The sequence below is a fragment of the Peromyscus maniculatus genome, chromosome X, assembly GCF_049852395.1.
Source record: "Peromyscus maniculatus bairdii isolate BWxNUB_F1_BW_parent chromosome X, HU_Pman_BW_mat_3.1, whole genome shotgun sequence".
Lineage (NCBI taxonomy): Eukaryota > Metazoa > Chordata > Mammalia > Rodentia > Cricetidae > Peromyscus > Peromyscus maniculatus.
In genome coordinates, this window is record NC_134875.1 from 954795 (window position 1) to 1015742 (window position 60948).

The window sequence follows — 60948 nt, forward strand, 5'->3', positions numbered from 1 at the left end:
GGCAGACACCTGAGGAGCAGGAGCAGGAGGTCGGATAGACAGAGGTGCTTGTCTATACAGACCTCCAGGTCTCTATGGTTGGTACTGGGATTAAAGGCATGTGTCACCATGCTTGGCTGTGTCCTTGACCACACAGAGACTCTGCCTGCCATGTGATCAGATTAAGGGCATGTGCTACCACCACCTGACTTCTGTTTATGGCTCTCTATAGCCTCAGGCATTCTTTATTTATTAACATACAAATAAAATCACATTTCAGCACGAATAAAATACCACCACATTTCCCCTTTTTATTCTAATAAAAAGAGCTGAGCAGTAGTCAGTGATTCCTCAGGTTCAGGTTGCATAGCTAGGAGCACATGGGCAGGAGAGAGGAAGCAAGAAGGCAGGGTTTGGAGCTTAGGTTTAAAAAAAAGCCTGGATATAAGGGAACTCTTTCCATTTGCCCATTCACTGACAGAAGTTAGATAATTCCCATAAGATATTGGGGTCCAAGGAGCCACTAGATAGCCATTTTTTATTGTTATCTAAGGGCCCATTTAGTGCAAAGGCAGACAAGCTCAGAGGTCTTTAAGTAAGGCATTAAGCTGAGAGGCTTAAGAGTTTCTAGAAGACATCCTAGGGGAGAGGTGGCACTAATAGGGTTGGAAGCCTTATTTCCCATGGCCATAGCAGAGAGAAAAAAATAAAAAAGCAAACGTGAACCAAGACTACAATCTCAGGTGTCCCCAAGATCAAGTGAGGACTGGCGATTGACACAAGTCATTCAATGCTTTTGTCAAGCAAGAGAATGAGGGCCAAGGCGTACATAGTCCAAGGACAAGGGTCCTACAGTGGCAGGCACAAGTCATTCAATGCTCCATCAAGTGAGAGAATGAGGGTGGGGTTATGCAGCCTGAGTACTAGGGTCTGACAACAAGAACAATATCTGACCGCAGTCATGGGAAATAGCTAGAGATTTAAGCCTGTGATGGGGACCAACCATGGCCAATGAAGGCCATGAATGAGGGTTCCCTCAAACCCTGGGACACCAGAAAGATGCCGGACAACCTACAGTCATTTCCATGGGTCCAGGGGACTGTTTATACTGGCTGGAAAGGGAAAACTCAGCAATTGAAGCAGTCCGTGTTGTGCGAAGAATTCTGGTGGCCAGGCATATGGAAAGGTGAGCAGCTGTAGGTAGAATAAACCTCAGTACAGGGTCCCAGGCACAGAGCACTGGGAGGGCCTGCTTTGTTTTGTCACCATTGTTATTTATTAAGCGGCACTGTTTACCATGCGAGAGAAGCCACAAGGTACAACAAAGCCCACTATAAGAGTTTATTAAGGAAAGGGAATAGAGAAGGTGTGCATAAGCCTATGGAATGACCATGCAGGAAGAGGGGGGAGGAATAGGTGGAACCCACTTTTATAGATTCCCCTGCACATGCACATATGGGCTTACGTAGCTATGCCACACATGCACATAGATTATGTGATCACGCTGTGTGCAAGTTACATGATCATGCAGCACACAAATTACATAGGTCGTAAGGCCCTGGGATAACTAAGCATCTGGCCTGGCTACTGGATAGCACATGTGTGGTCATGTAGCTGGGGGAGTGGCTAGGAATTCTAACACCTGCTTCTACTTCCCAAGTGCTGAGATTATAGGCATGCACCACTAATTCCTGGCATCACTGTGAAATTACACATATATATAAGGCCTTTTGATCATATTTACTCCCCAACTCACACTTACCCCCCCTTTTTCTTGTTCCTGTCCACTTCCATATCCCTAATAGTTCACATAGTTCACACACACACACACACACACACACACACACACACACACACACACACATCAATTCACATGAGTGAAACATGCAATACTTGATTTTCTGAGTCTGGCTTATTTTGCTTAATATGATGATCTGCACTTCCATCCACTTCCTGAAAAAACGACAAGATTATGACTAAATAAAGCCTTATTGTGCATAGGTCACACATTTTCTTTTTCCATTCACCCATGGGCATGCCTCAGGCTGCTTCTATGACTTGACATTGTGAATTGTACCACAATAAACATGGGTATGTAGATAACTCTATTGTGTGATGTTGTGTGATGTTTTCTGGGGAGACGCAAACAAACATCTATTCACTCCAGATAAGGCACCAACGACAGACCAAAGAAACAATCCCACCCTCATTAGCTTGGTTAACTAATGTGCTTATTGGGATTACTTACAGGAGTATTGATATCTTAGTTAGGGTTTCTATTACAGCAACAAAACACCATGAACAGAAACCAAGTTGGAGAGGAAAGGGTTTATTGGCTTACACTTCCACATTGCTGTTCATCACCAAAGGAAGTCAGGACAGGAACTCAAACAGGGCAGGATCCTGGAGGCAGGAGCTGATTGATGTAGAGGCCATGGAGGGGAGCTGCTTACTGGCTTGCTCTTCATGGCTTGCTCAGCCTGCTTTCTTATAGAACCCAGGACCAGCAGCCTAGGGATGGCACCACCCACCAAGGGCTGGTCCCTCCACCATTCATCACTAAGTGAGAAAATGCCTTACAGCTGGATCACATGGAGGCATTTTCTCAATTAAGATTCCATCAATTCAGATTTGTGTGTCAACTTGACATAAGGCTAGGTAGCACAATTGGTAAAGGGTTACATACAGGAGTATGGCTAACTCAAAGGTGGGTGCATCACTGAAAAGTCCACTTCAGCATGGGAAATCACTCAAAAAAAGCTGTATCCCAATAGCTCCCTGTAAAACTTGCAGACAGCCTGGTGAGAGAGTTTCTCCCCCATAACAATTGTTTGCTGCTTATATAACCTTAGAGAGGGGCCTTGTAAATCTTGTTTCAATTTTCTGAGTCTTCTAAAGTTTTTTTTTACTTTCTTTCTTCCTCTTCCTTATGTAAGATAATGTTTCAATTCATAGGAAACCCCTGTACAACATATGCTAATGTTAATTCATTTGGGTATGTACTCTGCAAGGATATATCTGAATATTGTTCTATTTCAAGTTTTTTTAAGGAATGTCTGTACTGATTTCCATAGTGGGATGCACCAGTTTACATTCCCACCAGCAGTGAATGAGGGTTCCTTTCCCCCTACATCAAGTGCTCTTAACTACTGAGTTGCCCCCTCAGCCCCTTTGCTTATTTTTGAGATTAGTACTTTTGTTTATTGGTCAGTATGAACTCCTTTTATAATCTATATACTAATCTTTTGTAAGGCAATTTGTGTATACACATACACACAATGATGTATATAGGAATTTTTTTTATTTAATGTGAAGATTACATTTTCACTATTGGCATGATTTTTTTCATTTTTATTTTATTTTTTATTTATTTTTGTTGTTGTTTTGTTTTGTTTTTCCATGTAGGGTTACTCTGTGTAGCCCTGGTTGTCCTGGAACACACTCTGAGGACTAGGTTGGCCTTGAACTCATAGATTTACCTGCCTCTGTGGCTGAGTGCTGGGATTAAAGGTATGTGCTCCACCCCATGATATTTTTTAAATAAGAAGTATTTAATGTGATAGTTGTTGCTCTTGGTATTTACAAAATTTTTTCTCCACCAAAGACATGGAGGAATTCTAACATTGTTTTTCTGAAAGTTTCCAATTTTGCCTTTCATGTTTATGTCCTTAAACTACTTGAAATTGATTTTTTTTGTAGTATGACTACAATTTCATTATTTCATATCTTTGAAAGTCACAATTTTCCACACATGAACTTTGAGCTGAACTTCTATACCTAAAGGCAGCTCTAGGAATCAAGAAAAACAAATAGTTGTCATAAATTCCAAGAAGCAATAAATTCCAAGGAGCAAGAGCAGATTCTGAACAATGACTACCTTGAACTGAAGCTGACCAACCATAAAAGGCATGGAAATGTTGAAAGACAGCTGTGTGAGCACCTATCCTGTGCTCTGAGTCAGCCACCTTGCCCTCCAGTACTTTTCCATTCTCACCTTTGCCCCAGGAAGCACATCAGCTGATTTTTGCTCAAGGAGTCACTCTGTATTCAGTTCTTCCAACTACAGTAGTGTGGATTCAGTATTTGCTTCACCTTTAATTAGTCTCAGTTTCTGTTTTTATATGAGTACCTAGTATGCCTAATACTACCCAATGAGACTATCCTTTCCCTATTACTGTAAAAAGCTACCTCAGTGGTTCCAGATGTAGAACTCTCAGCTACTTCTTCAGCACCATGTCTGTCTGAGTGTTGCCATGCTCCCCACCATGATGAATGACAATGGACTAAACCTCTGAACTGTAAACAAGCTTCACTTGAATGCTTTCTTTTATAAGAGTTGCTACATTGGGGCTGGAGAGATGGCTCAGTGGTTAAGAACACTGGCTGCTCCAGAGGTCCTGAGTTCAATTCCAAGCAACCACATGGTGGCTCACAACCATCTATAGTGGGATCTGATACCCTCTTCCACCATAAAGGTGCACATGCAGATAGAGCACTCATATACATAAAATAAATAAATACAACCTTTTTTAAAAAAGAACATTTATGAAAAAAATAAGAGTTGCTATGGTCATGGTGTCTCTTCACAACAGTAGAACAGTGACTAAGACAATATTTTTTTCAACAAATTGTGTGGATTCACATGCTCTCCAGTATTTAATATTGCTAATTTTTTAATTTGGTAATGAATGGGGGAGTGCAACAGCATTTCATTATAATCTTAATTTGCATTCAATCCATATCTTCATATATATATTGGCTGTCTTAGTCACTGTTCTATTGCTGTAAAGAGACACCATGACCAAGGGAACGCTTATGAAAGAAAGCATTTAATTGGGGGTTTGCTTATAGTCACAGAGTTTTAGCCCATTATCATTATGGCAGGGAGCATGGCAGCATGCGGGCAGGTGTTGGAGCAGTAGCCGAAAGCTATATCCTGATCCGTAGACAGAACTATAGAGAGTGGCACTGGGCCTAGCTTTTAAAATTCCAAAGCCCACCCCCAGTGATACACTTCCTCCAACAAGGCTGCACCTACTCCAGGAAGGCCACACTTCCTTCCTAATCCTTCTAATACTATCAAAAAGTTCCACTCCCTGGTGACTAGCCATTCAAATATATGAACATATGGAGGCCACTGGCTGTGTGTGTTTCCTCCATTGTGAAATGTTTATTCATGTCTTTTGTCCATTTCTTTACTGGACTGTTGTTCTTGTTAGTTTGTAGTCCTTTTGTTCCCAGTCCTATTAAGGCCCCAGTAACAAACCAAAGTTGTAGTCTGTGGATGCTCTTCCTGGGAAACAAAAGAATTTATTGGGCTTACTTATAGAGCATGGGTGAAGGGTTACTGATTAGAGCAAAGCACCCACACTGGAAAGTCTTTATCCCACATGAATGATGACTTCTCCATAACCGCACAGATAGCGCTTCATTCTGTTAATCTTCCTCAGTTTATATACACTAGTCATTCCCCAAGACCCTGAACAATTAGGACAAAATTATGTACAACTGGTTGAGAAGAATGGCTGAAAACTCAAGTGAGCGTCCTATGATCTCCCATGTGCCCTCCTTCTATGAGCGAAGATATACAGTTAATACACCCAACTATGATGATCTTTTGCTAGCAGACACAGATGAATTAATGAAGATGGCAGCTGTTTGGCTCAGAGGATAGTGCTGCACAACATCTTTATACATTCATGATAGGAATCCTTTGTTGCTTTTACATATTGAAAATATTTTCTGCTAATGTATATCAAGTCATTTTTGTCAATATATTTATTATTAATTTTTCTTTTGTGTGTCTACATGTGTGTATGAGAGACATACAGAAAGAGAGAGGTGTATGCACCCATGTATGTGTAGGTTCACACACACCATGCATATACAGAAAAAGGAGGATGACCTATGTGTTCTGTTCTATCACTCTTCACCCTATTTCCTTAAGACAAGGTCTCTCACTGAAACTGGAGCTATGCTGACAGCCAACAGATCTTATCCCTATAGCTCTGGGGTTATAGGTATATGTGGCCATGACCACCATTTTAAGTGGATGCTGGGAATTCAAACTCAGGTCCTCCACTGTCAATAGGACAAAACAGCAGCCTACAGAATGGGAAAAGATTTTCAACAACTCCACATCTGTCAGAGGGTTAATATCCAAAATTGTAAAGAACTCAAGAAACTAGATATCACCAAACAATCTAATTAAAAATGGGGATGGCCGGGCAGTGGTGGCACACGCCTTTAATCCCAGCACTCGGGAGGCAGAGCCAGGCGGATCTCTGTGAGTTCGAGGCCAGCCTGGGCTACCAAGTGAGCTCCAGGAAAGGCGCAAAGCTACTCAGAGAAACCCTGTCTCGAAAAAACCAAAAAAAAAAAAATGGGGTACAGATCTAAACAGAGAATTCTCAACAGAGGAATCTCAAATTGCTGAGAAACACTTATTGTTCAACATCCTTATCATCAGGGATATGCAAATCAAAACTACCTTGAGATTCCATCTTAACACTTGTCAGAATGTCTAAGTATAAAAAAACACAAGTGACAGCTCATGTTGGAAAGAATGTGGAGCAAGGGAATCACTCCTCTATTGCTAGTGGGAGTGCAAACTTGTACAGCCACTATGAAAATCAATATTGCAGTTCCTCTGAAAATTGGGAATTGATATACCTCAAGACCCAGCTATGCTGTGGGATGGTCTGTATGTCAAATTGCTCTGATTGGTCAATAAATAAAACACTGATTGGCCAGTGGCCAGGCAGGAAGTAGGTGGGACAAGGAGAGAGGAGAATTCTGGGAAGCAGAAGGCTGAGGCAGAGAGACACTGCCAGCTGCTGCCATGACAAGCAGCATGTGAAGACTCCGGTAAGCCACAAGCCACGTGGCAAGGTATAGATTTATAGAAATGGATTAATTTAAGATATAAGAACAGTTAGCAAGAAGCCTGCCATGGCCATACAGTTTGTAGGCAATATAAGTCTCTTACTTGGTTGGGTCTGAGTGGCTGTGGGACTGCCGGGTGACAAAGACTTGTCCTGACTGTGGGCAAAGCAGGAAAACTCTAGCTACACAGCTATACCACTCTTGGACATAGACCCAAAGGATGCTCCATCATACCATGAGGTTACTTGCTCAACTATGTTCATAGCAGCTTTTTTTCATAATAGTCAGAAACTGAAAACAACCTAAATGTCCCTCAGCCAAAGAATAGATAAAGAAAATGTGGTGCATTTACACAATGGAATATACTCAGCTGTTTAAAAAATAATGACATTATGAAATTTGCAGGCAAATGGATAGAACTAGAAAAAACTCATCCTGAGTGAGGTAACCCAGACCCAGAAAGACAAACATGCAATGTACTCACTTATAAGTGGACATTAGCTGTTAAGTAAAAGCTAATCATGCTACAATCCACAGGCTCAGAGAAGCTAAGTAATAAGGAAGGTTCAAGGGGAGATACATGGATCTCCCTGAGAAGGGGAAATGGAATAGATTTTGAGGGTGGACTGTGGGCAGGTGGGGATGTGAATAGGCAGGATCAGGTGATAGGGGAGTGATGGATGGGAAGAGTACTGGAAGAGACGACTGGAATTGGGGGGTATTCGGGGAGCCATGTAGAAACCTAGTGCAGTAGAAACTCCCTAGATTCTACAAGAGTGACCCTAGAGAAGTCTCCTAGTAATGAAGGATATGGAGCCTGAACCAGCCATCTTCTATGACAAGGCAAGGCTCTTATCAGTGGGACTGAACATCAACCCAGCACAAAACCTTCGACTTAGAATCTGTTCTGCCTGAAAGATGTAGTGGGGTAATCGTGCCACAGAACTTGCGGGAATGGCTAAACAATGACTGGTCCAACTTGAGGCCCACCCACACCATGAGAGGGAGCCCATAACAACACTACATAGATGGCCAGGAATCAGAGGATGGTTATCCCAGAGACCCAGGATAGAACCAAATATCACTGGCATTAAAAAAAAAGCCAATGAGATAATTCCTAGTGATATTTTGCTATACTCATAGATCAGTGCCTAGGATAATTGTCCTCAGAGAGGCATCATCCCCAACTGATGGGAGCAGATGCAGAGACCCACAGTCACACACTAGATGCAACCAGGGGAACCCTGCAGAAGAGGGGAGTGGGGAGGATTGTAAGAAGCAGAGGAGTCAAAAACATCCCAAGAACACACTCACAGAATCAACTAACCAGGGCTCATAGGGGCTCACAGAGACTGAAACAATAGTCTCTGTATGGGTCTGAGCTAGGTCCTCTGCATATACATTATGGTTATGTAGCTTGGTGTTCTTGTGGCACTCCTAATAGTTGGAGTGGGGCTGTCTCTGACTCTTTTTCCTGCTTTTGGAGCCAGTTTCCTCCTGCTGAATTGCCTTGTGCAGCCTTGATATGAAGCTATGTGCCTAGTCTTATTGTAACGTCTTAGGTCATATTCGGTGGATATCTCTGGGAGACCTGATGTGTTTTTTGTTTGCTTTTTATTTTTTGTTTTTTTAAGAGAAATAGAGAAGGAGTGGATCTGGGGGAGAAGTGAGGTAGGGTGGGGACTATGAGTAGTGGAGGGAGAGGAAACTGCAGCAGGTATGTATGAGAAAAGAATTTAATTAAAAAAAATAAAAACTAGAGAACCAGAATAAAACAAAAACCTCAGGTCCTGATGCTTGAATAGAAAGTAATCTTAGTCAATGAGTCATCTTCCCATTCCCTTATAGTTTGGGGCTTGTTTTTGTTTTAGAAAATGTCTGATGCAGCACAAGTTGGCCTCAATTCACCATGTAGTAAAGCTGGATTTAAACTCAAGATCCTCCTGTATTTGCCATCCAAGTACTGAGATTACAGATATGTGCCACTATGCCTGGTTCTCTTGTTTTGTTTTTTAAAAAACGTTCTTCTTTTTCCTTTATTTTTAGTTTTTGTTTTTGTTTTTGGAGACAAGGTCTTAGTATCCTAGGCTGCCTTCAAACTCACTATGTGACTGAGGATGACTTTGAACTTCTGATCCTCTTACCTCCACTTCTCAAATGCTAGGACTAATAGGCATGCACTGAGTAGTGTGTGTATTACTAGGGTTTTTGGTTTTGTTTTGTTGGTTTGAGCATGCTAGCTAGGTAGTACACCAACTGAAGTTCATCCCTATTTGGATATCACATAAAGCAAGGTTCCAATTTCATCTTTTCCATTTCCAGCTTCAGTTAATGAAAGGCTCTCTTTCCTCACCTAGCCATTTTTATTGTTTAGTACCCTTGTATATGTGCACAAGTGTGTTACAGGGTTGTCTATTCTGTAACATTGTTCGATGTATCTCCTTTCTCTGAACCAATCTCCCCTCCCCTCTTTTATTCTCTCTTCACCTAAAACTAGTTCCTCTAGGGATATGGGTAGGGTATAAGTTATCAATCATGTGAACTCAGGGCTTTAGGACAGGGTTCCCAAGGAGCCTGTAGGCCCAGTAGACATTCATTTTGCTCAGAAAGCCTTTCATTCTTATCCAGGACATTTGGATGTTTAGGGATCTTACTCTGATCCTTAAAGATTGTTCCATTTGCTTTCGCTGATTCCTAGAAATTGTGTGGCATCAACGGCAGGAGAGATGGCCTAAGGTAAATAAAACCAGTTTGCTCTTGAGGGCAATCAGCGGGAGAGATGGCCTAAGGTAAATAAAACCAGTTTGCTCTTGAGGGCAATCTCGTCTTTCATCACTGAACAGCATACACCAATGTAAATGATGGTACCAGCAGCACAGGAGTATAAAGGCATTTTCACAAGTCTAAACCTGGAAAGGTGCATTGGCCTTGTGACCACATTGACTTAAGAGCTTTGACTCTTGTCAACCCCCTACATTCTTTAGCTGGCTGATTCCTGATGGTCTGAGCTATCTGGATGTAAAATCCACTCCTGGGTTGCTTCAGCCAGGAACCAGGGGCCTGCTCGTAGCAACTCGTGGGTAGTAAAGGGGCGGCAGATGCAGTAGCTGAACGTTTCAGAATCTGCTCCAGTAGTTCACAGGCCGTGCGGGTAAAAGCGAGATGGAAGCTCCAGTCTCAGAATTCCATCTTTCAGGGATGCAGGCTGCGCATCTCGTCAGTGCCCGCAGAGGCGTGGCAAGAGCGGAGCTTCCAAGCAGCTCTAAGCTACTCCTTCTCCAATCGCTAGACACCAGGAAGGCCAAGGCGTGGGTGGGCTTATGGGCGGGCCAGGGCGGGAAGTAGGCGGAGCGTGGGTACTGCTACACCCGTCCCTCCTGGCTCCGAGCCTGCAGGGTTGTGGCTGGCGCAGCTCTAGGTCCCTTCCTCCTCCACTGCCCGCGCCACCTCGGCCGCCCCAGTCTCCCACGCCTCCGAGCAGGCCGCAGTAACTGGGTTTGCGGTTCCCGGGCTCAAGGCTCTACGACTCCAGCGTCTCGGTGTCCCTGCTCCTGCGAGATGACGCTCAAGTCGAGCAAAGGAGAGAGTGGCAACAGCATGCGCACCGCGCTCTCGGACCTCTACCTGGAGCACTTGCTACAGAAGCGCAACCGACCTGAGGTTAGAGGGACCCCTGGGGTCCTCGGGGTTGGGGTTGGATCTTGGCTCTAGGCCTTTCCGTCTACTTCTGGATTTGTCCTATTCGTAGCCTTGTTCCTAGGCGTCTGCCCGGAACGGCCTGATCTTGAGTGTCCTGTCCCTAGGGTGGAGGCCTTAGCTTTGGGCAGGGTTCATGCTGAGATCTGGGTGTGGTGGATAGTTGCCTGGGGCAGCCTTCTTGGGTGAAAATCCCGAGAGGCCGGCCAGGACCCAATGCTTACTGAGGTCAAAGAAAACTTGCTCATGGATGAAAGTCGAGTAACAGAAAGACTTTAAGAAGAAAAATAAAAGACTTTAAGGAACACATCCAAGAGAAGATCTGCCTGGTTGGTGAGCGTTTGTGTTCAGTCTCACAGATATTATTATGAAACCCAACTTCGTGCTCTAAAAAGCTCACTCAGTGTCCCTCTGCATTTCATTTCAGCAGGTCCCCTTGTGCTACCTTGTAAATTAGGGTAGACTTCATATTCCAGTGTTAAACAGTAAATAGCTATTAATCTCTGGTGTCAGAGAGGCCCCCAGAGGAGGTTATGATTATATTCTGTGTAGCATATCTCTCCCCCACCCCGAAATTCAGTAGGTTATAATGCTGACCCACCTACTTACCCTGCTCCCTCTACTCTCTAGACCCTTCTCCTGGGAGATTTATGGAGCTGCTTGTGATACAGCAAAGCTGGCTTTGTGACAAGCTGGTTAAACATATGTTACTTAAACAAAATGTTCAAAGATGATACTAGGTGAAACTGAGAAAAATAAGTACAAAAACCTTGTAGGAATGGTATCTTGAGCAAAAAACCCTGTTATGTGTTTTGATCACTTTTTTAGATGAAGGGAAAAGAAAAAGAAAAAAGTAAAGAATTGGTAAGAAAAAAAATCCATGTTATGACACTTGTATTTTGGTTCCTCAATTCTGGAGCTTTGTTTCCTTTTCCTCACCTCTGGTGTCATTTTCCCTCCCCCAGCCAGTTTTGGAAATACAGTTATTTAATCTTGCCTTTCTATGCTCCACACCCACAGTACTCTTTTAGTAACCCTGACAGAGCAATTCAGTGCTTAGGAGAAGAACCTGTGTACCAATTAAATGTCAGCAAATTTTATCTCTCCTGCTGGCAAGTAGGAAGACATTTTGCTTCTTGTTTGTTGTTTTGAGACAAGGTCTCACCCTGTAGTTCAGGCTAGCTTGTAACTCACTGTATTTATTGTCCTGAACTGGCTTTGAACTCCTGGCAGTTCTCCTGCCTCAGCCCCCAGAGTGGTGGGATTATAGGCATAAGCCAGCAAGCCACACAGTTCAGGACAATTGTCACAACTAGACGGATTTAATTTTTTACAGCAAGGAATTATCAGACCCCCCAAATGTCATGACTGCTGAAAGAAATATCTGTCCCTGGTATTCTAGTTCCGTGTCTTATTTAAGGTTAGCAAATAAAGAGCAAAGAGCAGAAATGTGGTAAAACTCTAGTCTACTTAAGCCTCTGTGGCTACAATAAAACCAGATTCCTATCTGTAAGGTATCTAAGTCTTCCAGGTTTTGAAAAATAAAAGTCATAAATATCCTGGAAGTGAAGGACAGGGAAGGAAGAAAACTAAGAGACCATACTAGGTACTGAGAAAACTGGGGCAAAGACTAAATAATTTGAAAATGACAATTTATTTTCTAGTATACATTCTCTGAAAACACAGATCTTAAATGGAAATATCCCCTTCTCAAATGAGACAATCAGACCCAAGAAGGAGCTGTTTCTTTGGTAAAATGATAATCAGGAGCAGACTCATTGACCATGCTCCCTATTGACTCAGCCAAGACTTGCTTTCTGCTATTCTACATGAAATGTATGGCATTGAACCTTAGTGTCTTCTTCATAGGCTGTTCTATTTTGCCTAGAGTCCTGATTGCCCCTTACATCCTGGATTCTACAAAATGCAGGCTTCAGCAATTCTGGGCACTCTGCAGTGCTTCACAGCCCCCTACACCTCCTTCAGAGGAAACATCTGCAGCACAGTTCAAAGGGCAGAGACAGTTTCTCAAAGGAAGTTGAAATAAAAAAATAGATGAAAATAACTTGGCAGGGATAGGGGCAGAGGTAGTGGGGGTGATTAGAGCAGGGGCAACTCTGACTTTCTTATTTAAACTAATTGGCTTCAGAACAAGTTACAGTAAACTAGTGAGCACAGGAATGAACAAACATTTGTTCAACTTACTGTTAGGCTCTCTGCCAGCTGCTTCCACATGGAGAACCCTAAATACAGAAGTGACCCTAAATACAGAAGAGCTTGGGAGCTCCTTAACACCACCTGCCAGCTTTGTGTAGCCCCCTGGCTGGGCCCATCTGATGTCCACAAGTACCCACCCCTCACATGGACATAACCTGTTTGACTTTGGGGGGGAGGGGCGGGAACTAAACAAAAAAGCTAGAGAAGCCATGAAACCAACAATTCCCTAAGGAAGTATAGAGATTAGAATTATTTAACTATAAATGATAAGAGCTGGGGAGACAGGAAGGCCCAAGAATCAGGATTTTCTGGCAGGTGTTGTCTTAAAATCATACATTAACTAGAGCTTTGTTTCTCAGGCACTAAATAAATATATCAATCCAAAGGCCACATGTTTTAACGTCCTTGGCTGATTTGCTTTATCTGCCCAGTGCACTCTGGACACATGCATAGGCTTCTTATTTCACTGAAATAAAACAGGAAACACAAGCAACTCCATTCCACCTGGAACACCAAACTGTATTTCCAAATACTTGGCTCTTGGTTCCTGCATAGCCATTAGACCAGTGTTGAGATTGTGTATGAAACATCATTCATTAAATTAAACTATTTCTCTTTATTTTTATTACTTGTTTATTTGTTGTTGTTGTTGTTGTTGTTTTTTAAGATATGGTCTTACTATGTAGCCTTAGCTGGCCTAGAACTCACTATGTAGACTAGGGTGGCCTCAAACTCAAAAGAGATCTGCCTGACTCTGCCTCCAGAGTGCTGGAATTAAAGGCATACCTTTAATCCTACTATGCCTGGCAGTTTTTGTTGTTTGTTCTGTTTTATTTTTTAAATAGAGTCTCACTATATAGCCTAGGCAGACTTCAAACTCTTGGCAGCCCTCCTTGTCTCAGCCTCCTGAGAATTGAGATTACAAACCTATACCACCAGGCCTAGCTGATTAAAATTAAACTCTTGCCTCTACTTTGTGACCAATATTTTAAGGCAAAAAAATAATGTTTAGCAACCATTTGCAATAAAATCATAAGCCTTAGACTCCAGGAGTTAGTTAAAATAGAAGTACAGAATTCAGAATTCAAGAAGACAACACAATACCAGGTCTTGTTTTGTAGCCCAGGATTCCTGCAAAATCACTTTGTGTTCCAGGTTGCCCTCAGACTTATCCTCCTGCCCCAACCTCGTATGTGCTAGGTTTACAGGTATGTGCTACCATACCTAGTTTATAAATAAGACTTTATTGAAACTATATAATACATTTTGAAAGTGGTTAGACTGATATTTCTCACTTCTCTTTCAAAATTAGTTTTGCTATTCATAGATAGGTCTATGCCCTTCGATCATGTTTACAATTTTTAAAAGGCCAAATTGTCTAGAGGTACTTTGACTGTAACTTCAACAGACCAGGTGAGTGAAACCACTTATGTATAAGAAAAATAATACCCCAGGTACAGGATTATTGACCCCTGACACCAGCCTCTGATCCTAGGCATAAGTGGAGAACAATAGCTGGGTCACCTGGACTGAATTTACTGATTTTTTTAATTAAACAAATCAAAGAGGGGGTTGGAGAGATGGCTCAGAGGTTAAGAGCACTGGCTGCTCTTCCAGAGGTACTGAGTTCAATTCCCAGCAACCACATGGTGGCTCACAACCATCTGTAATGAGATCTGGTGCCCTCTTCTGGCCTGAAGGCAAACACTATATACATAATAAATAAATCTTTAAAAAAATCAACAACAGCTGGGCGGTGGTGGCACATGCCTTTAATCCCAGCCCTTGGGAGGCAGAGCCAGGCAGATCTCTCTGAGTTCGAGGCCAGCCTGGGCTACCAAGTGAGTTCCAGGACAGCCAGGGCTACACAAAGAAACCATGTCTCAAAAACAAAACAAAAAAAGAAAGAAAGAAAATTATACATTTTTTGAGTAGCTGTCCAAGCAGTGCAGATACTACCTTTGATGCTCAGCTTTCTAAGGGGACAAGATTAGGTACTCTTCTCCATTTCTTTAAACTTCTCAGCCTCTATTACATATATATCTTAATTTGTCACATTGCTTGCATTTACAATATGTTCTTTATAACAGTTTCAAGATTTGTCTGTGGGTGGATTCTAAAATGTGAAAGTCTGTAAGTGGTTTTTATCTTGCTATAGTTGGTTGCTGAACTAATGTTACACTTTTTCTAGATCCTTGATACTGCTTGAGATGGCAAGATGTCCAACCAAATTCTTATTTTTCCAGCCTTTTTTGCAGCTTGAGATGGTTGTGTGGCTATGTTCTGCAGTTCTGGCCAATGAGACAAGAAAAGCTGTCCTCTGGGAAAGTTCTGGTCTGGGTCCAACTGACCTGGCCTTTCTGCCTTCTTGCCTTGAGCTGATCCACAGAGTCACAGCTTTTGAAAATGTGTTTCCAATCCATGACTCCCTTCTTGGATTTCTGACCTCAGGCTGATGATCTATGGAGCAGTATGGCCCTCCTTCTCAGCTAAGGACTTGAGTGATCAGTAACTATTCCTTTGCCTACTTTCTGTCTTCTAGAGAGTTATTGAATGAAATCTCTTATCCCTGGTGATGTTTAATGTTTTCTCTGTGGGTGATATGGAAAGTGTGTGTTCTTTTTCTTATCCCCACTTTGCTCTGAAAACCTGGGTGTGGTAGTCTGTGCCTATAATCTTTGTGTTTGGAAGTCTGAGTCAGGAGGATTGTGATTCCAGCCCACCTTGGGATACATAAGGAGACCCTGTCTCAAAAGATCCAAACAGATAGACTAAGGAGTGAGAGAGGAGGAGATCCATGTAAGTATTTAGGCTGCCAACTTGACTAGGAATTCTACTCATGTCAGAAAATTCCATCTTGCCAGTTGTAGGAAAGAATGTGGTTTTGAGAGCTTGGTGGGAACAGTAGACTTCCATTTTTCTGAATAGAAATTAATCATTGTGACATAAAAATGGAGGGATACATGAGGCTTTGAATGCTGAGTATTTTCTTTAGAGGCATCTTTCAGTATTGTTAGTATGTCACCACTCCCAACACAGAGCTATACAGAAGCATAGTAACCATAGCCCACATTTACCAAGTGCTTTTAAGTATTATATTAAGCTTGCAACCCAGTAAAGTCATTCTGTTACCATCCTCATTTTACAGTTGAAGAAACAGAAGTGCAAGAAGGTTAAGAATCCAAAGTTACCCAGCTATTAGTAAAAGAGTCAGGAATCTAACCCAGACAGTGCATTTTTCTGTTAAGTGGTGTGTTCTAGGTATTTAAGTTCTACTTAGTATATTACTTTGCTAAATTATTTTCTTTTATTTATTTATTCATTTATTTATTTTTCGAGACAGGGTTTCTTTGTGTAGTCCTGGCTGTCCTGGAACTAGCTCTATAGACTAGGCTGGCCTCAAACTCACAGAAATCTGCCTGTTTCTGCCTCCTTAGTGCTAGGATTAAAGGCATGCATCACCACCACCCAGCCTCTAAATTATTTTCTTAAAGTAATTCAAACACATAGTACATAATTTAGAAGGTATGGTGAGTAAAGTTAGCCTATGAAGGCAATTTCCTTCTCACTCCATCTTGTAGCCAACCAATTTCCTCCTTCCTAGAAACAATCGCTGTTCCTTCCAGAGATTATTTGTATGTTTCTAAGCAAATGTGAATACATTAATTTTTTTCACTGTTTGTGATGAAGATAGCATAATTGTCTTGAAACTGTTTTATTTTCCACATAAACAGATAGTTTCAAAATTACCTCAGAGCTTCCTTGTCATGGCTACATGGTGTCTTCCCACATAGTGACTATAGTGTTACTGAATTGTTTGTTGTAGAGTAACTGGGATTTGTGTGAAGTTCTGTGTTGCCAGGCATTCTAAGTTAATTTTCAAATTACAACCTTTTCAACAGTGTTACAACATAAATGCCATATGACCGTGTCATGTGAATTTTGGACATTTTAGCTGCAAAACAAGGCAGTTTCTCTTTTGCAACACTTTCACTCATCTGAGATTACCCAGTAAATGACACTACTTCAGTCTTCATTGTCATTTCAGTTAGAAAGGAAGCAGTAAGTTAAGATGACTTAGTTTTTGAAGAGCATACCTATGTTATAAGACATAACCTCTCAAGTTTCTAGGCAAGACCTAAGTTTCTAGGTCTCTCTTTCTACCCTTTTCCTTCTGTGCCCATGGGCAAGCCAGTGAACTCATCCCACTGCTATATACATTCCCACATAAGACTTCCTCTTTCCTCCAGAAAAATGAATGGCAAGATATTGACAGCTCTGCTTATTGAGAAGACCTTCCTCATCTTCCCAGTGTCCTTGAGGACTACCCCTGGATGTGGCTAGTATATACCTGCTCTCCATTTTCAGCTTGTACCCAAATAACAGCCTGACATTAGTTCTTCCTCCTCTGACTTGATGTGTTGGGTTCAATTTAATATTTTACGCATGAATATTTGTAGGATAAGAAAGGCATGAGGTCTTTAAATTACTCTCAAATAATTGAAACTTTAAATTTTATGACATTAAAAAACAATACTAAAAGACCTATACAAGATTGAGCCCAGCATTTCTTTGTGGATATATTTGACCCTCCCTGTAGGTCTACTGGCAGTTAATGATTGCTAAATGGGTGGTGTAGTCATTAATAAGTTGCCCTTGCTCCAATAAATGACCTCTCATCTGTGCTTGTGCAAGTAACTCTAATGAAAATCGATGGAGAGATACCCCGATATGATTTTCCCAGTTTATGTGCCTACCTGTAGGTACCAGAGTTCCAGTTCCAGACCTAATAGCGTGCCTCTTTACTCTTTTTTAAAGCTTAGTCTCTTTTTGTGTGTTGTATGTATACATGTATACAGATGTGTGCGGTCATGCACTAACACAGAGGCCAGGTGTCCTGTCCTATCACATTTTATCTTACTTTCTCAAGACAGGGTCTCTCACTGAACCTAGAGCTATACTGGTGGCCAGTAAGCCCTGCTAGTCTTCTTGCCTTTACCCCATACAGTACTGGGATTATAGATGGTCATGCTGAGCTTTTTATGTGGGTGTTGAGAATTTAAATTCAGGTATTTGTGCCTAGACAGCAAACACTCTTACCTACTGAGCCATCTCCCCAGCTCCCTTTTTAGTCTCCCACTCTTTTAAAATATTTATTTATAGTTGTGTTTTCACCTATGTATAAGTCTGTGCACCCCTTTTATGCACAGAGGCCAAAAGAGGGCATCCGATGCTCTAGAACTGGAGTTACAGGTGGTTGTGAGCCATTATGTGGGTGCTGGGAACCAAATCCAGGTCCTCTGCAAGAGCAACAAGTGCTTTTAACCATTGAGCAATCTCTCCAGTTTCCCCTTTTACTCTCTTAATGCTATTCTTCACTGATATCATTTGGAAAAATTCAAACTTACTGAAAAGATGAAAAAAAATTATCATTCTGGCTTCTATAATTGACATATTGCTTTGTTTGCCTTAACACATATATCTACCTAAAAACACCTATCTATCCACTTTTTTTTGCATTTGAAAGCAAGCTGCAGTTGTCAGAGTACTTCACCTCAAAGAGCTTCAGTGTGTATATCACAGCCTAGAGTTCAGTATTTATGGTTACTTTTTTTTTCTTTTTCTTTGGTTTTTCAAGACAGCATTTCTCTGTGTAACAGTCCTGGCTGTCCTAGAACTCTCTTTGTAGACCAAGCTAGCCTGGAACTCAAAGAAATCCACCTGCCTCTGCCTCCCAAGGGCTGGGATTAAAGGTGTGTACCACCGCTGCCCAGCTTGTTTATGGTTACTTTTTAAGGTAAAATTTAAACACAATAAAATACAAAAATCTTGAATATGCTATTATACACGGTATCATAGTATAGAATATTACTAGAATTCTAATTCTCTCATGCCAGTCCTTTTCCCTCAAGAAAACCACTGTTTTAATTATTTACAACAGTTTTGTTTGTTCTAAAATATCACATAAATTTTATCATATTGTATATATTCTTTTTTAATAGGACTTCTTTATTCAACAGGTTTCTGAGTTCATCTTTTTTATTTTGTAGTTTGAGCTCTTGTATGCATCAACAACTGTCTTGTGTATTTTCCTGTATGTCAGCATCTTTATTGTTTCTATTGGGAACACAAACCTGCTATGTATATCTGCATACAAGTTTCTATGTGGACAGATTTTTTTTTCATCTTGAATGAACCCCTAAGAATAGGATTGCTGAACCACAGAATAAATGGGTGTTTATGTTTGCCTTTTGCAGTTTCTGTACCATTTTGTATCTCAATAGACAGTAGTAAGCTGCCATGATAATTGAACCCAAGTTCTCACAAAAAGCAGTTGGTGCTCTTAACCACTGAGCATTCTAGTCCCTCAGAATAATTTTAATAAAAATCATTCCTTTATCTGCAGTGGCCTAATGAAATGTGTGTGTTAAGTTGAATAAGTAAAGTTTACAAAATAGTTTCACATGGATTCAAATGAGAGTAGATGTCAACCTTATGAAAGAATTGGGTTTTCAAAGCCTTTTAGATTCTAATTACAGATAATTGACTGACCATGTGCCTTTGCTGTTTACTTTATCCACTAATTTGTTTTCATTTGACAGTCTACATTGAACCAGTTGAATGTTGCCACTGAGGACATGTACACCAATGGGTCTACTGTTCCAGGTAGCCCTGCCCATGCTAAAGGGCAGGAGGCAAGGAAAGTACGACTCATACAGTTTGAGAAGATCACCGAGGAGCCCATGGTAATCTCTTGTCCTATCGTCATTCATCATTTACACTCTACTAGTGAAGTCATTGGGCCATAAAACTGCCAAAGGCCACTCATGGAATTGTACACTCTGCCAGGTTCACTGCTGTGTTTCTTTGTCCCCATCTCAAGCTTCTTTCAGAGCAAGCTTCCTGCTCTTTCTCCTTGAGAACTGCCCCTGATATAAATGGAAATGATTTTCCCTGCAATTTTTCATTAAGATGCTTTGAAGATATCCTCAGAAAGGACTAAAATAAAGCTTACTGTTCCATTGCCTTTATTCCAGGGAATTACTTTGAAGCTTAATGAAAAACAGTCATGTACTGTGGCCAGAATTCTCCATGGTGGCATGATTCATAGACAAGGTACTCTGGCAGGGAGGAGGGGTCCTAAGTCTAGTTTTATCCTGGGATTAATTATTTACTTTCTGTTCAGTGGTGTGGGACGTGAAGCTTATAGTCCTCAAAACTGATAGCATTTTTCTGCGAGTGCCAAGAGATCCTGTGACTTAATAACTGACTCTTTAAGGCAGGTGTGGTGGCGCACACCTTTAATCCCAGCACTCAGGAGGCAGAAGCAGGCAGATCTCTGAGTTTGAGGCCAGCTTGATCTACAAACTGAGTTCTAGGACAGCCAGGGCTACACAGAAAATAAAACCTGTCAAAAAAAAACCATACTGACCCTTTATTTAGAAAATTGCATGGTAAGATCTTAGTATGAACTACTCAGTACCACCATATCTCCCTCTGCACCTTCATTTTTTTTCAAAATAGGATTTTTCTGTGAAGCCCTGGCCATCCTGGAACTCGCTCTGTAGACCAGGCTGGTGTTGAACTCAGAGATCTGCCTGCTTCTGCTTCCTGAGTACTAAAAGTAAAGGCATGTGCAGCTGCCACCACCACCTGGCCCTCTGCACCTTCTTCTATATTGTTTTATAATGATATTTTTCCCATTTAGTTAGTAAGTGATGTCTATATGCATGCATTACATATGACTGATATGTAACAGTAAACAAATCTGTATCTGTACCCTCTTGGAGTAACAGCTTAAATGAGAAAACCAAATTTAAGTAATTATAATTAACTATTGTATTTCCTTAATGTTAGAGTACCAGCAATTTTCAGATGCATATTTTAGGGAGCAATGAGAGAACAGAATAATAAGTTAAAATATAGCATATTTTCAGCAGCTGGTGATAGCCTATATGGTACTAGAAACTATTCCTAATGTTGGAGTATGGCTATTCCAGTGAGTCTCCTACCTCATTAATTCTTACCCTTTTATGTTTTACCTTTTTTTTAATCCAAGGTAACATGACATGAATTTGGTAACCAGCCTTCACATAGAATTTTAACATTGACTAACCATTTAAGAACACATTGGAGATTTAGTTTAACAATAACAAAGAAACATTGAATTCACTGGATAATAGCCTCCTGTGGTTGGTTGGCAGCTGCTCTAATTCCAGGAATACAAGGATGAGATGCTTTTACAAAGCTCTTGGATGACTAATATCAAGAAGGATGAGGCAGTATTGAACTGTCCTAGATGAATTCAGAACCATATTTGTTCTTTATCTCTCTTAATTAAATATTTCTAATGAATGAGTTTTATTTATTTTATAAAATGTCCTAGATTGTGATTTCTTTTGTGTGGTACTCTTGAGCTATACTGACAGCTCTTGTTTGAATTTTTATTCTTTTGTGTATTGAGTTTTTTTGTTTGTTTAATGGCAGGCTCCCTTCACGTGGGGGATGAAATCCTAGAAATCAATGGCACAAATGTGACTAATCATTCAGTAGACCAGCTGCAGAAGGCAATGGTGGGTATTTTCTGTACTAAATAAAGATTGTCTTCTATGTTCATGAAGGGTTAATGGGCACTGGTGTCATTTTATCTCATTTCTCTGCAAAAGCATGGTTACCTTATTGAGAGGGCTGTTATCACTTCTGATAGTCTGTCCAAGAAATGATTTTTCTCTGCTTTAATTTAGTAAAACTGCAAAGCAGGGCCAATAACTGAGAGCATCAATCTCATAAAATGACTAGAATATTGCGCTGGGCATCTGAAGATTGTAGTGTGTATTGCTATTTCTGAATCTTTATTCTTGCTCTATGGCTTTGAACAGGTGAATTAGCTTCATTCAATCTGTATTCTCAGAATCTGTTATCTGCAGCATTGTACTTGGTGTTTGTGCTGCCTCTCCTGTTTGCCCTTCCTGATTCTTTGCCATCTTTCTTGACTCTGTCTTGTGCCTCAGCAGGCTGATTGTAATGTCTATATCAGTTGGACTTCAGCAAGCAGTTAGAAAAGGTATTTATGTCCCTATTCTTACTTGCCAAACCTGCTCCTGTAGGTACCAGTTTCACACAGGTGTGGGCATCCTCAAAAAATCCAGCAAAGGAGAGAGTTCTTCCTGAATATATGCACGCCTGTGTGAATACATCCTTCATGAAACTCTTCAAACTCCCTTTTTGAATGTGCTACCTAATTATTACTGGATTCCCCAGTAATATCATAGTTAGTACCAGGAGTGATGTCAGAAAATTGGCCCTTTAAGTGGGCCTCTGACATTGGGCTGCTTGTAAATGAGCATATGCTGAGAAGACAGTACACTAGAAAAGAGCTAATCATTCTAGAGAAATCTAATTTTTATTAGAAAAAATAAGCAAATAGGAAACCAGGCAAAATAAACAAAAAGCTATTGGCCAATAACTTTTTGAAAATATACTTAATTACTACTGCACAATTCATTCTAGGCAGGCTATGGAGTCAATGGTCTAATACATTAGAAATATATGGTATATACACACTATGGAATACTGTCCTGTCTTATATAAGAAGAAAATCCCATTACTTGTTATAACATGGGTGCACTAGGAGAAAGACATTATATGAATAAGCCAGACACAGAAAGATAGACATCACATAAACTGATATATATGTGGAGTCCAGAAAGGCAAACCTGTAGAAGTAGAGGGTGGAATGGTGCTGATCAGAGGCTGGGAATTGGTGGGGATCATGGAGGAATGTTGGTCAAAGGTTATAAAATTCCACATAAATAAGAATAATACATTTAAAAAAAACTCTGTGGATGGGCTGGAGAGATGGCTTAGAGGTTAAGAGCACTGGCTGCTCTTCTAGAGGTCCTGAGTTCAATTCCCAGCAACCACATGGTGGCTCACAACCATCTATAATGAGATCTGGTGCCCTCTTCTGGCCTGCAGGCATATGTGCAGGCAGAACACTGTATATATAATAAATAAATAAGTCTTGAAATAAATAAAGGTTAAAAAAATTTTAAAACTCTGCAGTACCGCATGGTTACTATAATAACTATGAATTATATTCTTTAAAAAATGCTGAGAGTAGATCTCAAGTATTCTCACAACAAAAGAGATGGCTCAGTGGTTAAGAGCACAGACTGTTCTTCCAAAGGTCCTGAGTTCAATTCCCAGCAACCACATGGTGGCTCACAACCATCTGTAATGATATCTGGTGCCCTCTTCTGGCCTGCAGGGACACATGCAGACAGAACACTGTGTACATAATAAATAAATATTAAAAAAAAATAAAAAAATAAGTAGTGAGGTAATACATACCTTAATTAACTTTTTAGCCATTATATAATATATACATAATTTGAAAACATTTGTATGTGATAATTATGTGTATTTTATTATTCAAATTGCAAGAAAAAAAGAGAGGATGATCACCTGTAGTTATGGTGACAAAATTACAAAATAAATCATTGAGCTGGGTGCAATAGCTCATACCTGTAATAACAGCTCTTAGGAGGCCAAGGCAGACTATCACTTGAGTTCCAGGCTAGCCTGAGCCATGTAGTAAGTTCCAGGCTATATTCCAGAGTGATACCTGGCTCAAAACAAGCAAACAAAACCAAAATGAATATTTTTTTAAAAAAAAATTACAAGTTAAACTTGTATATACTTCTAGTTGTGGTAGCACTTGGGAGCCAGAGGCAGAAATGTTGTGGGATATTTGTACGCTGTGTGAAAATGTGTTGCTGTGATTGGCATAATAAAAAGCTGAATGGCCAATAGCTAGGCAGGATGTATAGATGGGACTTCTGGGCAGAGAGGAAACTCTGGGAAAAAGAAGGCAGAGTTGCCAGCCAGACACAGAGTAAGCAGCATAGGCAGTATGGAGAGATGAGGTAATGAGCCACATGACAGAATGTATATTAAAATAAATGAGTTAATTTAAGTTACAAGAACTAGTGAGATAAGCCTAAGCTAAGGCCAAGCTTTCATAACTAATAAGTCTCCATGTCATTTGTGAGCTGGTTGCCCAAAGAAAAATCTGACTACACAGAAGGATCATTGTGAAATATTTACATTGTATGAAGATGTGTCACTGTAATTGGTTTAATAAAGAGCTGAATTGCCCATAGCTAGGCAGGAGAGAATAGGCAGGACTTCTGGGAAAAGAGGGGAACTTGGGATGAATCTAGGCACTTGAGAGCTGCCAGCAAGACATTGAAAAGGTTGGACATATGGTACAAAGGCAAGGTAACCAAGCCATGTGGCAGAACATAGATTGATAAGAGCAGGTTAATTAAGTTATAAGAGCTAGTTGGGAAAAAGCCTAAGCTAAGGCCAAGCTTTCATAATTAATAAGTCTCTGTGTCATTATTTGCAGGCTGACAGTCCTGATTAGAAAATACTACTACAGATCATACTTTAAGGCAAGCCTCAGCTATACAGAAAAACAAAAACCAAAAGAAACACAAAAACACATATGTGTGCATCATATTTATACATAACTATAATATTTGCAATGTTCTTATTGGGGTGGAAAAAAGTATATTTGTGCTCATTTTAGGAACTTCTGGGGACCTTTGGGAACCAAAAGCAAAAGAGGAGAAAGTTATGAGCTTTTGCTTTATTATTTTTGTCTTCAGTAATGCTGGTATAGGGAGCATATGACACTCTCGTGGTTCAGGAGGTATTATCTGACAAAATCTCAAACTATGAAGATGATTCTGTAGTGAAAGCTCTGATTCTATAAAACCCCATGTCACCCAAGTTAGTTTTCTTTACACTATCATTTTCTTTTCTTTTTTTAATAGAAGGAAACCAAAGGAATGATCTCATTAAAAGTAATTCCTAATCAACAGAGTCGTCTTCCTGCACTACAGGTATGTAATGCCATTTTTTGTTTTGTTTTCTTTGAGATTGTACTGAAAGTGACACAATCCTATAACTTTAAGTTCTGAGTCTCTCACAGGTGTTTAGCTGCTTGGCATAGGATCCTGTTATCCACTCTCTCAACTAAAATAAAAGAGCTCATATCCTTTTCTTTTCTTTTCTTTTCTTTTCTTTTCTTTTCTTTTCTTTTCTTTTCTTCTCTCTTGTGCTTGTTCATGTCTATTCAAGTGCACATGTGTGGAGGGCAAAGGACAACCTTGGTTGTTATTCCTCAGGTGTCATTCATCTTTGTGTGTATGTAGGGGGTGTGCTTATGAGTGTGTATGTACATGTGTACATATGTGTGTATGAATGTGGACACCAGAGGTTGATATTAAATGTCTTTTATTTACCTCACTTCACCTTTGTTTTTTGTTTTGTTTTGTTTTTGAGGCAGTGTCTCTCAGAGAAACTGAAATTCACTGATTTGTCTAGAATGGTTGGCCAATGAGCTTCAGGGATTCACCTGTCTCTTCTTCTCAATCCTCTTACCCCTAATACTAGGATTACAGGAAGCACATCATTGTGCCTAGCTTTTTTAGTGGATTCTGAGGATCTGAACTCAGGTTCTCATAGTTGTGTGGTAGGCACTTTATCAACTGAGGTATCTCACCAGTCTCCATTTGGGGGGGGGAGGGACAAAGTTCCACCCCACCCCCACGCTAGTCTAAATCTCATCAATAGGTTAGGTTGATTGGCTAGTGAACCTCAGGAATCCTTCTGTCTCTGCCTTCCCAGCTCTGGGTTTATAAGTGTATGCCACTAGGCTCAACTTTTTAATGTGAGTTCTGAGGATCAAACTCAATTCCCTCATCCTTGGGAGGCAAACACTTTATAAACTCAACTGATCAGTCTCCTCATCGCTTAATTCCTTTTTCTTTGAGGAAAAAGACACTGATGGAGGTGATAGAAACAGGTTATTAGTAGCTAAGGAATAGCTAGAACAGGACCTTGGAAAATGAATGTGCAAAAGTTTTTTAAATACCAAACCTCGGGCTGGAGAAATGGCAGAGGACCTGAGTTTGGTTCACAGTAACCACATCAGGTACCTCACAGTAGTCTATAACTCTAGCTCTAGGGAATCTGATCTTCTGGCCTCCACAGGCAACTGTACATGCACACACATAAGTAAAAACAGAAATAAAAATAAATATTAAAATATCAAACCTGCCGGGCGGTGGTGGCGCACGCCTTTAATCCCAGCACTCGGGAGGCAGAGCCAGGCGGATCTCTGTGAGTTCGAGGCCAGCCTGGGCTACCAAGTGAGTTCCAGGAAAGGCGCAAAGCTACACAGAGAAACCCTGTCTCGAAAAACCAAAAAAAAAAAATAAAATAAAATATCAAACCTAAAATTTCTATCATAAGTTACCTGTAGTATGGTAGTATAGTCTTAAACTTTTAAATTGAAGTTTTGCTGTTTGTGTACATTCATATAACAAAGTAAATAGATCATAAGTATAAAACTGGTTATGTATTCATAAACTAAGCACATCCTTCTAAATAGCACCCAATTCAAAAGACAGAATATGTCCAGCAGCTATGACTCCTCACCATATTTCTTTAAGGCTCACCACAACCCTGACTTGTAACATAAGAGAAGAATTTTGCCTCATTTTGAAATTTATATAAATTGAACTATATAGTAGAAATTCTTTTGAATGCCACTGCATTTATTCAGTATTATATTTATATGAGTCATCCAGGTTACTTGTAGCAGTAGATGATTCAGTTTCTCTGATTCATTCTATAAATATGGGGCAGTTACTCATCCATTTTGATGTTGATGGACTTTTGGGTTTCCAGCTTTGTTTCTGATATGAACTTTCTTTTTTTTTAATTAGAAAAATTTCTTTATTTCTTGATCCTTCAAAGCTTATAAGCTTTGATTCCATTTTCAGCACTACTCCATGTATCTCACTCACTCCCATATTCCATCATCTCTTGCTTATTGCTCTTATCTCAAAGGGAAAACCAAATTTTTAACAGGCTTCATTCACAAGTAGATGCCACAACTAAACAAAACTTTAACATTCTGGTGAGTAATACATTTGAACAATTTGCTGACAGACCCAGGTCCACTCAATAGTTTCAGTAAAGCCACACATTAAGAAGGGGTATGAGTCATTCTCTACAGCCGGCACATCTGTACTCATACCATGAACTATTCTACATCCTTGATTTGGTCTCTCTAGGATCAGGCTTAAGTAAAAAGTAAGTAGTCTATTCAGAAAAAAAATCATAATTTTTGTCTGAAAAGAACAATGCTGTTACAAAAGCAGCATGAGGTACCCATCCCAGAGTTGGGAGAAACTGCTGCTTCTGCTCAGTCAGCAGCGCTCTCGTGGGATCACCCAGAACTTGTTAATTCATGCCCTAAACAATGTTAAATACTGTTTACTCTTATTATCTAAACAGGCATACCCCAAACTAGGTAGACTGCTGCATTGCTGGGTTTCTGTTGTCCCCTGGTAACAAAGAAATGTGCCAATAGTTTTAGTCAGTGGCACTGCAAATGTCTGGAAACCTTTCTTATTTCCCAATTGCTCCGATGATTAACATCAGGTTACTAGAGACTCGATGTGGCTGGTGCTGAGCTGGAGAGAAATCACTCAGGTAAGCTGAGGCTACTCCTTCTGTTTCTCCATCTGCTGAGCTGTTAACACGAAGACATTGCCCAGGGCTCAAGGAAAACATGGAATGTTTCATCAGTAAGATTATGCTGCCCTAGAGACAGATGTTAGGAAGTGGTAATATTTAAAAATAAAGAGATAATCACATGCTTGAGGGGAAAGAGGTAAGGGAGAAAATTAAAAAGGAAAATGGAAAGACAGAGAGGACCAGGTAGACACACAAAATGGAGTTCTAGCTCTGCCTCAGGTAATCCTTCACCCTTAGGCATTCTCCACATACTGAGGTATATCTGTAAGACGTACTTATCAGGGCTGATATGGATTACAGAGAACAGACTTATCTCTTGCCATCAGCTGGTTAATGTCAGGGCTTAGATATAAATCCATATACTCCAGTTTCATAAAAATCTAAACATAAACAGATATTTTGGTAATTAAAATTCAGAGAACATGAAAACATTACTCAGTTCTAAATTGATCTACCTGTGACTTCTGCAGCGTCAAAGCCCTTTTCCTTCACTTATATTTTCTAAGTCACTAACAGGGACTACAATTGAAGATTAGATAAATATTTACATTTGGCATGTGGTTGTCATATATTAAGTCAACAACACTGAACAGTTTTAAACAGCAGTCTCCTTTCTGTGACATTTTAACATTGTTTTGCACATAAATACAGAATCTGAACAGGAGCAACAGGAGCCAGGTTGGGCTGAAGTCCCAAACAGCTATTTGCTGCACTGCTTCTGTTTATCTGTAAAACAGAGATAATTAATAATGCCCACCTTACAGGGTGACCCACAGGATTACATGTTAGTAAATGCCGTAGCACTGCACGTGCACTCTCCGACCTCAAGAATGGCAAGTGACATCATTACAACAGAAAGCAAACACAGAGACAGAAAGCAACTGATGCGAGCAAGCAGATGATTGTCCAGTTTAATTACTGCTTGTTCTTTTCTTAAAATCCATATACTCTGCTTGTGTGGTGTAGTAGAGCTCTTCGTTATCACATTCTCCCACTGGGAAAGGGGGAAAAATACCCCTTGAAGGCAGAGAACAGGACACGGAGTTCCAGAGAAAGCGAGAGTAAACAGACAACTTGCACTGGACGAGGAAGGGGGAATGAGGTCTAACTTGATGGTGCCAACTACCCTCTTAATGATGGAAACCCAGATAAATAAAGGCGAAATCTGCAAACTGGAAGTTTCAAGAGTTGTCCCTGCTTACTGTTTGGCATTTCTAGGAGACAACTGTGCCGCATGACCACAGGCCAAGGTAGGACCACTGCAAACAGTACAGTGGCAGCATGGTGAGAGGAGGTCTGGGATGCTCTCTCATGGCAGGCCTCAAGCTTCCTTGGCTCTTGTACAGCAGGTTCTTGTGCTGAGGTATTCCTTCATGATCACAGTAGCTTTATGTGGAAGGTCATGGAGAGTTGAAAATGAGAAGCCATTCGAGACACTGTGAGGTAACTCCAGGGAAGACATTCGTTCACAGGATAGATGTGGCTGAGACATGTAGACAAGCAATGCTGGAAGTTGAGGGTGTTAGAATAGAGATGCAGGGCCACCCTGTTGTTCTTCATGATGTCCAGGGACACATATTTGGAGCAGAAGTTCTCCATCACTGCCCGTGAGGCCTGGTCCATCAGCTTCTGGGCCAGGCTGAGGTGCTGGTGTGAGCACTTCACGGCCAGAGAGGTGATGTGCTCATGAGGAACATAATCGGGGTCTTCCTCCATCTTGGCCAGGACATAGTCCACTATCTTGCCGTCCTCATCCTTGGTGAGGTAGGAGAGCTGGGGCCACGACAGGCCATGGTAGAAGTAGTACTTCATCTGGTAGTTCTCCGGCAGGCAGAGCAGGTTGCAGTGCTGCATGTTCATCAGGTCCTCGGGCTGGGCATTGTGGATGTTTATCTTGGCAGCCCGGGCCAGGGGCCCACACCACACTGTTGCCTCTGGAACTGACTTCAGCAGGCCCAGCCGCATGGCATGGTGGTCACTATGAACTTTCTTGGATGTGTGTTTTATACCTTTATTTTGAGGGGTAGAATTGATGGATTTTAAGACACAGGTGTGTTTTGATTTTAGGAGTATTGCCCAGCGGTCTTTGAAAGTAGTTGTTCCATTTTATAGTCTCAAATGTGCTTACTTGTATGACACTTATTCCATATTTTCACCAAAACTTAGAATTGTCTGGTTTTGTTTGTTTGGCCATTATCGGGGTAGTATTACATCATGATTCTCATTTGTATTTCTCTGATACTTGGGGAATGCTCCATTTACTATTTATATATGTTTTTTTCTACTTGAATATACTTTTTTGGTAAAGCTTGAATTTTTCTTACCAAATTGTAGGAATCCCTCATATTTTCTAAAGCAAAGAGTACTTTGTCCTATGTATCTCAAATTTGCTTTTTTATTTTCTTCATGGTACTATTAATGACTAAAGAAGATTCTTTTTTTTTTTTTTTTTGGTTTTTCGAGACAGGGTTTCTCTGCGTAGCTTTGTGCCTTTCCTGGGACTCACTTGGTAGCCCAGGCTGGCCTCGAACTCACAGAGATCCGCCTGGCTCTGCCTCCCGAGTGCTGGGATTAAAGGCGTGCGCCACCACCGCCCGGCTGTAGAAGAAGATTCTTAATGAAATCAAAATTACTACCTTTTTCCCTCATATAATTAGTACTTTGTTTTCTTTTTGCTTACTACAAGGTCAAAAGGACACTCTTTCTTCTAAACCCATGTAGAATTAAATGGATTTTTTATGTGATATTGTAAAGTAAGAGGTCAAGAGTTCACTTTTTCCATATGGATATCAGTGGACTCAATACTATTAATTGAAGTAAAGATCCTATTCATATTATATGCACCATCACCTATCTTAAGTCATATATGTAGGCCTATTCCGTGTAATTAGTCTATTTACCCTTGCATTAAATCTCCATATCATTTTTAGGAAAGGAGACATCTTCACAAAATCCCAATAGAAATGGTAATGGCAGAATCCTTCTCTATTTTTCAGTATAGAAGAGAAATCTTTTTTTCATTGTAAAGTATGTTGGCTGCTGTGGGATAATGCTGTTGTACACTGTAAAGATTTGTCACTCAAATTGGTTTAATAAAATGCTGATTGGCAAGTAGCCAGGCAGGAAGTGTAAGCTGGGCAACCAAACTAAGAATGCTGGGAAGAGGAAGGGAGGAGTCAGAAGTTGCCAGCCAGACACAGAGGAAGCAAGATGAGAATGTCATACTGAGAAAAGGGCCAAGGCATGTGGCTAAACATAGATCATGGGTTAATTTAAGTGTAAGAGCTAGTTAGTAATAAGCCTGAGCCACTGGCCAAGCACTTATAAGTAATATTAAGCCTCCAAGTCAATTATTTGGGAAGTGGTTTCTGGGTATTTGGGAACAGGCAGGCGGGAGAGAAACTTCCACCTACAGTTGGCTGTAGGTTTTTTAGTTTATTTTTATTATTTTAATTATGTGTCTGTATGTATGTGCACATAAGTGCAAGTGCTCATAGAGGCCAGAGGTATCAAGATTTCCCTGGAGCTGGTTGTGAGCCACCTAATATGGGTGCTGAAAGTCATACTCAGGTCCACTGGAAGAGCAGTACTTGCCATCTGAACCATCCCTCCAGCCCCAAGATGCTTACAAGGAGCTCCCTTCTGTTCCACATTTGTTAAAATTTTAATATTGGTTGAGTGTTGAATTTTATCTGTGTACCTAGTGACAAGATCATGTGATTGTTCTCCATTCTTTTTTGTTAATGTCCCAAACTTTGTGTTGCTGAACTAGATCCTGTTTGATTGTGACTTCATATCCTTATGATAAATTGCTGTGTTTGATTTATTATTTCATTTTGGATTTTTATATCCCTGATCCTCAGAGAGAATGGAAGGCTCTTGTTAGATTTTGGTATTATGGTTATGAGTTGGGAGGCTCTAGAATTCTCTGCTATTTGTATTTGGGTGAGAATAACCTATTTCTTCAACTGTTTCAAAATTTGACCAGAGAAAAACCATCAGGTCTTGTCAAATGTATTGGTGTGAAATTGCTCATAAGATGACTTTTTGAGTGTGTGTATACATATGCACATGTGTGTAAAGTTGTGTGTACTCTCAAAGACAGAGAAGGACCCTGGGTATCTTGCATTGCCACTCGATGTCATATTCCCTTTAAACAGGGTCTCTTACTGAACCTGAAGCTCACCATTTCAGTAAGGCCAGCAAATTTCTGAGATTCACCTATGTGTCCCTGTCTGTTGAGGTTACAGATGTGGGCAGTCATGCCTAATTATCACAATATCCTATTAAAACCTCTTGAATATCTTTAGGATCTTTACTAGTAAATTGTTTTTTGATTTTGTTTTTGGAAACAGGGTCTTACTATGTAGTTCTGGCTGTTCTGGAACTCACTATGTAGACCAAGCTGGCCTTGAACTCACAGAGACCAACTGCTGGAATTAAAGGAGTGGGCCACTACACCTGGCTTTTTTACTAGTAATTTGTAACCTTTGTTTTCTTAATTTCATTAATCTTTTCAAAGAACCAGTTGGCCCTTTTTGGTTTTCTAAATGGTGTTTTCTATTTTAATTCTTGCTGCTCCTTATTATTTCTTTCCTTATTTGTTTGAGCTATATTTATGCTCCCTAATGTTACTACCACAGATAACCAGTGTCCAAGTTTGCTTTCTGTTGCTATAATAGAACATTCTGACTTAAAGCAACTTGGGAGGAAAGGGTTTATTTCAGCTTACACTTCCAGATCACAATGTATCATTGAGGGAAGCTAGGGTAAGAACTCAAAGCAGGAATCTGAGGCTGGAACATGGAGGAATGCCATTTACTGGCTTGCTCTGTTGTTTGTTCTCTGCTAGCTTTCTTACACAACCCAAGCTTTCTTGTCTAAGGATGATGCTGTCCATAGTAGGCTGGGTCCTCTCATATCATCATCAGTCAGGACAATTTATAACAGACATGGCCACAGGTCACTCTGAAGCTATTCTTCACATGAGGTTCCCTTTCCCAGATGACTCCAGGTTGTGTCAAGTTGATGATAAAAACTAACCAAGAAAATCAGTATTAAATTCTAGAATAATTTCTTCTAGTCATTTTTTCTAGAATAAACATTTCTTTTTAAAATTTTGACCATTCTAGGATTATTCTGTTTAATAATGTTCTTATTTCATATAATGTCAGCAGGATTGCCAAGGACATTAGATATTCTTCTACAAGTTGGGTTTTTGTGTTACAAAATATATTATATACTGGTGATATACTCAGCAGATACTTAACCATTTATCATGGACAAATAAGAATGTCTTAGGAAATTAAATTGTTTCCAATACTTCACTCTTATAAATAATGCTGTGATAAGCCAGGCAGTGGTGGCGCATGCCTTTAATCCCAGCACTTGGGAGGCAGAGGCAGGTGGATGGATCTCTGTGAGTTCGAGGCCAGCCTGGTCTACAGAGAGAAATCCAGGAAAGGCGGAAAGCTACACAGAGAAACCCTGTCTCAAAAAACCAAAAAAAAAAAAAAAAAAAAAACAAACACATAATACCTTAAAGAAAATAAAATACATAAAAAAAAAAAAAAAAAAAAGGGGGCTGGAGAGATGGCTCAGAGGTTAAGAGCACTGACTGCTCTTCCAGAGGTCCTGAGTTCAATTCCCAACACCCACATGGTGGCTCACAACCATCTGTAATGAGATCTGGCACCCTCTCCTGTCTACATAATAAATAAATAAATCTTTAAAAAAAAAAAAAAATAAATAAATAAATAAATAAATAAATAAATAATGCTGTGATACACATGCTTATCCACATAATCATTACTGGCAGCTCTGTTTCATGTAAGATAAATGCATAGTAATCAAGGCAAAGAATGTCAACATTTGAAGATGATGGGCACATTTATATTGCTAGACTGTCCTCTAGAGAAATGTTTATCAACTTTACCATATTCATGAGAGTATTTTGTCAAGGAAACAGATCCATTTCAGATGGATGGTAGCAGCTCTGTACTCTGAGATGGACAACTCAGATTCAATAGCTGGAAACATGTTGACCCAGAAAGGCATTTCATGGGAATGCCTTCTTATTAAAAGGATCAGTTTTGATTCTTCTACAAACACAACAGTAAGTAGTTAGGAACATTTGAACATTCCAGCTGCACATGTTTGGGTGTTCCCCTACCATTCTTGCCTCACGCTTGTTCATTTCCCATTTCCTTACAGCAGGACTTCTTATGTACATGCTGTAGTGCCAGTGTTTTTTCCTGAGGTCCTCTTTGCCTTCTTTTACAGATGTTCATGAGAGCACAGTTTGACTATGATCCCAAAAAGGACAATCTTATCCCTTGCAAGGAGGCAGGACTGAAGTTTGTTACTGGAGACATTATCCAGATCATCAACAAAGATGACAGCAATTGGTGGCAGGGACGAGTGGAAGGCTCCTCCAAGGAGTCTGCAGGATTGATCCCTTCTCCTGAGCTGCAGGAATGGTGAGCCACATTTGTGCTGATGGAAAGCCCCTGCTGTAGCTAATTGCTTAGCTTCAGAAATCTGCTGTTTTGTGTATATTTTCCATATCTCCTAAACATATGTCCTAGTTTCCTTTATATAATGGATGAGGAAGGGTCCATAGGAGCTGATGCTGTTCATTTTAAGGCCATTTGTTGCAGGGAAAGGAGCCTTTTATGGGCCTGTTTCTTCAAATGCTCTCTCACCAGTTATAGAGCCCTCATCCTGCTTCCTGCACCCCTTCAACCACTCAGTACTGTTTGTAAGAAAACTTCTGAAAACAGTTACATTTTAAGTATATGTCCTTTATGCAGATTCTTGTCCTCCAGTCAGATTGCTCACTTAGTGCAAGGCTGCCCCACATAACCCTTACAGTGGTAGAAAAATCCATATCCACTGTTGACCTTCTGCCTCAAAGAGTGTTAGTTCCTATACCAGAACTAATTATTTCCTTTTTTTTTGAGATTATAATATAATTACATCATTTCTCCCTTCCCTTTCTTCCTTCCAAACCTCCCATATATCCCTTTTTATACTCTTTGAAATTCATGACCTCTTTTTCACTGTTGATACACACACACACACACACACACACACACACACACACACACTCCTAAATACATGAGTGCATCCTGCTCAGTTGTCTATCAAATATCAAATGGTCAGCCCTGCAAACATACATACAGACCTTTAGTTTTAAGACAGAGTTCTGGTTGGTCCTATTTCCAATGATGATAAATAGCACCAATAAATGTTTAATATTAGAGCAGCAGAGGAAATACAGTGCAGACCTTGAAGATATTGGTCAAAGCCATGAGCATGCTGTATCTTCTGGGCCATTTTCAGAACTAACACCTGGTGAAGAGAATTGGAAGATCAGGAAAGGCAGATAGCCCAGAAAGGCTCAGGAGAACACAAGGTGAAACTGTGGCTCATGACTTCTTAATGAGGCATGAGTCAATTTAGTAGGCTGTAATATGTATTTTTTTAAGTGAGGGCCAGGTATCATATCTCAAGTCTGTAATTCAGAGTGCTCAGAAGGCCGAGGCAGATTCAAGGCCATCTGGGCTACATAGACCCTGTCTCAAAACAAAAGATGTTGCATAGAAATATCAGTATAGATTACACAGAAATAGGTGGTATTGTTATTAAAGTTATTGTTTTAGTCATGTATGTAGTTATATGTACATACCTGTGCTTTATTTATAGATTAGAGTTGTTGTGGATAATATATTTCTTATGGTGAAGTGAGTGTCAGCCCGATTTTCCAGGTCTCAACTCAAAGGTGGAAGAATAGTCAGGCTGCACTAAGGTGAAGAAATTATTTTTTCCTCCTGGAAACATTTCCACTGCCAGGTACCTGGGTGACCACATAAAACTGCAGAGAAGAAAGGGAAGTGGGTAAGGGCATCTCTGCCTGAAGAATTTTACAGAGTCAAGGAAGTAGGTCAGTCTCAAAATTTACTATAGAAAAGAAAGGAGGTAGCCTAGTCTGTCACAGGCTTTTACACTAAGGACCTACTGAGCTTTGGTCATCTGTTCCTCACAGGAGAGTGGCAAGTGTGGCTCAGTCTGCTCCAAGTGAAGCTCCAAGCTGCAGTCCCTTTGGGAAGAAGAAGAAGTATAAAGACAAGTATCTGGCTAAGCATAGTTCAAGTAAGTTTTCTGTGTCCCCTTCCTCCAAGGTCCCATTAGCATTAGTGTTTCCTCACCTCTTTAACCAGAAGGAAAGAGGTGAGGATGCAATATGCAGTGGAATGTATAGTGTATAGAAAGTATTCATTTCTTTTGGTTTTCCCTTACTCGTTTCATCTTCATAAACTCACTGCAGTGAGAGACAATGCCAGTGCCTATTCTGGAAGGCTAGTGGTCTGTCCACTCCTACTCATCACCTCATCCCTTAGGTAACCAACTGAACAAGTCTTCCAGACTTTTTTCCATAGTTACCTTTATTCTGCTTATCACCAACTTTAGTATCTACAGAGGACTGGTCCCAGTACCGCATGGTTATCAACATCCACTTTTGCTCAATACTCTCAAATAAAATGGTGTAGAATTTATATAGTACTTATGCATATCCTCCTGTGCAATTTTAAACCATCTTGATAGGTAGCCTGGGTGTGGTAGGCATACATCTTTAATCTCAGCACTCAGGAAGCAGAGTTAGGCATACCTCTGAGTTCAAGTCTAACCTGACCTACTTAGCAAGTTCTAGGCAAGGCAGAACTACATAGTGAGACCTTAACTCAAGAAAAATCTTGATTTTCTAATACAGTGCAATTTCTGTGTAAATAATCATGCTATACTGTTTAGGGAATGATGATAAGAAAAAGTCTGTACATGTTCAATATAGATGCAAAATTTTTTTAAATATTTCATTTTGTGGTTGATTGAATCTGAGGAAGCAGGGCTTATAGATATGGAGGCTGAATATATATTTCCAATATCATGAGTTCAAATGGGTTGATGATAATAAATGAATATTAATCTACCATTTATTCAATGTTTACATCTTTTTGGGAGCATTTGAGACAGTGACAAGTGCATGAACAAATCATAGCCTAATCATCTGTGAAGGAGAAGAGTGTTTGCCTAAGAGCTCTTTTTCCATCTTAAGTGGTTGGGTCACTATTGGTTCTGTTCCCTAAAATAAGGGATGTTTGAAGAACTACAGTTATGGTTCTGATATTATAGCATTCTAAGTGCCTATGAGACAGCCAAGTTCCAGGTTCTAGAAAGCTGGAATCTGTGTTGGAAATAAAGAACCATTACATTACTAAGACTGCAAAAGACTGAAAAGATCAGGTCAGAAGGATAGAGAGGAGAGCATAGAGTTATAAAACATATATATACAAAATCAGAATCCTAAAGACTGGCCTACAGAGCCTATAAAGAGTTCAGATGGAGGATGCTGGGAAAATCAAACCAAGGACTAAAAGGAGCATGTGCATCTGTAATACAGAACGAGCCTGCTCTCACATGCTGTTCTTCAATTTGTTATTAGCACCTCCTCTAGCTGCTGCAGCCATTGTGCTAACATATCCAATTAGCAAAGCATTCTGCATTCCTTGGTAAGTTTGGACTTTGATTTTTTTTCATAACATAGACAGTGAGGCATGGAGTTGAACTGGAGTTTGGTGTGGCTGAGTCTCTGCTTAAATTCCAGCCCCTGCAGTTTGTTTCTTATCCAACATTCTAGATAGTTCATTGAGAATCTAAATGGGGTCTCATGTCAGTCCTTTCCTCAGAACTCTCATAGGGGATACTTTCTGCTTTGCTTTATTATATATCAGACTTCCTTATCACATAGAAATATCCAACATCCCTCCCGGAAAACCCTCCCTAATTTCATGCCCATTGTCTCTCACCCTGTATTTTGTTTTCTTTTTTGGAGAAAAGGCCTCAGTGCTAGGACTGCAGGCCTGCACTACCATGCCAACTTTCTCTCCTTGCTGGATCAGGTGTCAGCTCCTTAGCCCCAGCTAGTGCTTTACCACCCAACCTCTGGAAATTAATATGGTTTGGTTTTCTTTGTCTCTAGTTTTTGATCAGTTGGATGTTGTTTCATATGAGGAGGTTGTCCGGCTCCCAGCATTCAAGAGGAAGACCCTGGTGCTGATCGGTATCTTTTCACAGCTTGCTAATTCAAAAGCACAATTCTGTCCTTATTTCCATTCCTGTGTTATGTGTCCACCCTTCTTCAGGAAAGGTAGTGAGGAAGAAATGAAGTGTGGTCTCTTGGATACTTCATACCTCATATAGTGTAGTTATAAAGTTTCTGGATCTTATAAGTAATCTATCTGGATCCAATTCACATTACAAGTTTTTCTACTACTTAGCATCTAATTCTTTTAGATTAGGTTTGTTATTTGTCCACCTGTTTGACTGGCTTACAAAATAAACAGAAAACTCCACACTAGATGGTTCCTTTGTAGAAATAGCAATTATGTTCTACATCTTAACTTTTAGGCCTTAGAAAGACTTCTCACCCAAATAGATACAAATGATTGAAGCTACTTGGTGGCCCCAAATCTTCTTGATGGTTCTAAGGACTTAGTTGCAGCCTAGATACAACACCAAACTGTTTTCATCTACTACCCACTTTGAGCACTGAGATATAGAAATCCATCTCCCATTCCCTATCTTGTCCCTACTAATGTCTCTGGGTGAAAGTAATGGAAGCCTTTCTTTATCCTCACACAGGAGCCAGTGGGGTAGGTCGCAGCCATATTAAGAATGCTCTGCTCAGGCAGAATCCAGAGAAGTTTGTGTACCCTGCCCCATGTAAGTATTTCTCAGGTGCCTTGGAGGGGAACATTATGTCTAAGAAACAGGCAGCAATGTCATGTTACTGAATTTAGCATGAGTATTTTTCTGAAATGTCGTGTGGTCTTGTTCTTGTTTAGTTTAAATGTTCAATTATGAAAAACGAAATTTTGGGGGTTGGGGAGGTAACTCTGTCAGTAAAGTTCTTGGAAAATGTGAGGTCCTGATTTCAGTCTTTGGAATCCACATTGAGAAGCCTGGCATGGTGGCATGCAGTTTTAATCTCATAGAGGTGGGGATAAAAGATCTATAGCCTTCTTGGTAGTGTTCAAGTCCAATGAGAAGATCCAGTCTTAAAAAAAGAAGAGGTGTACATCACCTGAGGAATGTTACCCAAGGGTGTCTTCTGTCCTCTATACATGAGTATATGCACCAACACACACACACACACACACACACACACACACACACACACACACACACACCCTAAAAATTTGGAAATATAGACGTACTTTTGGGGCTAGGGAGAAGACTGCTAACCATGACAACATGAATTGAATCCCTAGAACCCACATGGTAGCAGAAACTGACTCCCACAGGCTGTACTCTTTCATATGCACATCAGGGCATATCACATACACACACACACACACCACAGCATGAACTTACAATTGCTTGAAATAACAAAATAACTTGTTTTCTTATTCTCTTATTCCATATAACAGTACTTGCAGTAAACCTCATTTTTAAAAAATTATTAAGGCTGGGTGTAGTAGCACACACCTTTAATCTAAGCACTTGGGAGGCAGAGGCAGGCGGATCCCTGTGAGTTCAAGGCCACCCTGGTCTAGGAAGTGAATTCCAGGACAGCCAGAGGTCCATAGAAAAACCCTGTCTTGAAAAACAATAAGGAAAAAAATATTAAACAAGAATTAAATTTTATGTGTATTACTTTATAAATAATTTCTCAGTGTCCTCTACTGTCTGCTATTTTATAGTCCTTTTATATAGATAATATATTTAGATAGTGGATACACTATAGTTCTTTTGGCTATTTTACTATTGTTTGATATTTAGGCTGCCTCTAAAGCTCATAGAATGTCTTTTAAGCCAGAGTAGTGCTTAGGGAAGGCCTGATCAATCGCAGTGACAGATATAAAAGAAAATAAAGCCAATGGTCAATTAAACCAGTAGATAACTCTCCCATTATCAGGTGAATCTATACAGTACAGTTCTTTATATTCTTAGAAGAGGTACCGCTAATCAAATTAGAAAATAAGGATGTGAGCCTGATTTTTTTTTTCATTCTTTACTTGTTTGTCTTTTTACACATGGATCATTGATTGAGAATTGCTCCTAGGAACATAGTAAGAGTCATTCCAGTAGAGCAGAAAATAGATGTCCCAGGGAAGTCTAGAGTTTTTTTTTTTTTTTTTTTTAATAAACAGAAAGCGCCTGAGATGAAATTGTAAGTTGAGGGGAAGGTAAAGGAGATGGTTCATCAGAGGATAAAAAGAAGAGGCTGGGAATATACAATTTATCTCTGCACTAGAATGTTATTTCTTAACATTTTAACTCTTTAAAAGAATTAACATTCTTAACATTTTAACTCTTTAAAAGAATTATTACTCTGTGTGTGTGCATCTGTCAAAGGACAATTTATAGGAGTTGGTTCTTTCCTTTCCATATGTGGTTCCAGGACTTGAACTCAGGTCATAAGCCTTCTGTGGCAAGTGTTTCTTGTTTGTTTTTTGTTGTTATTGTTTGTTTGTTTCAAGACAGGGTTTCTCTGTGTAGTTTTGGTGCCTTTCCTGGATCTCGCTCTGTAGACTAGGCTGGCCTTGAACTCACAGAGATCTACCTGCCTCTGTCTCCTGAGTGCTGGGATTAGATGTGTGCACCACTACCACCGCCGTCTGGCCTGTGGCAAGTGCTTTTACCTACTGCGAAATTGCCAGCCCCAACATTTTAACTTTTTAACAAAATGTTTAAACCAAATCAATGTGTTCTTCTTTCTATGTCATAAAAAAAGAAACAGGACTTTGTGGTTGAGTGCTTGCTGCTCTTTAAGACCAGAGTTTGTTTCTTAGCACCCACATTAGGCAGTTCATAACCACCTGTACCTCCAGATCCAGGGGTCTGATGCCTTCTTCTGGCCTCCATGGGCAGAATACACATGCACATACACATATAAACTATTTTTTAAAGGAAACCAATTTCCATAAATTCTCTACCACAGCCCATAGATTTATATTAAATTTTAGCTGTCATTTCTGAGTTTCAGTATTCCTGGGGTTTGTTGGTTTTATGTAGGAAGAATAGTGTGAATATTCTACATGGGGCTGTCTCTTGAAACTTAAATATATTCTGGGTAGATGGAGAATTTTCTGGTCTGTACTACTACTTCCTAGCATCAGCCCTTCACGAGTTCATGGGAAGAATATCTGTATTATCTGCCCCAAACATGGGTAGGGTTTCCATACAGACACTTTGGGCCAAGCCATTAATAGATGGCAAGGATCAAGAGCTCATCAAGGATTTGAGTCCTTGTACACAGATACAACACGGCCACCAAGGAAGAGCGAAGAAGACGGAAAGGAGTATCACTTCATCTCAACAGAGGAAATGACAAGGAACATCTCTGCCAATGAGTTCTTGGAGTTTGGCAGCTATCAGGGCAACATGTTTGGCACCAAATTTGAAACAGTGCACCAGATTCATAAGCAGGACAAGATTGCCATCCTTGACATTGAGCCCCAGGTAGGTAGGCATACAAAGGCAGGAACAATGGGTTCAGCCATATAATGGGGGGAGTGATAAAAAGGGGAGCTCCTGGAAACCTGGAAGTTCAGGCTTGCTTCCTAACTTTTAGTGGGGTCAGCCTGATGCAAGAACAGTAGTACTGGGAACAATGCAAAGTGGTATTGGGGATTGGTGACACTTATTAGAAGGAATACATTTTGACAGACAGCTGGGACTTTTGTTTTTCTTCCTTCCTCTTTTCCTAGACCCTGAAGATTGTTCGAACAGCTGAGCTTTCACCTTTCATTGTGTTCATCGAACCTACTGACCAGGGCACTCAGGTGGGAAAGGGGTCATGCAAGGTGGGTGGAGAGTTCTAAATCATGGTCAGCTGTTTCCTCCAAGGCCAAGACAAAGGGCATGCATACTTTACTCATTCAAGAGATAGTTAATAAACAAGTCAGGTCCAGTCATTGTCCCTGATAATACAGATCTAATAACTGAGATGGACAGTTGAGTAAATCCTGATTCTGATGTGATGTGGATTCATCACAGAGTAGAGGGAGTTATGAAGGACAGAGGTGGCACCAGATCCACCATGTGGTGCAGTATGGCTACAAAGGGAAAGGAGCCTGCCTGTTAGGAGTAGCTGTTTCCTTTCCTCTAATAGCATGTCATTTGCATTTTAATTTTTTTTAATTTTTTAGCTAGCATTTTAGAAGTGTGGTATTTCTAAGAGATTGTTTACTTACTATTCAGAGTTACAATCCCAGCACTTGAGGGGTAAAAGGAGGATCAGGAGTCCAAAGCCAGTTAGTTACATAGCAAGCTCAAGGCCAGTCTGGACTACCTAAGACTGTCTCAAAACACCATTTGAGGCTAGCCTGGGCTAGAGTTCAAAGCCAGTCAGAACAAATTAGTGAGATTGCCACACAAACAAAACAGCTATTTGTGTTGCTTGTAATGTGACTTATCTGGCTGTCCTTAGCTCATTGGGTCAGTGGCTTGATCTTATCATCCATTTATAAGAATTCTGTATTTGGGTATTTTACTCTGATAAGCAGTTACAAATACCACCCCCCCCAGCCTGTTTTTCTCTATACATTTTTACTTTTATGTAGTTTATTGACCACTGGAGCCAGAAGCCTATTATCAATAATCTTTGTCCTTATCCTGGGATTACAACTCTAGTAGCTGTTAAAATGGCTTTTCCATGTACGAACAGATGAAACTAAGTGGATAATTCTAGTGAAGCCTATGCTAGGTTGCTTTTGGCCTTTCAGAGGGCTCTATTTATAATTAGGGTTAATTTGGGATCCTTTAGTATAGTGGTTCTCAACTTGTGGGTCACGACACCTTTGGCAAATACTTATATCTAAAAATTTACACTATGAATCATAACAGCAGAATTACAGTTATGTTTAGGGGTCATCACAACATAAAGGGTTGAGCCACTACTTTAGAAAGTAGTGTTCTTAATTGATTGTGGATCCCCAATATGGAAACAAAATAGTAGATAGGGAACTAGTTAATGTAACCAATACCTGTTCAAAATCTCCCCTTGGCTGCTATGAGTTGGGGCTGCTGCTTCAGCTATGGCTTTCTTCTTTGCAGACTGAAGCCCTGCAGCAGCTGCAGAAGGACTCTGAGGCCATCCGTAGTCAATATGCTCACTACTTTGACCTCTCTTTGGTGAATAATGGTGTTGATGAAACTCTTAAGAAATTGCAAGAAGCCTTTGACCAGGCTTGCAGTTCTCCACAATGGGTACCTGTCTCCTGGGTTTACTAAGCTTACAGAATTGGAGAACCTGTTCCAGCCCCTCCCCAGCACTTGGAATGCCATCCCCCTTGCTTAATCCAAACAGGGCTGCTTCAACTTCTAGCTATCTGCAACTATCCTAAGTATGTCAGTAGGATTCAAGTCTTCTCACTCAGGCTCCTAAAAGGGCTGGTTTAATTTTCCTATTTAGATTTCAAAATGATCTCTGAAAACTGGCAGTAAGTACTATCCAAATACAACTGCTGCACAGAAAAAGTAACTCTCCTCATGCCTCTAATGCCTGAGCTCTTTTACCTTCAACTATACTATCTTGTTTTTTACTCTGGGATAAGTATATTCTGAAACTTTCTAAAATGCCAAAATCAATCAGCTGTGCAATAGAATTTCTGCTCTAGAGAAACCCTCCAAAGCAATAAAAATTCTGCTGTGTTAAGATGCCAATGGCCTTATAACTGTATTTCCATCTGCACCACAATCCCCCAAAAAAGCCGGGTGTTATCTTTTCTTTCTTTCTTTTTTTGGTTTTTTCGAGACAGGGTTTCTCTATGTAGCTTTGGGCCTGTCCTGGATCTCGCTCTGTAGACCAGGCTGGCCTCGAACTCTCAGAGATCCACCTGGCTCTGCCTCCCAAGTGCTGGGATTAAAGGCGTGTGCCACCACCGCCCAGGCAAGATGCTTCTCTGGATTTAACATACAGGTGAGTTTTTTTACAGCAGTATCCTTGGAAAACCTGTCACTGCCAATATAGGTCTCTAAGAAATGGTGTTAACAGAGCATAAAATTGTCTGCTCTAGGTAGAAGCCACTTGGGGCATTTTTAGGCTTCCTATTAAGTCATACTAGAATGAATGAAAATACATCTCACAGAAGCAGGACCTTAGGGGTGAGGTGAGGCACTTCATACCTGCCTAGGCCCAGGCTCAGACCTTTGCTGCACCACAATGTTTAAAACTTCTGCTTGTATTCTTGGCTTTGGACACATATTTAAGCAATCATTTTTAACACTCCACCCCACCCTTTTCTCCCTGGTCACCCTGCAGCCAACACCAGAACTGGCAGTTTCCCACCAGCAAAACAATTATATCCCCAACCCTGACACCCTCAAGCCCATTTGACCCACTGGCACACTACAACACATCTACTTTCTCCCTCTGTTTTGGCAAACACTGGATTTGTAATGATCCCCCTTGAGAGCAGTCGACCGCAGGTGATAGGCCCCAATGCCAATGTAAGACACAGAAACAAGAAATTTAAAAGTAGCAAAAGGAAAAGCAAATTTCAAATAGGAAAAAAAGATTCCCAGATTTTTAATAAAAATATTTTCATTTTTGTTCTGTCAGCCTAAGATTATCAATTAGAAAACCCAACAGGAATACTTTTAAAAAGCTACAAATCACATTCTTTTCCTAGCAATGAACAAATTCTTCAAAAGAAAATAAACATTAGAACAGGAGGGTATAGGAATGCTTTGGCTTCCCCCACAAACACAAGCAGCCAAATGGAATTGGATAAATCCTGTTGTACACAACAACAGAGTGCTTGCCCAAACACCATGAATACTACCAGGCCAGCAAGACCCATATCTGATACCAGAGCAGCCCTCACAAGATACTGGAGATAAGATTTCCCAAGTGAACATGGTTCATTTATATTCTTCTACTCACAGAAGGTTCTATACCATTTTATTTAGCAGATTTAAATTTTACAAACATTAAAAAAAAAACAAACTAGGAGAGAACTATCTATGGCATTGTTTAAAATGGCCATTAGTAAACAGCTGCAGACAGTTACTAGGCAGTGCCATGTCTGAAGGTATGCTCCCCCACTCAAGCAAGCAGAGGGGTCAGTGGCAAAAACTGCTTTTCATCTCTCATATCCTTAAAACAGGACAGGACAGGATAGGATGAAATGGCCACACCCTAACCACTGAGGTCACAAGTGTAGGCTAAAGTGTACCAGAACTCTATACTCTGTTTGGGACCTCTGTTCTACTCCTCAACAAAATGTTTTTCAATAAGGTTTTCATTTCTCCTCCTAGCTGGACACAATGCTTCAAGTGGCTTTTACTATTCAGACATCTTTTCCACCACTTTTACTTTCTTCTTCTTTTTCTTTTTCATGATGTCACTGTCCTAAAGAAAGAGAAAGTAAGTTCAAAATACCCATTGCCAAAACATTTATGACTGTTCCCAAAAGAAATCTGGTAAATTGCAGTCAAGGATCTGTAAGGACATTTGGGGTCAAACAAATTTTGCCTGTGACCTTCTCAGTGAAGTTCTAGAGATCTACTTTAAAAGGGCACTGAGCAATCAAGATATACATCTTCCCCACCCACCAGCAACATAATTCAAACCATGATCCACTGCTCTAAAATGCTGGGTGTCTCTACTTGTCTGTCCAAGGAGAGTGGACAGGGCAAATCCAGAACACAGGGCAGTACCAAAAGTGGCAATGGTAGAACCCTACTTCTGTACCACAATTCCTGTCAAAGACTCAGCCAGCACAAAGCTACCCATGGTTTACACATACCCCATCTCCAGCCTCGCCCCCACTTTCTAGCACGGTTTTAGGCTTCTTATTCTTCTTATTCTTCTTCTTTTCCTTTTTCATCAACTGAGGAACAACTGGAGAGGTCTCATCACTTTCACTCTCACTTTCCCGCTTCCTCTGAGATTAAAAAAATAATTCATCCAGTTAGAAATGTGAGAAGTTACCAAGAAAGTTTCCAAGTAAACCCAACAGTAAATTGTGTCTATAAACTTGAATAGTGTCTGATTTATTAAAGATTTGAAAAGACAGTATCTCACTAAATAGTACAGAAGGCCATGGGCATGATGGGTGTGCCAAAGCAGTTTGGGGTATAGAAGACCTTGAGAAACTGTCAGTGAACCAACTCCAAGACCTCCAAGAACCTGCTCAAACAGGCACAAATCACAAATTCCACCCACGTAGCTTATTACTAGTCACCCAAATTTATAACTGCAGACATACCATTTGGGGCTCTGACAGTGGTCCCCCAAACTTGGGAAGCTAAGTCACCATCATATGCTTCACTCTTTTCCTTTCAACAGTGTCTGAAGATATTTTTGACAATTCTGCTCCCTGCTGAGTTTCCTCCAGGCCTCTGATTGCAGCACACTTATGCTACCTATCATTTGACCCAGGGTAAAGTCAAATGTGTCACATACATTCCATATAAGGTGACTGCCACGTCAGAGGTAGGAGCCAAGGTCAGTCTTTTTAAGCCCACACTCCCTCTACAACAGACATAACACAAATGCCACTGAACCCAATAAGCATCAAGTATCAAACAATATTTGTGTGTGGACCACAGCATGGATAAAGCCTGCCTTGCTAGCTAAGACATGGGGCTGGACTGCTTTGTTAAACATTTGGTGTATCTTAGCATTCTGTCTCCAAGCACACACACGTGTGTGTGTGTGTGTGTGTGTGTGTGTGTGTGTGTGTGTGTGTGTGTGTGTGTGTGTGTGTGTGGTTGGTTTTGTTTTTCGAGATAGGGTTTCTCTGTGTAGCCCTGGCTGTCCTGGAACCCTGGAACTCACTTTGTAGAGGCTAGCCTGACTTGAAGCACATTTCAAACAGGTCATGCCACTCACTTTTATGACTTTAACTGTTTCACCAGCTAACTGAGGGGCTTGTACTGCTTCAGCAACCAGTGCTTTCTTGCCAGAATCACTGAAAGACAAACACATATGAGGTTAAATTTCTTGGAAGAGCTTTCCATGGTGGTCCTATCATGTCATGTCCCCTGTTATTCAATACTTGGCAACCCCTAAAGTCTAGGGGTTTAAGAACCCACCAGGTGTTTTTGCAGATTGATTCTCTCCATAGTCCATACCCTGTCTAGTAGGTAGGCTCAGGCCTGTACAGTAGTAGTTACTACCTAGACCAGGCCTAAGAGCCAAGCAAGGAAAAGAAAACTGAGCTGCACTGTTAGGACCTGTGGCCTAGCATTTAGCAGTTGCCCCCAAATAAAACCCTCCATCTCCCCTTGGCTATCCAGTCTCCTGTCCTCACTTATAATCAATGACCAAATGGTAAGTATACATTACCCCAGTCCTAGGAAAACCCTATCCTTACGTATAGTCAATGTAGTCTTGTTTCCAGGTGGCAGGGGTGTTGTCTGTAGGTTTGCCATGCTTGTCCAAAAGGCCTTGCTTGATCATCATCTTCTTCTGACTTGCCTGGAGGCATTTCAAACATTAGATTATTATCAATACAGAAGTAGCCATTATTATCACACACCATGGCTTAGACACAGTCTGCACAGACTGTTACAAGGTTTATTTTTATGTATTCTCAGCAGGGCTTCATGCCCCTTACAAAACTGTCTTGAATTCTTCCCTCCTCTTATCATCATCAATATCTAACCTATTCTTCACAAGGTAAAAGTCCTTGCCCAGATCTATGATCTTTCACTTAGCCGGCAGTGGTGGCCCATGCCTTTGGTCTCATCATAGAAGCAGGTGGATATCTATGAGTTCAAGGCCAGTCTGGACTACAGAGCAGGTTCCAGGACAGCCAGGGCTACACAAGAGAAACCTTTCTGGAAAAACCAGGAAGAAAAAGAACTTTCACTGTGGATATTCTAGGAACCAAGCTTCATGTTCTTGACAGTCATAGTTCTCGACCCAACTGTGATTATTTACGTAAGTAATGCCCAAGTGTTTCCCTCAACTAGACTGAGAATCTCTTAAGTCCAAGATAGGGCATGCCTCTGCTTACCATCAATAATCTACAGCCCCAAATAATAAAAGGCTGTGGCAATGGAGATATACAAAGAGCTGCTTGAGTGGGTATTTAGTAACACAAATATAACCCAGCAAGGGCTACCACCTAGTGTCACTGACCTTTGGACCTAAACCCCACTTGCGAGGATAGGTGTCTCTCTCCATAATTACCCTCTTTATCTTGGCTACTATACCATGGTCACAGGTAGATATCACTGCTGTAGTCATCAATGCAATAGCTGCAGGCATTAGAAAGAGAAAAAAAAGAATGATTTGGTAATAGATGAGTTCTACTGTTTTATGCCTTCTTAGAACTCATTAAATCCTGAGCTTTTTCTTTGCATTTGCAAGAAGCATTTGAAGTAGTATTAAATTTACCAAATTAAAAACCACTCAACAAAAGCAACTGAAGAAAATGTAACAAGGCATGTATCTCTGGATAGGTACAGGGATGATGTATAATACCACCCTCAGGTCTATAGAGCATTTAGTTTTAAGAATCTCTTTCCTACTGTGTATCAGAATGGACCTCCCACAGGTACCCCATCTGTTCATATAACTAAGACAAGGGATCCCAGTGATATGACTTATTTCTGGTGCAAATTAGGATATTAAACAAATAGCCTGGATTTAACTGAGAAGGCCACAGAGCACTGTAAATTGTAAGGATTATCAATCCAATAGAAGCTAAGCCTTTACAAATTAAAAGTCAGTGATGTGCCAGGCGGTGGTGGCACACGCCTTTAATCCCAGCAGTCAGAAGGTAGAGGCAGGTGAATCTCTGAGTCGAAAACCAGCCTGGTCTACAGAGCTAGTTCCAGGACAGCCAAGTCTAAAACAGAAACCCGGTCTCGAAAAACCAAAAAAAGTCACTGATACTAACTACAAGTTACCTGACAGCAAACAAGGAGTGAACTAAAATCTCTCCTTTAATCATCACAGACAGCCATCACTACTCTTACTCTTGGAATTTCACTAGAGCCAAGAGCATATAAACATACAACACTCCTTAATCTGTACCTGACTAACCTGTCCATAAATTATTCATACAAACCCTAGGAGACACCATAATTAGATAAAACTAAGGGACCATGACATGGGACCGGCCTAAAATGAGCCTAGATTTGATGGTGCAGAGCCAATTCCAGAAATAATGAGGGCTACTCCCCTCCTTACCCATGCAGATAGCTTCCCCCTTGGTGGTAATGACCACAATCTCCTGGTTGACCTCAATGCCATCCTCATATCGGAGAACACCAGGAAGCATGATCTTGGCCCCATAGCAGATTGCATTCACCTATGGAGACAGTATCACATGAAGGCCAGATGTTATCCATTATTCCTGTTCTACTTCCATACCAGAACAGAGCAAGAGTACAAGGGGGGAGGTAGCCTGAGAGTGGAAAATAGGAATAATAGCACTGATAGTTCACTGACTACAATGCAGTATGAAAGAACACAGAACAGTTACAAACACCTATCATGTGCTAGCACTGCTCTAAAATTTTCACATATGCTACAAAATACTAAAGAAAACTTTAGAGATGATTCAACAAGTCTGATGGCCCATGTTCAATCCTAAAACACACATAAAGATGGAAGGAGGAAACTGACTTCACAAAATTAAACTCTGAGCTCCAAAGACACTACAGTATGCATATGTTCACACATATACATACATCACAACATATACATAATAAAAATAAGTTAGAATGCTTCACTGGTCTATACAAGTAGGGTATTGGACTCTACTTTTATCACATGACCCATGAATATTGTCATCTAGAATAATAAACCAAAACTTAGGGGCTGGAGAGATGGTTAAGAGCTTGTTCTTATAGGGGACCTGGGTTTCCCAGCACCCATTCGGTGGCTCTCAAACATATGTAACTCCAGTCCAAGAGGGTCCTTGACCTTTGTAGGCCCCAGGTATGCATGTAGTACAGACATACATGCAAACAAAATACTCATACACATAAAACAAAATAAATCCTGTCTTAGGTGCCAGAGAAATGGCTCAGCAGGTAAAGGTACTTGCCCTGAAGCCTGATTACCCAAGTTTGATCCTTGGAATCCACGTGGTGGAAGGAGAGAACCAATTTTCACAAGTTGTCCTCAATCATCCTCCGTGTATATGTATGCACATACATACAAATAAAGCATAATTTAAAAAAAAAAAAACCTGCCTCAAATTTCTATCAGACTGTTCCACAGAACTGCTCTTGAATCTTTGTCAGGACAAAATAGTACATTTACTAGAGACGAAGCAATTAACAAACACCCAAAGCAACTTGCAAACAAAACTACCAGACCTATTAAATCACATCCACATTTCTATATGGTATTATCCCATAAGTACAAATTAAGGCCACTTCTCCAGTTCTGTGACCCCCAATGCACGTGTATTTCACTTCACCTCTTATCATCTTGTCTTTACTCAATTAGATCTCTTGCTGACCGTATTCTAATTTCTCTTTAAATTCACTCAGAAGCCAACAGTCTGACCCCAGCACAAGAAAGGTACATTTATACAATTATGTGGTTAAGCTTTCTCAGTTCCTGTTAGTGTCACACCTTAATATATATCTCTTCAATTTTTCCCCTCTATTATGAGCTACAACGTAAGTTTTCAGAAGACTTACAAATATTTTAAGATTTAAATATGCTTAAGTATCTAACCACAAACTGTTACACATACAGAAATTTGTCTTTCAAAAAATCTTATGACTATATATTTAAATTATTAGGACCATTTCTAATTACAAGGTAATAAGTAAATATACAATAAGAGCTGATGATCAGCTTAGTTAAGTCTGGATTATATTGTCTAAAATGATAATATACTTTAACTGAAGAAAGCAGCATTTCATTGAAGTCCCTACAGGGTAAATAGCATACCTCTAAACTCTCCAGTCCTAACCTTTACCTACTGAAACAATCTTTTATAGTAACTTAAATAAATCAAGATTATTTTAGGCCCAGACAGAGCAACAAATTAAAGGAGGGCAAATTTTTAGATATCATTGATAGTTTAGGACTTGAATAAAGTAGCTTGGGAAAGACTCTTTCAATGTTAAATTTACATTATTGAAATTCTACTTTAAAGTGATATACCTGGTTTTAACTTATTTAACAAATCTAGCCATAACTGTTTCCTATTAGTGGCACAAAAGAGAATCTATACAACTAAAAGGGGGAAGAGTAACCACAAGGAAAATAAAAATACAATAAATATGACTTTATAATGTTAACATTTCATCTTTGGAGCCACATTCTCTGCAAACATGGACTCTTAATCCATAACTTACTGCACTATCTTTCATAACCAGACGTTTATGAGATGTCAACAGCTTTTCCAAAGGGTAAACAACACGCCGCAAGTAACTCTCATCCTTATGGTTATCATACAGCCACTGAGCATCGAGTACATCATGCATTGTCACCATGTGGTCCTGAAAAGCAGTCAGATATTAAATTCTGTGTCTTCATACTGTATATCCATCCATCAGACCCCTAAACTTTTGACAACTGAATGTAACTATACATTGTTTTCTAGTCCAGGCTCATCATGAGACTTCAGAATCTACTTTGGGGTATTTGTACATGTTGCCATCTTAGATCTAGGTAGGCACTCCAATTTTTGGTACTGCTAGGGATGGAACCCAGGTGGTGTTTGTAAATGCTTGCCAAGTGTTCTTAACACTGAGTCACACCTGCAAGCTCTAAGCAAGCTTGGTGTAGACTAGGAAGTGTATGAACAGAGTAATACTCTCTATTCAGTCATTTCCCTTAGCCAATTTCAATGTCCCAAAGTTTAATTAACAGAACAGGGAAGCTGCCCTGAACTGAACTCAACACCTTGGAATCTTTCATAAGATGTAAAGCAGAGTTCTACCAAGGGCAGTCTTAAGAATCAGTTCCAAAACTGTCTAGTCCCTTAATTGCATACCTTTTCACTCATGACTCCAGAACGCACCCTCCGAAGTTCCTGCATCTGACCACCAACTCCCAGTAGCAAGCCAAGGTGTACACATAGTGTCCGAATGTAGGTGCCAGCTTCACAGCTCACCCAAAAGATTCCTAAGATAAGACAAATATACACACACACACACAAACAAGTAGGACCTATTTTCTAGAGCAAACACATGATATTCCCCCTCTCCAACTGAACCATGATTAGAGATACCCTGGACATGGTGGTACCCAACTTTAATCTCAGAGACAAGTGGATCTCTGTGAATTCAAGGACAGCCTGGATTACATACATAGCAAGTTCCAGACGAACCAGAGCTACATAATTGAGAGACCCTATCTAAACCAAGTAAAAAGATTGGAGTTAGGCTGGAGAGATGGCTCAGAGGTTAAGAGCACTGACTGTTCTTCCAGAGGTCCTGAGTTCAATTCCCAGCACCCACATGGTGGCTCACAACCATCTGTAATGAGATCTGGCACCCTTGTCTGTGTACATAATAAATAAATAAATATTTAAAAAAAAAAGAAGATTGGAGTTAAGAGACATAGGGAATAGTGTATAACTACACAACTTCCTCATAGTTTCTACTCATAAAAGAATCCTTGAGAATGCATTCCCACCTGTTGTGGGTCTAAAGCAATTCAGCTTGGTTTAGGCCTAGTGACCCACCTAATCGTCTTTCAGGATCATATTCTATCATTTTGCTCTCGTAGATAGTCCTCACTCGAAGCTGCCTCTTTACTGCAGCAATAAGTGGGGGTCGCTGAAACAGGGCACCTGTCAGAGTTTCTAGGGCCTAAGAACAAAGCACAAACCAAAAAAAAAAAAAAAACATTCATTATGTGGGCTCATTTTTAAATAAGACAAAAGGGCATATTTAGGGAGTTTAAGAACATAATTCAAATATAAAAGTTTTCTTTCAATAACTTAAGAGCTAATGGCCCTTTAGTTCAGTTTCCTCTTCTTCAATCGAGGGATGGCTCAGCGTAGTGTTAATCCTAATTGGTCTTAATAATAAAAGCCCAGATATTGGGGTAATTTCATGCTGAGGAGTTGGCGAGGTAAGAAGTGGCTGTGGCTTGCTCCTTTGTCTCTCTGATCTTTCAGCATTTACCCCCAAATCTGGCTTGGTTTTTTATTATTAAGACCAATTAGGATTCACACTATAGCTCAGTGCTAATCAGAACTTCTTCCTGAGGAAAGATATGACCGGTTGTTCTTCACCCAGGAGGCTAGGACAACTCATAAAAGGGTACAAGATCTACTAACCAGGAAAACTTCCCTGTTTGTAGATATTTAGGAGTTCAGACACCCAAATCACCAAAGGCACCCTCCCTACAGTTATAGACTTACCCTAGAAAGCTGAGTACCCCCTTCAATAGCATTGTGCAGCCGAACAATTCCCACATACTCTTTGCCTGAAAAATGACAAAAGAGTAGTCAGGTGTGGCCACTGAGTTTTCTGTTTTATATTATGTTCTACCATTGCCATTTTACATGGGAGAAGCAGCAGGGAATCCAACATCACGTTTCAATAAAATCTATACTGACAGATTTCATGTTGCAGATAGGGAAGAGAAATGAAGATGTTTTTTCTTGGGTCAGGCATAGCACATGCCTACAACCTAAACCCAGCAGTTTGGAGGCCAGGATGGGAAGAATCAGGTTTCCAAGGCAGCATGAGCTACACAGCAAAACCTTGTCTCAAAAAAATAAAGGAAGGTAAAAAGAACATACACACACTTTAATGCCAAATGTGATGGCAGATGGAGTACCTACTGTTTAGTCTGACTAGAAAACACTTTGCACTTTAACAATAATTTTCTCTAATAAAAACAATGGAAAGACACTTGGGATAGAAGCATGACCAGAGAGTTAAGCAGCAGCAAGCATGCTGGGCAGTGGTGGCACATGCTTTTAATCCCAGCACTTGGGAGGCAGAGGCAGGCAGATCTTTTGAGTTTGAGGCCAGTCTGGTCTACAGAGAAACCCTGTCTCAAAAAACAAACAAAAACAAAACAACAAACAATAAAAACCAACGGCAACAAGCATAGAATTGGACATGCCCCAGCAACAGGAACGGACTAGTTAGTTCAATATACACCTGCCTAGTGTCTGGACTTTTAAAAAAAGAACCACCAGATTTTGACAGAGAATAGAATTATTATATAGAAACCAAATGACACTCCTGCATTAAGATTTTATTTTCTAAAGAAAGTTTCCAAGAGCCAAAATGTAGAAGTAAAACATGTACAGAAAGAATGTTTTCCAATCACTAAAGAGATAGCCCCCTACTCTTTCTTCTACACACCTGCACTCTGTTGTGATTTCACCAAACGAGTAGCTCGTTCAATGCACACAATTAAACAACCAGTCACTTTGGGATCTAGTGTGCCACTGTGGCCTGTCTTCTCTACCCGAAGTATTCGTCGGATCCAGGCTACCACCTCATGGGAAGAGGGGTTAGAGGGCTTGTCAAGATTAATGAAACCTGTCCTAGAATAGAAAAAAAAGTAATTGTACCACCTGTTCTTGTGGTCTAAAAACAGTGTGAAGAGTTACAAAGAAAAGCAAATCACATGTATAGACTATATATTCAGGGCAAAGCTGTTCTAAGCTGCCACTACTTCCATGAATAACTAATGTGAAAGCATCAGTTTCAAAATAATTTAAGTTTAGACAGAGCCATTTCACCATGCTTACCTGATATAGTCCCCAATCTCCCTCTTCAAAGGATTTGAACCACAAGGAATAGGTGTATAGTGTGTTGTCCTTACATTTAGCTTATCAAAATTCTAGAAGGCAATAACGTAAGTTTAATAACACATCGATAGAAGTAAAACAAGTCAGTAAGTACCACCACCAACCATGCATGGCAGCCCTTCAAGTCCATAATTGTACAGTTTTGTTCGTATTATAAACACCACTATTAAGCCTTCTTATATACTGGGAAAACTCCCAATACTATTGAGAAAAGGACAAATCTGAGAATTTATAGTCAATGCTCTAAAAAGACCTGTTGAGGGTACTATAAAACACAAAATAGCTTTGACTTTCTCAGATCACCCAAACTGAAGATGGCTGGCAACATTCCTCAACATGAGCAGTTTGGTTCTGCTCCAGATACCTACCACTGCTCTTTATCTGTCTGGTCCTTTTCAGTCTCCTGCCTAAGGCTTAGCCACCAGTTAGGAAGAATTCACCAACTGAAGCCCATCTTGATATATCAATTTAGTTTCAGTATGCCTACTACAAATAGCAATGCTTATTTAATTGTCTCTCCCATCTCTGTGTGCTAGCTATTTTTCCAGGGACAACATAAGAAACACAGATTCCATTCAAGTGATAGTGAATTATAATCAAGCAGAAAATCAACTTGGTTAAATGATATAAACAAACCTCATTATTTTACCAATACATACATATGGTTTATTAAAATTCTTGGTCAGGGCCGGGCGTTGGTGGCGCACGCCTTTAATCCCAGCACTCGGGAGGCAGAGCCAGGCGGATCTCTGTGAGTTCGAGGCCAGCCTGGGCTACCAAGTGAGCTCCAGGAAAGGCGCAAAGCTACACGGAGAAACCCTGTCTCGAAAAACCAAAAAAAAAAAAAAATTCTTGGTCAGGCCAGTGAGATGGCTCAATGAGTAAGGATGCCTGCTGCCAAGCCTGATAACTCAAGTTCAACTTCTGGAACTCACATTGTAGTTGAGCATGGACTTCTGCAAGTTGTTCTTTGACTTTCACATGCATGTCATGTGTGGTGTGCTCCCCCTGTGCCACCCATACACTCTTAATAAGTGAAATAAAAATTTATATTTAAAGACCCTCTTTGGGGCTGGAGAGATGGCTCATTGGTTAGAGCACTAGCTGCTCTTCCAGAACCCAGGTTCAATTCCCAGCACCCACATAGCAGCTCACAACAGTCTGTAACCCAAGTTCCAGTGGGTCTGACATCTTCATACAGACATACATGCAGGCAAAATACCATAAAAACTAAAAAAAAAAAAAACTCTTTGTTAAGAGATGTCTCAGTTGAGCCGGGCGGTGGTGGCGCACGCCTTTAATCCCAGCACTTGGGAGGCAGAGCCAGGCGGATCTCTGTGAGTTCGAGGCCAGCCTGGGCTACCAAGTGAGTTCCAGGAAAGGCGCAAAGCTACACAGAGAAAACCCTGTCTCGAAAAAACCAAAAAAAAAAAAATATATATATATATATATATATATATATATATATATATATAATTTTCACAAAATGGATACCAGCTATAAAGCTGAGACATCTCTTTTTTTTTTTTTTTTTTTTTTTGGTTTTTCGAGACAGGGTTTCTCTGCGTAGCTTTGTGCCTTTCCTGGAGCTCACTTGGTAACCCAGGCTGGCCTCGAACTCACAGAGATCCGCCTGGCTCTGCCTCCCGAGTGCTGGGATTAAAGGCGTGCGCCACCACTGCCCGGCTGAAAATTATAAATTTTAGTTCAACCCATTATTCAATGTCACCATTTAAATCCCTAAATAATAATCATAAAATCTATGACATGCAATCAGGAACTGTTAAGCATGCTTCATAGAATACTTGCTGTAACTCCCAGGACATCATCCAAAGAGAAAATATCATGAGCAACTAATAGATTCAATGAGGTTAGTTAAATGTCTAGCCTAAGGTCACATACAATCTTGATTCAAAGGTGTCTGGCTTCAAAACTCATGTTCTTAGGCACTGAAACATTCTACAAGACATGATTTCAGATGTGCAATTGTTTAAAAACTGACAGCAATTAACATTTTGGTGATGTACTGTATTCCAGAACAACATTGGATGAATTACAAATTTAAATAAATGAGTCCTTCATCTCAGATACATTGAAAGACTGTCTTAATCATTTGGCAGGTTTCTAAATGTAAAATATGCTGGCACTAGGCATTCTTTCTTTTTTTTTCTTTGAGACAGGGTCTCTCTATGTAAACCAGGCTGGCCTGGCCCACTGAGATTAAAGGCATGCATCACCATGCCCAGCCCAGCAGTAAGCATTCTTTATTAGCTTTTTAATTAGAAATATGAAATTCAAGCATTCATCTGATACACACAGCACATACCTTTAGTAACAAGGGCCACTGAGAAGTGTCCAATTGAGCCACTTTGGATTCTGGTTTGATAAGAAATTCTTCAGCATGTTGTATTTCCTTCAATAGAGCAGAAACATATTATCTTCTCACCTGACTTTGGGCAATTCCAATACTAGGACAGAAGTGCACCCTTTTAAACAAAAGGGGAAGGAGGGGTGTAAATTTCTGAAAGTGGGTGTCAATAGGACCTCTAAAAGTGAATTGAAAAAGGAGCTCACTAAACTCTAGGGATAGTGAGTTGAGTCCAATATTTTAACAAAACTGTGAGTCTGCTGATGGAATAAGGAAGAAAAATTCAGGGAGAACATTTCACCATTTAGTAAGCCATGCATGATAGAAAACTTCTCTGGGAGTTGTGTTATTTCAGGTTTTGTTGATTCTACATAATGACCACTAAGTACCAACATATTGCTTGAGAATATTTTTAAAGCATTTTCCCTCTTTAATGTGTTTGAATTATCTCAATCTCTCTCACTCAAAGCAAAGTAAAACATTTCCTACTCACAGCTACATCTTCTTCTTGTAATGGCTTCCGGTCTTTTTTCTTCTTATGCTTCTTTGGGAAAGTAATTACTACAAGAAACAAACTCAAGATTTGGAGATTTCTTTGAAAACTAAAACCAAAGTTTAAAATTAAGTCTAAACAGGACAGACAGAAGAAAATATTAAGACTAGCACTACTGAAGAAAACTTATGTTTGTGAGGCCAAGCACTAGATGGCTTGGCTAGTAAATTACTCTAGCACGTGTTGGTTTCCCTTCGTGTTCTCCACGTGGCTGTGGCAAGGCCAAATATACTTAGGGAAGCGCTTGTCCACAGGCTGGAAAGTTCCACAAATAACCACTGCACCGTCCGTAAGGGCTTGTGATCTCTTAAATTTTTCGTGCAAGTGTGAGTTACACTCGCTCCCGGCTCCTTTACTCCTTCCTTTGCTACCCTCATTTTAGTCATATCCTGTCTAGTGGCAGCAGAAATGCTACCACGTCTCCTTATCACGACACAGTCGCCTCCACGGCTGAGATGCCTATGGAAGGGGACCGAGTGTAGTCTTTTGCGCGAGGCCCGGACCTAATGAAGCCTAGGCACTGGAGGGTTCTCGCACTCGTGCACTCGCCTAGAGCTCGGGCCTAGCGGCGACGCGGCCAAAGTGAGGGCTGGAAAGTGCAGAACCGCGGATCACAATACAACCTCACTATCACTAGCTCAGGGGTCTCACAGCACGGCCACCCGTAACCCTTACCTTCTGCATCCGCCATCTTGCACCGCACCGCGTGGGTCCCGCCCAAGCCGCCAACAGCTAGAAACTGCAGATTCCTACCGTCTGAGGCCCGTCAGGCCGCCGCTAGGACCCGCCCACCGTTGCACCGCCCCTAGCTTGATGGGACAAGCAAAGGGAAGTGGCGAGGAGGATGGGTAGTGGAGGGGGTGGGGAGAAGTCTCAAGGAATGCGCGGGCTGTCTGCTCAATCCCATTGGCTGGCCCACTGAGGTGCGACTGCGCATGCGCTTGGAAACTCCTCCCAACTCTTGTGTATCCGCTTTGGAACCTCTAGGAGGCGTCTACAGCGGCAGTCTGGAGCGGGTGGGCATATACTAGTGTCGCGGTTTCAATCTATCTTGTGCTTCAGCACCTACTAGCGCTCTATAAATATTATCTAGTGCTAACTTATACAGACATCTTCTGTTTATTACCATTCCAGTCTCAGTTGAAAAAAAGCGTTGAAGAATAGAGTGAAAGTGAAAGCCGTTTACTTCTTGAAATCCCTATCAAGTTATGACTGTATTGGCCAGTAGGAATTGAGTGCGAGCCCCATGTGAACTTTTAAATTGTCTAGCAGCCTCATCAGACTAAAAAGAATGAAAATGATTCTCAATAGTTAATTTTACATAATCCTGCACATCTGAAATGTTATTTTAACATGGAAGCAATATGTAACAATATGTGATATTTTACTTTTTTTCCTGCATGAAGTTTTTCCAGTGTGTGTCTCACATTTAAACTACATGCCTCAGTTTTAACTCCACAGCCGGGATCTAGTGGCTGCAATATGTAACAGCCAGGAAGTAACAGCTCTAGGATTGAGCCCCGACTTTCTGGTAGATTCTTCTGTTTGTTACTCTGTGCTGCTGTATTTCATGTTAAATCTCTGGAATATCCTCCACCCTATTTCCTATTCAACCTCGGTAAATTCTTTTGACTGGATACATAACCTAGCTCTAGTGAGTTTGATAAATCATTAGTTATCTAATACTTCATTGTAAATGGAATCGTTTGCCAGTAGTTTTCCAGTTAGTTGCTGCTGACAACAACAAAAAAATTGTTCCTTTTCTTCTGATCTGCACTGCCAAGATTAGACTTTTTTTTTTTTTCAGTTTTGTTTTACTGTGACTTATTTCGGTGTTTCCTTGCCCAATTGTTAGTCTTTCTGGAATTTATTTTGGTAATAATGGTGATGATCAGAATTGACTATTAACAGATAAAACCCTTAGAACTAAGGATTATTGTTTTATAATGCCCCAGTAGTAAATATTTGACTGAGTGAATTTGAAGTACTCATTCTCCATTTGTCCACTGGCTTCATCTTTGTCCTATATCTATGCTAAAATCTTTTAGGAAAGATTTTGCTTTCAGAGAGTTCCAGAATCTGGTAGTTTTTCTTCACCCTTCTCTCACTATTAATAATGTCTCACAAATAAATAATGTCTCTATTTCTCCAGTGGCCTCCTGCAGGCCCACCTTTTTTTTAAACTTTTCCTAAATACATTGTCTTAACACAGCAGCCTGAAAGTGCCATTAAACTCAGGTCCTGTCTGTGCTTAAAATACTTTAAGGGTTGGTGATAAGATTCAGCAGTGGAGTGCTTGCCCAGAATACCCAAAGCCTTAGGCATGATTCTCATATTGCTAAATAAATAAATAAATAAATAAATAAATAAATAAATAAATAAATAAATAAATGATCCTTTAAGGGTTCTATAGTGAGTTAAAGAATGATCCCTCCAAGCTGAGTGGTGGTGACCCATGTCTTTAATCCCAGCACTGGAGAGGCAGAGGCAGGCAGATCTCTGAGTTTCAGGCCAGCATTGTCTAGCCTGGTATATAGAGTGAATTCCAGGATTGCCAGGACCATACAGAGAAACCTTGTCTCGAGAAAAAAAAAAGAGTGAAACTATGTCTACAATCTAACCTCCAGACCACCCTGAATGTGACCTCATTTGAAAAGGGGTATATGCAAATATAATGAAAATAAGGATTTGGAGTTTTTTGTTTTTGTTTGTTTTAAGAAGATAGGGTTGAGACAGGGATGGCCTTGAACTCACACCAAAATGTTCCCTTATCTCCCTATTACTGGGATTACAGATGTGTACCACCTTGCCTGGTGAAAATAAGAATCCTGAGATAAGGTCATCCAGTATTAAGTGGGTGGGCCTGAAAACCAATAGCAAGTGTCTTTGTAAGAGGAAAGATACACAGGAGGAAAATCCCATGTGAAAATGAGTGCAAACTTGACTGGCACAGCTGTCATCACAGAAGAAAGGAGGCTGAACAGAAGAATGTGAGCTTGAAGCTAGACTAGGGGCACAGTGAGACCTTGTTTCACTCCTTCTCTGCAACAATAATAATAAAACAGGCAAAGATTGAGTACTTTCAGATTTCTAGTCTTCAGTGCTGTGAAAGACTAAATTTCTAGGGTTTAAGTAACTTAATATATACTAAGAAACTCATAAACCGTCTCACTAGGAGCAAAAGCCAGAATCCTTGCAAGGGTTGTGCAAATAGTTCTCTTCTGAGTTCCTGTCTTTCCACTTGGTCTTATTCTCCCCTTCCTGCCATGATGCTGTAACCGGCTTGGCAGGAGTGAAGATACTCTAAACAGACACTTGTTTCCCTTACTTTGGCAGTGAGGCCATTGCAACAATGGACCCAAGAAAGTGGAATTCTTCCGGGAATCTCATGCTGAGAGAAGAGAAAACTTAAAACCTGGGCTAACCAGAGGTAAAACTTTTCTTCCAGAAAGAGATTTCACACAGTCCTGACAATTTGTCAGACCCCCTTAAAGAATGAAACTAAATTCTACACAGTAATAGGTAACTGATAGGCAGGGATCACACCTTTACTGGGACTGCTTAGATGTACATATCCCCTGGCACCCTGTTTAAACTTAAATCTCACCTCAGGAACCAGAAATGGACTGTAGAAGGAGTCACTGAGTCTCTTTGTCCCTCTTCCCAATGTGGCCATATTGAATAAATATTTTTCTACTTTTCCCTGTTAATTTGGCTGTTTTCGTTGGCTTATGAAGGATGGGTGGCAAAACTTGCCTTGTTGGGACACAGGCTTCGACCCCAACTCTGGCAACAATGTCCTTTGGCTGTTTCAGAGGTACTCCCCCATCTTGGAGCTTTTATACATCTTCCTTCTG

At 40.4% G+C, this 60948-nt stretch overlaps 3 protein-coding genes and 1 non-coding gene across 5 annotated transcripts; 1 reads left to right on the top strand and 3 right to left on the bottom strand.

Annotated features, from left to right (window-relative positions):
* Positions 1 to 10178: 10178 nt before the first annotated feature.
* Mpp1 (MAGUK p55 scaffold protein 1) lies at positions 10179 to 43125 on the top strand. The gene is made up of 12 exons (XM_006997865.3): positions 10179 to 10524; positions 19380 to 19523; positions 19815 to 19893; positions 21265 to 21350; positions 24621 to 24689; positions 33679 to 33875; positions 35444 to 35550; positions 37436 to 37516; positions 38098 to 38178; positions 40718 to 40920; positions 41169 to 41243; positions 42517 to 43125. Exons 1-12 carry the CDS (start codon positions 10423 to 10425, stop codon positions 42691 to 42693), a joined length of 1401 nt encoding a protein of 466 aa, XP_006997927.1. The 5' UTR covers positions 10179 to 10422; the 3' UTR covers positions 42694 to 43125.
* Positions 28682 to 29470, bottom strand: LOC102919685 (N-alpha-acetyltransferase 11-like). Its single transcript, XM_006997870.4, has one exon. It carries the CDS (start codon positions 29359 to 29361, stop codon positions 28774 to 28776), a length of 588 nt encoding a protein of 195 aa, XP_006997932.1. The 5' UTR covers positions 29362 to 29470; the 3' UTR covers positions 28682 to 28773.
* An 834-nt stretch (positions 43126 to 43959) lies between the features above and the next one.
* On the bottom strand, positions 43960 to 57984 carry Dkc1 (dyskerin pseudouridine synthase 1). 2 transcript variants are annotated; one of them, XM_076561757.1, is made up of 15 exons: positions 57767 to 57984; positions 57032 to 57099; positions 56497 to 56583; positions 54111 to 54202; positions 53719 to 53903; positions 52761 to 52825; positions 52077 to 52203; positions 51384 to 51514; positions 50743 to 50886; positions 48611 to 48731; positions 47555 to 47673; positions 46785 to 46888; positions 46301 to 46379; positions 45213 to 45350; positions 43960 to 44815 (listed from the first exon to the last, which is right to left on the bottom strand). In XM_076561757.1, the coding sequence occupies exons 1-15, from the start codon at positions 57780 to 57782 to the stop codon at positions 44750 to 44752; spliced, it is 1542 nt and encodes a 513-aa protein (XP_076417872.1). In that variant the 5' UTR covers positions 57783 to 57984; the 3' UTR covers positions 43960 to 44749. The 2 variants fall into 2 exon arrangements, with proteins under 2 accessions (XP_076417872.1, XP_076417873.1); XM_076561758.1 differs by lacking the exon at positions 57032 to 57099 and having other exon boundaries at positions 57767 to 57790.
* Positions 51168 to 51299, bottom strand: LOC121825935 (small nucleolar RNA SNORA36 family). Its single transcript, XR_006068296.1, has one exon. It is a non-coding gene; the product is annotated as a small nucleolar RNA SNORA36 family (small nucleolar RNA).
* Positions 57985 to 60948: the final 2964 nt, after the last annotated feature.

Excerpts from the sequence above, each read along its gene's own strand:
- Dkc1 (XM_076561757.1), bottom strand. Across the intron at positions 53,904-54,110 it reads GAGATTGGGGACTATATCAG|GACAGGTTTCATTAATCTTG; the intron begins GTAAGCATGGTG and ends TTTCTATTCTAG. Across the intron at positions 44,816-45,212 it reads GGGGCGAGGCTGGAGATGGG|GACAGTGACATCATGAAAAA; the intron begins GTATGTGTAAAC and ends CTCTTTCTTTAG.
- LOC102919685 (XM_006997870.4), bottom strand. The coding sequence starts at position 29,361 with ATGCGGCTGGGCCTGCTGAAGTCAGTTCCAGAGGCAACAGTGTGGTGT.
- Mpp1 (XM_006997865.3), top strand. The coding sequence starts at position 10,423 with ATGACGCTCAAGTCGAGCAAAGGAGAGAGTGGCAACAGCATGCGCACC. Across the intron at positions 19,894-21,264 it reads TGGCATGATTCATAGACAAG|GCTCCCTTCACGTGGGGGAT; the intron begins GTACTCTGGCAG and ends GTTTAATGGCAG. Across the intron at positions 35,551-37,435 it reads TCTGGCTAAGCATAGTTCAA|TTTTTGATCAGTTGGATGTT; the intron begins GTAAGTTTTCTG and ends CTTTGTCTCTAG.